Here is a 72,089-nt window from a genome sequence, read left to right on the forward strand (position 1 = left end):
AATATTTAGAAAAATAGAAAATTAAGTAGCAGTCCGGGATGGACACGAGGGCCCCACGAGGGTGGAGGGCGCGCCCCCCTACCTCGTGGGAACCTCGTGTGCTCTCCGGACTCCGTTTTCATGCACGGTACGTATTTTGGTCGGTAAAAATTCATTATATAATCTTCCGAAGGTTTTGACTCCCGTATCACGCAAAAATCCCTTGTCTTTGTTTTGAGCTGTCCTGCAGATAGAGCAACATGTCGTCCCATGATTCGGAAGGAGAAAGCTATGTGGCTGATTACCTTGTAGATCCTAAGGTCTATGGGGATGTGGAGCATTGTGGTTGGACTACAGAAGAAGAAGAAGAAGACTATGAACCCAAGGGAAAGGAGGAGACGAGCTCAGATGAAGATGAAGTCCCACTACCTCAATATGGGGACATGCATGTGGAGTTCAAAAAGTCAAGCCTCCCGGATAGGGTAAAGAAACATAAGATTGAGTTTATCCCTTTTCGCCTCTTGCAGAAGAACAAGCAGGAACTATGCAAAAAGATACTGAGCTTGGAGCAGGAGATCGAGGACCTAAGGGACCAAAATTCTGTCCTCAAGCACAAATTAAGGAAGAAGCCTACGCCATCAACAAAATCACCACCGTCTCCACCAACAAAGAAGAATTGAGTATCTGGTATGGGCACTCCACTTGGCAACTGCCAAGCTTGGGGGAGTGCCTCGGTATCGTATCACCATCACTTTTATCTTTACCGTTTTTCTTAGTTCGATCCTTTTGGTAATATTTTGATCTAGTAGAATAAAAGTTCTTAGTATTATCTAGTCATGAGTTTTGCTTTATGATCCTTCTATGTAATTGAGTCTGTGAGCTATATAATAAAGATTAGTGTTGAGTCAAGGGCTTGATTTTCCTGCTATGATCTTGGGTGAACAAAAGAAATGAGAAAAAGAATAAGAAGAAACAAAAGTTCATATTGATCTTATTGACAGTAATGACTTCACATAGAAAGAGTGCGATTATTAAAAGTTGTTGGGAGTTAGCAGACATAGCTTTGGTCATCGTTGCAATTAATAGGAACTAATAAGGAAAGAGAGGTTTCACATATAAATATACTATTATTGACATCTTTTATGATTGGGAGGACTCATCAAAATATGACATGCTAAAGAGTTGATGTTGGACAAGGAAGACAACATAATGGGTTATGTTTTCTTATATCTGAGATAAAGTGTGTTGTCATGGATCATCCAACATGTTGAGCTTGCCTTTCCCCCTCATGCTATCCAAATTCTTAGCACCAAGTAGAGATACTACTTGTGCTTCCAAATACCCTTAGACCAGTTTTGCCTTGAGGGCCCACCATATCTACCTATGGATTGAATAAGATCCTTTAAGTAAGTTGTCATCGGTGCAAAGCAATAAAAATTGCTCTCTATATATGTATGATTGATTGGTGTGGGAGAAATAAGCTTTATACAATCTTGTGATGTGGAAGTAATAAAAGTGACGGACTGCATAATAAAGGTTCATATCACAAGGGGCAATATAAAGTGACGTTCTTTCGCACTAAGATTTTGTACATCCAACCATAAAAGCGCATGTCAACCTCTGCTTCCCTCTGCGAAGGGCTTATCTTTTATTATTATCTTCTACCTTATGCTAGAGTCATGGTGATCTTCACCTCTCCCTTTTTCATTTTATCCTTTGGCAACCACAGTGTGTTGGAAAAGATCCTGATAGATGTATCTAATTGGATGTAGGGGAGCATGAGTTGTTATTGTTGACATTACCCTTGAGGTAAAAGGTTGTGGGGCGAAACTATAAGCCCCTATCTTTCTTTGTGTCCGATTAAAACTCTGTAACCACAAGTATTGCGCGAGTGTTACAATTATGAAGGACTAGATGATAGTTGAGTATGTGGACTTACTTTTTAGCTCTGACATATACTCTTTCTGATGTTATGATAAATTGCAATTGCTTCAATGACTGAGATTATAGTTTGTTCGTTCTCATTAAGGTTTTTGATTCATACTTTTGCATTGTGAATAGATCATCACTTGAACATAAGCAATCATATGACAATATCTATATTTGTTGCTGTTATGAGAATAATCATGATGCCGTCATGCCCGTCTTTATTTTTATCGACGCCTCTACCTCTAAACATGGGGACATATTTATTGTTATCGGCTTTCGCTTGAGGACAAGCGAGGTCTAAGCTTGGGGGAGTTGATACGTCAATTTTGCATCATGCTTTTATACCGATATTTATTGCATTATGGGCTGTTATTTCACATTATGTCACAATACTTATGGCTATTCTCTCTTATTTTACAAGGTTTACATAAGGAGGGAGAATGCCGGCAGCTGGAATTCTGGGCTAGAAAGGAGCAAATATTAGAGACCTATTCTGCACAAGTTCAAAAGTCCTGAAACTCCACGGAATACCTTATAATAAAAAATGAAAATCCTCGCTAAAGATGAAGACCAGGGGGCCCACACCCTTCTCACGAGGGTGGGAGCGCCCCCCTATGGCGCGCCCCCTACCTCGTGGGCCCCCTGGTGGCTCTCTGATGACCATCTTCTCCTATATGAAGTCTTTCGTCGAGAAAAAAAATAAGAAGCAACCTTTCGGGACGAAACTCCACCGCCACGAGGCGGAATCTTGGCGGATCCAATCTAGAGCTCCGGTAGAGCTGTTCTGCCGGGGAAACATCCCTCCCGGAGGGGGAAATCATCGCCATCGTCATCATCAACGCTCCTATCATCGGGAGAGGGCAATCTCCATCAACATCTTCATCAACACCATCTCATCTAAAAAGCCTAGTTCATCTCTTGTATCCAATTCTTGTCTCCAAGTCCGGGATTGGTGCTAGTAGGTTGCTAGTAGTGTTAATTACTCCTTGTAGTTGTTGCTACTTGGTTTAATTGGTGGAAGATCATATGTTCAGATCCTATATACATATTAATACCCCTCTGATTATGAACATGTTTATGCTTTGTGAGTAGTTACGTTTGTTCCTGGGGACAAGGGAGAAGTCTTGCTATTAGTAGTCATGTGAATTTGGTATTCGTTCGATAGTTTGATGAGATGTATGTTGTCTAGCCTCTAGTGGTGTTATGTGAACGTCGACTACATAACACTTCACCATTATTTAGGCCTAGAGGAAGGCATTGGGAAGTAATAAGTAGATGATGGGTTGCTAGAGTGACAGAAGCTTAAACCCTAGTTTATGCGTTGCTTCGTAAGGGGCCGTTTTGGATCCATATGTTTCATGTTATGGTTAGGTTTACCTTAATACTTTTGTTGTAGTTCCGGATGCTTGCAATAGAGGTTAATCATATGTGGGATGCTTGTTCAAGTAAGAACAGTACCCAAGCACCGGTCCACCCACATGTCAAATTATCAAAGTACCGAACGCGAATCATATGAACGTGATGAAAACTAGCTTGATGATATTCCCATGTGTCCTCGGGAGCGCTTTTCTTATATAAGAGTTTGTCGAGGCTTGTCCTTTGCTACAAAAAGGATTGGGCCACCTTGATGCACTTTATTTACTTTTGTTATTTGTTGCTCGTTACAAATTATCTTATCACAAAACTATCTGTTACCACTTATTTCAGTACTTGCAGAGAATACCTTGCTGAAAACTGTTTATCATTTCCTTCTGCTCCTCGTTGGGTTCGATACTCTTACTTATCGAAAGGACTATGATAGATCCCCTATACTTGTGGGTCATCAAGACTCTTTTCTGATGCCGTTGCCGGGGAGTGAAGCGCCTTTGGTAGGTGGAATTTGGTAAGGAAAAATTTATATAGTGTGCTGAAATTTACTGTCACTTGTTACTATGGAAAGTAATCCTGATGAAAACCTAATATATGTGGATGAAGTTTGTGGATTATTTAAGCTTGCAGGTATACCCGATGATGTTGCTAAGAAGAAAGTATTCCCTTTATATTTGAAGGGAGACGCATTGATATGGTATAGGCTATGTGATGATATGAGATCATGGAACTATAGAAGATTGAAATTGGAATTTCATCAAAAGTATTACCCTATGCATCTTGTTCATCGTGATCGCAATTATATATATAATTTTTGGCCTCGCGAAGGAGAAAGCATCGCTCAAGCTTGGAGGAGGCTTAAATTAATGTTATATTCATGCCCCAATCATGAGCTCTCAAGCGAAATGATTATTCAAAATTTTTATGCTCGGCTTTCTGATAAAAATCGCACCATGCTTGATACTTCTTGTGCTGGCTCTTTTATGATGAAGACTGTTGAATTCAAATGGGATTTATTGGATAGAATTAAATGCAACTCTGAAGATTTGGACCTCGACAATGGTAAGGAGTCAGGTATGACACCTAAGTTTGATTGTGTTAAATCTTTTATGGATACCGAAATTTTCCGTAAGTTTAGCACTAAATATGGACTAGATTTTGAGATAGTAGCTTCTTTCTGTGAATCTTTTGCTACTTATGTTGATCTCCCTAAGGAGAAGTGGTTTAAATATCATCCTCCCATAGAAGTAAAAGTAGCTGCACCTATTAAAGTTGAAGAAAATACTATCACTTATAATGATCCTATTGTTCCTACTTCTTATGTTGAGAAACCACCTTTCCCTCTTAGAATAAAGGATCATGCTAAAGCTTCAACTGTGGTTCTTAAAAGCAATATTAAAACATATACACCTCCTGAGCAAGTTAAAGTTGAACCTAATATTGCTATTGTTAAAGAGCTCTTGTCTGATAATATTGATGGGCATGTTATTCAGTTTTGCGGTGAAACTGCTAGAATTGCTAAACCTTGTGCTAAAGATAAACATAGACCTGTGGTAGGCATGCCTGTTATTTCTGTTAAAATAGGAGATCATTGTTATCATGGCTTATGTGATATGGGTGCTAGTGCTAGCGTTATACCTTATGACTTGTATAATGAAATCAAGCATGAAATTGCACCTGTTGAGTTAGAAGATATTGATGTCACAATTAAACTTGCTAATAGAGATACTATTTCAGTAATGGGAATTGTTACAGATGTTGAAGTCTTGTGCGGGAAAACTAAATATCCTGCTGATTTTCTTGTTCTTAGTTCCCCACAAGATAGATTTTGTCCCATTATATTTGGTAGACCCTTCTTGAATACAGTTAATGCTAGGATAGACTGCGAAAAGAATGTTGTTACTATTGGCTTGGATGATATGACTCATGAGTTTAATTTCTCTAAATTGAGTAAACAACACCGTGAAGAAGAATTGCCTAGTAAGGATGAAATTATTGGTCTTGCTTCTATTGCCGTACCACCTAGTGATCCTTTAGAACAATATTTGCTAGACCATGAGAATGATATGTTTATGAATGAAAGAAGGGAAATAGATGAAGTATTGTTTAAACAGGAACCTATGCTGAACCACAGTTTGCCTATTAAAATCCTAGGGGATCCTCCTCCACCTAAGGGTGATCCCGTGTTTGAGCTTAAACCGTTGCCTGATAATCTTAAATATGCTTATCTTGATGAAAGGAAGATATATCCTATTATTATTAGTGCTAACCTTTCAGAGCATGAAGAAGAAAGATTAATGAAAACTCTGAAGAAGCACTGTGCTGCTATTGGATATACTCTTGATGATCTTAAGGGCATTAGTCCCACTCTATGTCAACATAAAATAAATTTGGAAGCAGATGCCAAACCAGTTCGTGATCCTCAATGACGTCTGAATCCTAAAATGAAAGAAGTGGTAAGAAAAGAAATACTAAAGCTTCTAGAGGTAGGTATAATTTATCCTGTTGCTGATTGCCGGGGTTTCTGATCCACGGGCACCTATGGGACCGGCGGACCGGGTCCCTTTTGGTTCGGCGGGGGGCGGAGGTCGCGCAAAGAGCAGATCGAGGCGAAGCAAGCGGGCGGTTGGTCGTGCGAGGAGTAAATCGAGACGAAGCACGCGAGCGATTTACCCAGGTTCGGGCCGCACGGATGCGTAAAACCCTACTCCTGCTTTGTGGATTGGTATTGATTTCTAGCTCGGGAGCGAGCGTGAGTGTGTGGAATTGCTGAACCTCGCGAGAGCTCTCGAGATGGACGACCCCCCTCTACGTTGCCCCGGGCCTCCTTTTATATGCTCAAGGGGTTACCGACATAGGGCAACGGAGGGCAAAAGTGGAAAAGGTGTCGTGGATAGGCACAGCTAGGTGCTATAGTAGGCACAGCTAGCTGCTACAGTGCTATCATACCTAACCCTGACGGCAGGGGACAAGGGCATTAAATGCCCGTCTGTGTCGCCTAGACAGCACCGAGAGGGACCGCTAGGGACGCCACCGTCTTGCCACGATGGTTGTCTTGTCAGCGCCTGCGTGCAACCGCACGCCCCTAGCTGCACAGCCTCCTGCCACGTGCGCTCGGGAGGGGCCCCGGAGCGACACGTGGGTGGATGTGCTGGAGCGCGGGCGTGGAGTGGGGGCTTGCCGCGGCAAGCGCCTTGCCGCGGCCGTCGTCTTGTCGCTTCCGGGAGCTTGTCGCTCACCGGGCCTTGTCGGGGCGCGTAGCGCACCGCGGCAAGTTCCTTGGAATGCCTTGGACGGCCTTCCCGGCAAGCGCCTCTTGCCGGGGCCTCGGGATGCTTCTGATGGCCTTCCCGGCAAGCTCCTCTTGCCGGGGTCTCGCCTTCTTCCCGGCAAGCTCCTCTTGCCGGGGTCTTGTCTTGAGTACTTTGTTCTTGAATGGTCTTCAAAGGGACCACGGAGGATCTTGGCGGTGACCTGGCAGGCCTTGCCACGGGACGCTGCGACTGCCCGTTTACAAGTTCGGGGTACTAAGGGTACCCCTACTTTAGTACACCGACACTGAGAGTCAGTGGGTAAGTCCTGTTCATTGTGTCCCTAAGAAGGGAGGTATTACTGTTGTTCCTAATGATAAAGATGAATTGATTCCACAAAGAACTATTACAGGTTATAGGATGGTAATTGATTTCCACAAATTAAATAAGGCTACTAAGAAAGATCATTACCCCTTACCTTTTATTGATCAAATGCTAGAAAGATTATGCAATCATACACATTACTGCTTTCTAGATGGTTATTCTGGTTTCTCTCAAATACCTATGTCGGCTAAAGATCAATCAAAGACTACTTTTACATGCCCTTTTGGTACTTTTGCTTATAGACGTATGCCTTTTGGTTTATGTAATGCACCTGATACCTTTCAAAGATGCATGATGGCTATATTCTCTGACTTTTGTGAAAAGATTTGTGAGGTTTCATCGACGACTTTTCCGTCTATGGATCTTCTTTTGATGATTGCTTGAGCAATCTTGATCAAGTTTTGCAGAGATGTGAAGAAACTAATCTTGTCTTGAATTGGGAAAAGTGCCACTTTATGGTTAATGAGGGTATTGTCTTGGGGCATAAAGTTTCTGAAAGAGGTATTGAAGTAGATAAAGCCAAGGTTGATGCTATTGAAAGGATGCCATGTCCCAAGGACATCAAAGGTATAAGAAGTTTCCATGGTCATGCCAGATTTTATAGGAGGTTCATTAAGGACTTCTCAAAAATTTCTCGGCCTCTGACTAATTTATTACAAAAAGATATACCATTTGTCTTTGATGATGATTGTGTAGAGGCATTTGAAATACTTAAGAAAGCATTAGTCTCTGCACCTATTGTTCAGCCACCTGATTGGAATTTACCCTTTGAAATTATGTGTGATGCTAGCGATTATGTTGTAGGTGTTGTTCTAGGGCAAAGAGTTGATAAGAAATTAAATGTTATCCATTATGCTAGTAAGACTCTAGACAATGCTCAAAGAAATTATGCTACAACTGAAAAAGAACTTTTAGCAGTTGTATTTGCTTGTGATAAGTTCAGACCTTATATTTTTGATTCTAAAGTAACTATCCACACAGATCATGCTGCTATTAAATATCTTATGGAGAAGAAAGATGCTAAACCTAGACTTATTAGATGGGTTCTCTTGCTGCAAGAATTTGATTTGCATATTGTTGATAGAAAAGGTGCTGAGAACCCCGTTGCAGACAACTTATCTAGGTTACAGAATGTTCTTGATGACCCACTACCTATTGATGATACCTTTCCTGATGAACAATTAAATGTCATAAGTACTTCTCGTAATACCCCTTGGTATGCTGATTATCATAATTACATAGTTGCTAAATTTATACCACCTAGCTTCACATACCAACAAAAGAAAATGTTCTTCTATGATTTGAGACATTACTTTTGGGATGACCCACACCTTTATAAAGAAGGAGTAGATGGTGTTATTAGAAGTTGTGTACCTGAGCATGAACAGGAACAGTTCCTACGAAAGTGCCACTCCGAAACTTATGGAGGACATCACGCGGGAGATAGAACTGCACATAAGGTATTGCAATCCGATTTTTTATTAGCCTACTCTGTTCAAGGATGCCCGTAAGTTTGTCCTATCTTGTGATGAATGTCAAAGAATTGGTAATATTAGTAGACATCAAGAAATGCCTATGAATTATTCACTTGTTATTGAACCATTTGATGTTTGGTCCTTTGATTATATGGGACCTTTTCCTGCCTCTAATGGATACACACATATTTTAGTTGCTGTTGACTATGTTACTAAGTGGGTAGAAGCTATTCCAACTTGATGATGCATTATGGGCCTATAGAACTGCATATAAAAATCCTATGGGTATGTCTCCGTATAAAATGGTATATGGAAAAGCATGTCACATACCTCTCGAACTAGAACATAAGGCATATTGGGCTATTAAAGAGCTCAACTATGATTTTAAACTTGCCGGTGAAAAGAGGTTATTTGATATTAGCTCACTTGATGAATGGACAACCCAAGCTTATGAAAATGCCAAGTTGTTTAAAGAAAAGGTTAAAAGATGGCATGACAAAAGGATACAAAAGCGTGAGTTTAATGTAGGTGATTATGTATTGCCATAAAACTCTCGTTTAAGATTTTTTGCAGGAAAACTTCTCTCTAAATGGAAAGGCCCCTATGTTATCGAGGAGGTCTATCGTTCCGGTGCCATCAAAATCAACAACTTCGAAGGCACAAATCCGAAGGTGGTAAACATTCAGAGAATTAAACATTATATCTCAGGTAATCCCATAAATATTGAAACCAATATTATTGAAACCGTAACCCCGGAGGAATACATAAGGGACACTTTCTAGAACGTTTCAGACTCCGAAAAGGAATAGGTATGTGGTACGGTAAGTAAACCAACTCCAAAACAATTTTAAGGCAATATTTCTCCGTTTTGGAATATTTAGAAAAATAGAAAATTAAGTAGTAGTCCGGGAAGGACACGAGGGCCCCACGAGGGTGGAGGGTGTGCCCTACCCCCATGGGCGCGCTTCCCTACCTCGTGGGCACCTCGTGTGCTCTCCGGACTCCGTTTTCTTGCACGGTACGTATTTTGGTCGGTAAAAATTCATTATATAATCTCCCGAAGGTTTTGACTCCCGTATCATGCAAAAATCCCTTGTCTTTGTTTTGAGTTGTCCTGCTGCAGACAGAGCAACATGTCGTCCCATCATTCGGAAGGAGAAAGCTATGTGGCTGATTACCTTGCACATCCTAAGGTCTATGGGGATGTGGAGCATTGTGTTTGGTCTACGGAAGAAGAAGAAGACTATGAACCCAAGGGAAAGGAGGAGACGAGCTCAGATGAAGATGAAGTCCCACTACCTCAATATGGGGACATGCCTGTGGAGTTCAAAGGGTCAAGCCTCCCGGATAGGGTAAAGAAACCTAAGATCGAGTTTATCCCTTTTCACCTCTTGCGGGAGAACAAGCAGGAACTATGCAAAAAGATACTGAGCTTGGAGCAAGAGATCGAGGACCTAAGGGACCAAAATTTTGTCCTCAAGCGCAAATTAAGGAAGAAGCCTACGCCATCAACAAAATCACCACTGTCTCCACCAACAAAGAAGAACTGAGTAGCTGGTATGGGCACTCCACTTGGCAACTGCCAAACTTGGGGGAGTGCCCCGGTATCGTATCACCATCACTTCTATCTTTACCGTTTTTTCTTAGTTTGATCCTTTTGGTAATATTTTGATCTAGTAGAATAAAAGTTCTTAGTATGATCTAGTCACGAGTTTTGCCTTATGATCCTTATATGTAATTGAGTCTATGAGCTATATAATAAAGATTAGTGTTGAGTCAAGGGCTTGAGTTTCTTGCTATGATCTTGGGTGAATAAAAGAAAAGAGAAAAAGAATAAGAAGAAACAAAAGTTCATATTGATCTTATTGATAGTAATGACTTCACATGGAAAGAGTGTGATGATTAAAAGTTGTTGGGAGTTGGCACACATAGCTTTGGTCATTGTTGTAATTAATAGGAACTAATAAGGAAAGAGTGGTTTCACATGTAAATATAGTATTATTGACATCTTTTATGATTGGGAGCACTCATCAAAATATGACATGCTAAAGAGTTGATGTTGGACAAGGAAGACAACATAATGGGTTATGTTTTCTTATATCTGAGATAAAGTATGTTGTCATGGATCATCCAACATGTTGAGCTTGCCTTTCCCCCTATGCTAGCCAAATTCTCAGCACCAAGTAGAGATACTACTTGTGCTTCCAAATACCCTTAAACCAATTTTGCCATTAGAGTCCACCATATCTACCTATGGATTGAATAAGATCCTTCAAGTAAGTTTTCATCGGTGCAAAGAAATAAAAATTGATCTCTAAATATGTATGATTGATTGGTGTGGGAGAAATAAGCTTTATATGATCTTGTGATGTGGAAGTAATAAAAGGGACGGACTGCATAATAAAGGTTCATATCACAGGGGCAATATAAAGTGACATTCTTTCGCATTAAGATTTTGTACATCCAACCATAAAAGCGCATGGCAACCTCTGCTTCCCTCTGCGAAGGGCCTATCTTTTATTATTATCTTCTACCTTATGCTAGAGTCATGGTGATCATCACCTCTCCCTTTTTCATTTTATCCTTTGGCAAGCACAGTGTGTTGGAAAAGATCTTGATAGATATATCTAATTGGATGTAGGGGAGCATGAGTTATTATTGTTGACATTACCCTTGAGGTAACAGGTTGTGGGGCGAAACTATAAGCCCCTATCTTTCTCTGTGTCCGATTAAAACTCCGTAACCACAAGTATTACGCGAGTGTTAGCAATTATGAAGGACTAGATGATAGTTGAGTATGTGGACTTGCTTTTTAGCTCTGACATACACTCTTTCTGATATTATGATAAATTGCAATTGCTTCAATGACTGAGATTATAGTTTGTTGGTTCTCAATAAGGTTTTTGATTCATACTTTTGCATTGTGAATAGATCATCACTTGAACATAATTAATCATATGACAATATCTATATATGTTGTTGTTAGGAGAATAATCATGATGCCTTCATGCCCGTACTTTATTTTTATCGACGCCTCTACCTCTAAACATGGGAACATATTTATTGTTATCGGCTTTCGCTTGAGCACAAGCGAGGTCTAAGCATGGGAGAGTTGATACGTCCATTTTGCATCATGCTTTTATATCGATATTTATTGCATTATGGGCTGTTATTTCACATTATGTCACAATACTTATGGCTATTCTCTCTTATTTTTCAAGGTTTACATAAGGAGGGAGAATGCCGGCAGCTGGAATTCTGGGCTGGAAAAGGAGCAAATATTAGAGACCTATTCTGCACAACTCCAAAAGTCCTGAAACTCCACTGAATACCTTATAATAAAAAAATCCTCCCCAAAGATGAAGACCAGGGGGCACACACCCTTCTCACGAGGGTGGGGGGCGCCCCCCTAGGGTGCGCCCCCTTCCTCGTGGGCCCCCTGGTGGCTCTCCGATGACCATCTTCTCGTATATGAAGGCTTTCGTCGAGAAAAAAATAAGAAGCAACCTTTCGGGACGAAACTCCGCCGCCACGAGGCGGAACCTTGGCGGATCCAATCTAGATCTCCGGTAGAGCTGTTCTGCCGGGGAAACTTCCCTCCAGGAGGGGAAATCATCGCCATCGTCATCACCAACGCTCCTCTCATCAGGAGAGGTCAATCTCCACCAACATCTTCATCAGCACCATCTCATCTCAAAACCCTAGTTCATCTCTTGTATCCAATTCTTGTCTCCAAGTCCGGGATTGGTGCTAGTAGTGTTAATTACTCCTTGTAGTTGATGCTAGTTAGTTTAATTGGTGGAAGATCATATGTTCAGATCCTATATACATATTAATACCCCTCTGATTATGAACATGCTTATGCTTTGTGAGTAGTTACGTTTGTTCCTGAGGACAAGGGAGAAGTCTTGCTATTAGTAGTCATGTGAATTTGGTATTCGTTCGATAGTTTGATGAGATGTATGTTGTCTAGCCTCTAGTGGTGTTATGTGAACGTCGACTACATAACACTTCACCATTATTTGGGCCTAGAGGAAGGAATTGGGAAGTAATAAGTCGATGATGGGTTGCTAGAGTGACAGAAGCTTAAACCCTAGTTTATGCGTTGCTTCGTAAGGGGCTGTTTTGGATCCATATGTTTCATGTTATGGTTAGGTTTACCTTAATACTTTTGTTGTAGTTCCGGATGCTTGCAATAGAGGTTAATCATAAGTGGGATGCTTGTTCAAGTAAGAACAGTACCCAAGCACCGGTCCACCCACATGTCAAATTATCAAAGTACCGAACGCGAATCATATGAACGTGATGAAAACTAGCTTGACGATATTCCCATGTGTCCTCGGGAGCGCTTTTCCTTATATAAGAGTTTGTCGAGGCTTGTCCTTCGCTACAAAAAGGATTGGGCCACCTTGCTGCACTTTATTTACTGTTGTTACTTGTTGCTCGTTACAAATTATCTTATCACAAAACTATCTGTTACCACTTATGTAGCGACCCGACCCGAATGGGTCAAGTCTCTGTGCTTAAGTGTCATCCTTGGATCGGTATGCTGACACACACAGTACTCGAAGGATTTATAACAGAGGTAAATCACATGTATAAAGTAACGTAAATACTATTACCTCAATCCATATAGCGGAAGCAACAAGGTTGTGGATTCCCATCAACACCAACGGCAAAGTTGAGTGTAGAAATCGTAACCCTAACGTATCACTTACTAGTCGTAAGAAACCTGCAACATGAGACGTTGCAGCCCGAAACGGGTCAGAACTTTGAATGTACTGGCAAATTCACACCATAGAGAATGATGAATAAAGGCTATCACTACATGCATATTTGGCTAGTGGAAAAGCTCTATGGTTATAAGGTTTTTGCGTAAAGCCAATTTTTCCCTACTTCAAAGGAATAAATTTTATTTAACTATCATGGTGGTTGTTGAACATTGAGAATGGTTGACAGCATTCTCAATCCCAATTAAGTAACATCATTAAACCCAACAATATTCATTTAAAGTAACGTGATGAGATCAACAGGATAATCCAAGAACTAGATACTCAAGATGTCCATAACCGGGGACACGGCTAATCACGATTAGTTTATACACTCTGCAGAGGTTTGCGCACTTTTCCCCACAAGACTCGATCGCCTCCGATTGGTTTCTCGCACCGCAGGGTGTTTGAGAAACAGATGACCGAGACATAGTCTTTCAGAAGCGCTAGCACCTTACGATCGGGTAGACCGTACCACCTACAACCCCTACATCTGCTAGTCTACCACTGTAAGAGTTCGCACAACTTAGTCAACTATGCCAGAGCCCATAATGGCTTGTGGCTGCACACGGAAGTTTCTAGTATGAATAATCTCATGATCCCTTTGAGCCTGGGTGGCGGTCCAAGAAAACAGGCAAGTCCTGGTAACCCCAGGTGCCTCAATCCACCCAGATGTGTGTTAGGTTGCCACCTTAAATAAACCCTTAATTATCAATCTCACATCTGTAATGGATATCACTCACCCAATCCATGTCTACTAGCATAGCATGGCATAATAAGCAAACGTAGATGTAACTCCCAAAGGTTTGATAAGAAAACAGGTAATAGGTACTACCTCATCTACTTGCCATCCCACAATTTAATTAGATCCTAATCATGCAATGTGCGAGGGTTGATCTAATGCAATAAAACTGGGTTGTAGAAAAGGTATGATCAAAGTGTGAACTTGCCTGCAATGTTGATGAAGATGATTCGCACTCAAAACTCTTGATAGATCTACTCGTCACACTCCGGTCAATCTATCGTAAGCAAGCAATAGTAACCACACATAAGCAATCACTCAAAAGATCAGAAAGATCGAAGAAGACGATTCGGAAACATCAAAACCAAGCAAATAACTCTTGCAACATAAAAAAATTTCTAACAGCACCAATATTATGTGAATTTGGCCTTATTAGAATGTTTAGGTCAAGAGCGTCGATTTGCAAAAAGAATCAACTCAAACGGAGTTACGGATAAAAAGATATGATCAAAAGAAGTTTGAATTCAAATCTGATCTAATTCAAATTTTAAAATTTTAAAAAACATGTTGGGGTTGGATTACTGGATAGAGGAGATCATAACGAAGACGTGGGCGTTGGTTTCGTTGGATTTGGACTAACGAGTAAAAAGTTACGGTGTTTTGAAGATCAGGGGCTATTCTGCAAATAAAATCATCACAGATAGGTCCCTGGCCGAAAATAAAAAGAAAAACGAAAAATCTAAATAATGAACGTTCATTAACTAGTTCTAAACAGAGAACGTTCTCTAAATAATAAACTTAAAAAAACAAATCTAGTTTTTTTTCAGAAACCGGACTAACCGAATAAACCGGTTTTGAACCGGGGTAACGGTTTTTTTACCAGTCAGGGCGGTTTGACGGTTTTTGCAAGAAAACCGGCTGCGGCGAGACGAACTCCGGCGAGCGAGGCGAGGCGGCGGTTGCGGTGGATCTCCGGCGTGGCGCGGCAACGGCAGCGGTGGCACGGGGCTTCGGCGAGGTGCGGGCGTCGGCGGCGGCGCGAGGCGGCGGCGCTGGTGGAGTGCGGCGCGAGCAGCAGCAGCGGGCGGCGGCAAAGCGCGACTGCGGCGGCGGTGGTTGGCAGCGGCGGCGGCGCGATGCGGCTCGAGGCGGCGAGGGGAGAGAGAGAGGTGGGACCGGGCGGGGTATATAAGGAGGGGGGGCAGAGGCTTGCGTGGAGGAGGGGGAAGAGGAGGTCGGCGGCGACACGGAGGCGGCGGCGCGGCGTGGTGGCTCGGGACTCCGTCCCGAGCTGGGAGACGGGCGAGGCGCGGCGTCGGGCCAGCTGGGCCGTGGCCTGGCTGGCTAGCTGGGCCGGCCCAGTTGGTGAGGGGATTTTTTTTAAATAAACACAGACAAAGAAAGAGAGAAAAACAAAATAAAATAAAATATTATATAGGCATATAATATATCAAAATTTTCAGAAAATTATTTTCTACGACATGGACATTTTCATAAAGTCAAATAAAACCCAGAAATATTTAAATAATTCAAAGAGTGCTACTGGTCTAATAAAATCCAACTAAAATCATCTTAAAAATACCAAAATGATTTCAAATTAATTTTTCTCCAAGTTTCCATTGTAGGGAATCATGTTACCCTAATTTCCATATATTACATTTTTGGAGAAAAATAATTTGAATAAAACTCAAATAACTCCAAATTGAAAATAAATCCAAAAGAACTTTGAATTTAATTCTTTGAAACTCCCAACTCATATTTCATATAATTTGAAGAAGTCATTTTATCTTCTCTCGTGAAAATCATTGAGTTGCATGAAGTTTATGAATTGAAATATTTCCAAATGAAATTCAATTATTTTCAAATACCCTTTCATTTAATTTTTTTTAAATGGAAAAAGTCATATCATCTTCGCTCAAGGGTTTTGTATTTGAAAATAATTTGAATTCATGGAGATCAGAAAGCAAATATGAAAGTTTGGGAAAGTCCTTTTATTCCCTCTCATTTAACTTTCAAAAAGTTTCGAATTCACTCACTTTCAGACAATCAATCAAATCTATCTATTTATTATAACATTCCAAAATTTAGAATTTTGGGATGTTACAAACCTACCACCCTTAAAATGAATCTCGTCCTCGAGATTCGGAGAGGCTAGAAAGAAATAGGTTAGGGTTGGGATCTCCTAAAAAATCCATCAATCGTCTTCGGGGTCTGGGGTGCTACCACCCTTAGAAGCATGGTTACAGCTCCATCGAAACTCATATACTTCATCCATATTGTTAACAGTGTCGGTCTTCTCAAATCCTCGGAAAATTCCTTCTCTGGCTCTTCCGGTAGTGGCATAACCTTTTCCTCAATTCTTCTGTCCTTTCCTCTTGGTAAGGTTATTCCGAGATTGGGTCTTCTTAGCTGACGGGTCGGGCGCCAAAACTAAACAACTATCGATATCTCATGGTGGTCAGCAATTTATGGTTTCTCCTGCAGGAAATGGGTCTGGGTTGATCCTCACCGTATAACCTACGGTTGGCTAAAAGCTGCCGTGTACAAGGGAAAAATTCTTATACCATTCTAAGGTTTAACAAGGTTTAATATCATTGTCTCTCTACTATAGGCAAGTCACTCAGATTTACCATCCCATATAGCAAGGCGAATAATAAGAGTAAGTCGGTATGGTGATCAATCCATCCCGCACCCAAATCATTACCTTGTATACAGTTTAGCGAATCTCGCATTCTAACACTCGGTCATCCTCACAAGCATTGCAGAATTTCTCTTGTCGACGAACCAAGTTCGGATAACTCCATAGATTCTGCAAGCCAAACAAACATCTATAGTTCCTTCACAACTCTCAGGTTTTGCGTTACTCCTATAGGATCGTCTATCGATAAGGCATATCCTCTTCCAGGGTTTTTCCTTCAGCAAGAGTGTGCTTGCTTCTTGGCAGGTCCTGGGGCCTGTGGGTTATGGCACATCTCATCACTTGTAGTCCTTGAACTTATCATCGGGCAACTAATCATTGTTCCAACTTCCAACTTCCTAGTATTCTTAAATCCATCCAATTGTATTGTCGTCGTTCCTTATATTGGCACCAATCTAGGACATGATTACTCAGACTCATCATGGAGTTTCCATTGATCCATATTTCCGACATCATACCTCCTTTATATCCAATAGTAATTTATCTCCCCATCCTCGTGGGTTATCCCACATACCGAGATATAAACTTATACTTATGGAGTCCGTATTCCACTTCGTGGAACATCATTATCCTTTCCAGGGTCAAGCGTCCTTACAGGGGAATATTGGCCATCTCTGCATGGCACTTCTTCAACTGGGAAACGTGAAACACATCCTGAACTCCTGACAGTCCTTCGGATAACTCCAACTTGTAGGCCACTTCTCTCATACGCTCCAAAACTCGGTATGGTCCTACAAATCTCGGGGCTAACTTTACCTTAACTCCAATTCGTTTAACTCCTCGTAGAGGGAAACACATGAAGACATACTCTGTCTCCAATTTCATAGACTACCTCCTTGAGTTTTTGAGTCTACATAACTCTTCTGCCTGGACTAAGCTACCTTCAGTCTATCTCGAATCAACTTAACATTCTCTTCTGACTCCTTTGATCACCTTTGGTCCAAACAACTGACGGTCTCCAACTTCATCCCACATACTCTTGGGGTATCACACATATCGAGACAAAATTCATATTCATTTTGTCCGAAATCCACTCAATGGAGTAGCCTTATCTTTCCCAGGGGTCAAGGGTTCTTACAAGGTACTACCACCCTTAAAATGCACAAATCTTCCATAGACCATATTTCTCATATCCTCAAAAATGGTCAAAATTCTTCTCCATAGGGTAACAACTTATAAAATCCATATCAGTACCAACGATGCAACTTTATTCACTCTCAATTAATTACAATCTCTCGCTTTTCCATTACATGTCTCAACTCAACACCTCAAGAAAATGTTCTCACTTCTACTACTCCATTACTTTTGTTGCAAACTCAACTACCTAGCACAAGTTTCCTTCTCCTTGGGGCATTCTCTGGCAAAGTGCCCTGCTCCATTACCACTAAAACATATTACTTCTGACAAGTATCGAGGTTTCCTTTTTGGGCAATTGTTGAGGTAGTGCCCTGACTCCTTGCACCTATAACAGGTGATATGACTCAGGTCCTTCCTGGTATCCAATCTACATCTCTTCCTGGACTTTTCCATTCCAATCAGGGCTTCTATCTCCTGTGGGTCATATTCTACTTCCTCTATCGGGAATTCTACTAGATCCCCATTCATACAATTCTGGGAGATGTGTCCTTCTTCTCCACATGAATAGCAAGACTTGGTGCAGGGTTTAATTGGTTCTTCTTTGGGTGTGTCCTCCACCTCTTCTTTCATCACAGTTTCTTCTAAAATTCCCATAAGGGCTCCTTTCATTGCTTGTTTCTTCTGTTGGATGGTTCTTTGTACCAAGGGGTAAATGTGACACTGAGCAGGGTAGTGGGTAGTCCCTTCACACAAGAAACAAGTGATCTTCCTAGTTGGGCATTCTTCAGCTGGGTGAATTCCTTCACAATTAGGGCATTCATCCTTGTGTTCTTTATGGTTGTGTCCTATTTCTCCACAAAGCTTGCATGCACAAGTTTTTTTTCATATCCTTTCCATAAGGCTTCAATTTCTGGGACACAAACTGAGACTTTGGCAAAGTCAACTTAAATTCTTTCCAAGTGGTTACTCCTTGCCATCCATTCATGGTTTGGTACATCCTCCACCAAGTAGCAGCACCTCTTTCAAAGCACTGAAGAGCATGCTGGGTTATATTATTTCCAACTACAAGGTTATTCTCCAAGTGATCCTCCATGTTTTGAATCCATCGGTCTGCCTCCATCTGACTCATCGGTCCAGAAAATACAAGCTCATCTCCATTCATCCTCTATTGGGTCCATGGGTTTGGGGTGAGATAAGAGAGATGGAGAGGGATGCACACAATGCAAACAACAGTTTTGAAATATAGATTTTATTTGTGGCCGTCGGGAAAACATCAAACAAATGACAGCTCACAAACGTCGCATCTAACGTAGGTATAGAATAGGGGTTTGGTCTGCTAAGGTCAATAAATCTTCAACGTCTCCAAATTCTTCAAGCCTTGTTCATGCCTCCAATGGCTTCTTCCGATCATGCTTGTCTTTCTCAAGTTCTTTTGCCAGATCAACTCTGTTGATGCGAAGTCTCTCGTGACGTCCTTTAATATTCCGGAGTTGCATTTCAAACTTCTGGTTTCAACATCCTTCACATGAACCATGGTCATACTGTCCTTCAGTTCCAGACAATTCTCTGGTATCTCGAGGTTGTAGCTCCTCCAGCTTGGCTACTTTCAGCTTTTGGTTCCTGAGTTCTTCATGTAATACTTCCTCGTCTAATACGACTTCCTGGAGCTCCATTTTAAACTTCTTGATGTACTACTCCAGATCTTGGTGATGCACCAGCTAAGGTTAAAACTTCATCTTACTAATAGGTGCTCCATCAGCCTTCTTCCATCAAATCCATTCTGAAGAAATGCATCCTTAACTCAGCACGGTGACAATAGCATCAGCGGGCGATGACATCATGGATAACCATGTTTCTCCTCTTGTCATTCCCATGAGTTATCATTCCATAGTTGATATCTCCTGCCTTAGGGTTTTCTTTGACAAAACTTCGAGTTCTCACACTCCTTATTTCAGTCTTTCTCCGATACACCTTGATCTCGGGTATTGACAACTTCCATAATCTGTCAAGTTCCATAAGGGTAGCCTTCCTAGGTCATACAAATCTGGGAATTCTTCAGAGCCTCCAATTCTCCTAGTCTTCAGAGTCTTCAACAGCTGTAGTTTCCATTATCATAATGTATGGTAAAATCCTCTTCATTCCGAATGGTCTTACTTGTCTGATATCTTGTACTTCTTGGAGTGGTCTCATCAGTGGAATCTTCGTGGGGTCAAAAGGGGAAAGGGGTATGGTCTCACTAAAATGGAATATTTGAATAAGCTCAGAAGAGAAGAGAGGTAAAAGATCTTTTTGAAAAGGAAAGTTGTAGAGAAAAATCTTTACTATGGGCTTGCCAGTTTCTAGGGTCACGTCCTAAAGTCAACATGTGCTCTGATACCATCTTGTAGTGACCCGACCCGAATGGGTCAAGTCTTTGTGCTTAAGTGTCATCCCTGGATCGGTATGCTGACACACACAGTACTCAAAGGATTTATAACAGAGGTAAATCACATGTATAAAGTAACGTAAATACTATTACCTCAATCCATATAGCGGAAGCAACAAGGTTGCGGATTCCCATCAACACCAACGGCAAAGTTGAGTGTAGAAATCGTAACCCTAACGTATCACTTACTAGTCGTAAGAAACCTGCAACATGAGGCGTTGCAGCCCGAAATGGGTCAGTACTTTGAATGTACTGGTTCACACCATAGAGAATGATGAATAAAGGCTATCACTACATGCATATTTGGCTGGTGGAAAAGCTCTATGGTTATAAGGTTTTTGCGTAAAGCCAATTTTTCCCTACTTCAAAGGAATAAACTTTATTTAACTATCATGGTGGTTGTTGAACATTGAGAATGGTTGACAGCATTCTCAATCCCAATTAAGTAACATCATTAAACCCAACAATATTCATTTAAAGTAACGTGATGAGATCAACAGGATAATCCAAGAACTAGATACTCAAGATGTCCATAACCGGGGACACGGCTAATCATGATTAGTTTATACACTCTGCAGAGGTTTGCGCACTTTTCCCCACAAGACTCGATCGCCTCCGTTTGGTTTCTCGCACTGCAGGGTGTTTGAGAAACGGATGACCGAGACATAGTCTTTCAGAAGCGCTAGCACCTTACGATCGGGTAGACCGTACCACCTACAACCCCTACATCTGCTAGTCTACCACTGTAAGAGTTCGCACAACTTAGTCAACTATGCCAGAGCCCATAATGGCTTGTGGCTGCACACGAAAGTTTCTAGTATGAATAATCTCATGATCCCTTTGAGCCTGGGTGGCGGTCCAAGAAAACAGGCAAGTCCTGGTAACCCCAGGTGCCTCAATCCACCCAGATGTGTGTTAGGTTGCCACCTTAAATAAACCCTTAATTATCAATCTCACATCTGTCATGTATATCACTCACCCAATCCACGTCTACTAGCATAGCATGGCATAATAAGCAAACGTAGAAGTAACTCCCAAAGGTTAGATAAGAAAACAGGTAATAGGTACTACCTCATCTACTTGCCATCCCACAATTTAATTAGATCCTAATCATGCAATGTGTGAGGGTTGATCTAATGCAATAAAACTGGGTTGTAGAAAAGGTATGATCAAAGTGTGAACTTGCCTGCAATGTTGATGAAGATGATTCGCACTCAAAACTCTTGATAGATCTACTCGTCACACTCCGGTCAATCTATCGTAAGCAAGCAATAGTAACCACACATAAGCAATCACTCAAAAGATCAGAAAGATCGAAGAAGACGATTCGGAAACATCAAAACCAAGCAAATAACTCTTGCAACATAAAAAAATTTCTAACAGTACCAATATTATGTGAATTTGGCCTTATTAGAATGTTTAGGTCAAGAGCGTCGATTTGCAAAAAGAATCAACTCAAACGGAGTTACGGATAAAAAGATATGATCAAAAGAAGTTTGAATTCAAATCTGATCTAATTCAAATTTTAAAATTTTAAAAAACATGTTGGGGTTGGATTACTGGATACAGGAGATCATAACGAAGACGTGGGCGTTGGTTTCGTTGGATTTGGACTAACGAGTAAAAAGTTACGGTGTTTTGAAGATCAGGGGCTATTCTGCAAATAAAATCATCATAGATAGGTCCCTGGCGGAAAATAAAAAGAAAAAGGAAAAATCTAAATAATGAACGTTCATTAACTAGTTCTAAACAGAGAACGTTCTCTAAATAATAAACTTACAAAAAACAAATCTAGTTTTTTTTCAGAAACCGGACTAACCGAAAAATAAACCGGTTTTGAACCGGAGTAACGGTTTTTTTACCAGTCAGGGCGGTTTGACAGTTTTTGCAAGAAAACCGGCTGCGGCGAGACGAACTCCGGCGAGCAAGGCGAGGCGGCGGTTGTGGCAGATCTCCAGCATGGCGCGGCAACGGCAGCGGTGGCGCGGGGCTTCGGCGAGGTGCGGGCGTCGGCGGCGGCGCGAGGCGGCGGCGCTGGTGGAGTGCGGCGCGGGCAGCAGCAGCGGGCGGCGGCGAAGCGCGACTGCGGCGGCGGTGGTTGGCAGCGGCGGCGGCGCGATGCGGGTCGAGGCGGCGAGGGGAGAGAGAGAGGCGGGACCGGGCGGGGTATATAAGGAGGGGGGCAGAGGCTTGCATGGAGGAGGGGGAAGAGGAGGTCGGCGGCGACACGGAGGCGGCGGCGCAGCGTGGTGGCTCGTGACTCCGTCCCGAGCTGGGAGACAGGCGAGGCGCGGCGTCGGGCCAGCTGGGCCGTGGCCTGGCTGGCTAGCTGGGCCGGCCTAGTTGGTGAGGGGATTTTTTTAAATAAACACAGACAAAGAAAGAGAGAAAAACAAAATAAAATAAAATATTATATAGGCATATAATATATCAAAATTTTCAGAAAATTATTTTCTACGACATGGACATTTTTATAAAGTCAAATAAAATCCATAAAAATTCAAATAATTCAAAGAGTGCTACTGGTCTAATAAAATCCAACTAAAATCATTTTAAAAATACCAAAATGATTTCAAATTAATTTTTCTCCAAGTTTCCATTGTAGGGAATCATGTTACCCTAATTTCCATATATTTTATTTTTGGATAAAAATAATTTGAATAAAACTCAAATAACTCCAAATTGAAAATAAATCCAAAAGAACTTTGAATTTAATTCTTTGAAACTCCCAACTCATATTTCATATAATTTGAAGAAGTCATTTTATCTTCTCTCGTGAAAATCATTGAGTTGCATGAAGTTTATGAATTGAAATATTTCCAAATGAAATTCAATTATTTTCAAATACCCTTTCATTTAATTTTTTTTAAATGGAAGAAGTCATATCATCTTCGCTCAAGGGTTTTGTATTTGAAAATAATTTGAATTCATGGAGATCAGAAAGCAAATATGAAAGTTTGGGAAAGTCCTTTTATTCCCTCTCATTTAACTTTCAAAAAGTTTCGAATTCACTCACTTTCAGACAATCAATCAAACAATCAATCAAATCTATCTATTTATTATAACATTCCAAAATTTAGAATTTTGGGATGTTACAACTTATTTTAGTACTTGCAGAGAATACCTTGCTGAAAACCGTTTATCATTTCCTTCTGCTCCTCGTTGGGTTCGAGACACTTACTTATCGGAAGGACTACGATAGATCCCCTATACTTGTGGGTCATCAAGCGGCGCGCCGCCAAGGTCGTCACGGCCACGGCCTCCTCCGCTTCTACCTATACTCTAGCTCTACCTCCACCAATACCCTCTTCCATCTCCTTCACCGACACCATCTCCGATATTAGCACCTACATCCCCGTAACCCCAGACCTCGTTGCTCACTACTATTACCATTGGTGTCACCTCTTCGATGTCCACCTTGGGCAATGCAATCTCCACTCTCACGTTGCCGACGACTCTCTTCCTCCACTTCATGATCCGCAATGGGTCAAGGATGATCTCGCCATTATTCAATGGATCTACATGCAAGTCTCCATAGAGATCTTCAATCTTGTCCACTATGAGGGTGCCCCTGCTGCCGGTCTATGGGTGGCCCTTCGTCAGCTCTTCCAGGACAATGTGGACACTCGCGCCAACAATCACCACACTGAGCTTCAGAAGACGGTGCAAGGTGATTCACCAGTCGGCGTCTACTGCCAAAGCCTCTAGGCGATTGCGGATGAACTCCGCGAACTTGGTGATCCGATCAACGATCGCCAGCTCATCAACGCCCTCCTCGTCGGCCTCATCGGCCTCAGCGAGCAGTTCGAGAAGCATGCCTCCTTCATCCCAATGATGCGTCCACGTCCCTCCTTCGCCGAGGTTCACTTGATTCTCCAATGGGCCGATTGTGCCCTAACTACGAAGGACTCCCATCCTCAGGTCTTGACGGCTTCTCCTCCCCCGCCTGCATTGACACCTCCACCTCCACCTCCACCAACAACACCTCCTCAACCATCCGGGTGGCGTCCAAGTCCCATCTACCGGGGAAAAAACCCTAGGCCACTGCAGTTCCGCATGGCACCCGCTCCTGCTCTGCCCCTGGCTCCACCAACTACACCACGACCGTCCCCGCCTTCATCAACTGCTAATCATATTTCTGTTGAGTTTGACCGCTTTGGTTTGTCTGTGAAGGACTACCCGACCAAAGCCGAGATCGCTCGATTCAATAGCTCCGGTGATTTATATTCTCTCCATGGTGCTCCGGTCGCTGCTCCTCCAACCTCTATGGTGGCCTCCGTTGATATGTGGCACCAACGTCTCGGCCATCCCAATAAAAATGTGTTATCCACACTTATTAGTGAATTTTCAATACCTTGTAATAGAGACTCTCATAATTCTTCTATGTGTCAGTCATGTCAATTGGGCAAACATGTTCGCCTTCCCTTTAGTTCCTCTCAATCTTCTAGTACTTTTCCTTTTGAATTACTTCATTGTGATCTCTGGACATCGCCCATAGAAAGTGTATCTAGTTTTAAGTATTATCTCATGATTCTTGATAATTTTACTCATTATGTTTGGACTTTTCCTTTACGCAACAAATTCGACGTTCATGATATATTCCTTAACTTTCAGCACTATGTCTCGGTCCACTTTTTCCTCCCTATAAGATTCATCCAATGTGATAATGGTCATGAATTTGGCAACTTTAAAAATTGAAATTTCTTTTTTACAATATGGAATTCTCTTGTGCTTCTCCTGTCCTTATACCTCCCCTCAAAACGGCAAAGCCGAGCGTTCTCTTCGTACTCTTAATGACATCATTCGCACTCTGCTTGTTCAATCTTCTATGCCTCCGAAGTTCTTGGCTGAGGCCCTCCACACGGCCACATATTTACTCAATATTCGTCCATCCAAAGTTAACCCACAAACTGCTCCTTACTTCTCTTTATTTCTCTCTCATCCAAATTACTCCGACGTTCGCGTCTTCAGTTATCTTTGTTTCCCAAACTCCTACTCCACTTCTCCTAACAAAATTTCCCCGTGCTCTACCCCGTGTGTCCATCTAGGTTTTTCTGACGAGCACAAGGGTTATCGTTGTCTAGATCTTGTTAGTGGTCGTGTTCATGTGTCTCATCATGTAACATTCGCTGAAAACATTTTTCCTTTTTCCGAGCGTCAACAATTAGATCCCAACTCACCCACGCCGTCCACTAGTCCCTCTCGTCTCAATCATCTTCTCTTCTTTCACCCGCCAACCTATCCAGCGAAACCAGCCGAATCCTCTACCATGGTAGCGGATCCTGCCGCGACCACTTCTGTCATCACCTCTGTTCCGGCAGAGGAAAACCCATTACACTCTGTCGCAGCAGACCTCCTGCCGCCGCAATCTTCACCGCCATCTCCTGCGTCCGCTTGCTCCGCTGCGCCGGACGCATCCACCACCACATCTTCCCCCACTCCTCCTACTCATGCTATTCCCGTTCCAGCTCCGACTAACGATCATACCATGCGCACAAGTGCCAAGTCCGGGTTTCGTTTACCTGCAAAAGATCGTCTCAATCTTCATGCATCTCTATCTCCTTCCTCTCTACCCAAATCTTATAAATCAACTCTTCTAGATCCTAACTAGGCCGCAGCTATGAAATATGAATATGATGCCCTTCAGTAGAATAACACGTGGCAGTTAGTTCCTCGTTCTTCCAATACAAATATCATTTCGGGCAAATGGGGTTTTCACCATAAATTTAATTCTGATGGGAGTCTTGCACGTTATAAGGCTCGATGGGTATGTCGTGGTTACTTTCAGCAACACGACATCGATTATGATAAGACTTTCTCTCCAGTTGTCAAGCCCATCACTATTCGCACTGTCCTTAGTATCGCCATCTCTTCTTCCTGGCCAATTCATCAACTAGATGTCAAAAATGCTTTTCTTCATGGCTCTCTTCAAGAAACAGTCTATTGTCAACAACCTCTTGGCTTCGAACGTTCCTCCTATCCTAATCATGTTTGTCTTCTTCAAAAATCTCTTTATGGTCTTAAACAAGCACCATGTGCCTAGTTCCAACACTTTTCTACTTATGCTCAAACCATCGGTTTTACCCCTTCCCATTCTAACACTTCACTCTTGACCTTTCGTCACAACAGCAACACTGCTTACCTTCTTTTATATGTTGATGATATTACCCTCACAGCTTCCTCACAACAATTTTTAGATCATATTATCTCTCTTCTTCGCCACAAATTCTCTATGACAGATTTAGGTCTTCTTCACCACTTCTTAGGTATTGTTGTTATCTGTGACTCCTCTGGTCTTTTCTTGTCTTAGCGTCAGTACACTCTGGATCTTCTTTCTCGTGCTGGTATGCTCACTACTAGGAAAAGGCCTACTAATGGCGCACCTGGTTTGGCTACTAATGGCGCACTACAGGTGCGCCATTAGTACCACGCCACTAGAATATTTTAGTAATGGCGCACCACAGGTGCGCCATTAGTATCCCACAAGTGTGCCATTAGTATCTGGTATACTAATGGCGCACTTCATGGAAGTGCGCCATTAGTAACAATTTTTTTATTTATTTTTTTGTTTTTTCTTAATCTCAGGTCACTATTTCACATATGAGATATCCAACACACATATATACAACAAGCATCCATATAACAATCATATCCAACACACAAGTTTCATCATATATACATACATAGCCAACACATAGTTCCATCGTTACATATTACAAAAGTTTCACATTGTTCATCCAACACCGTTATCCATCAATTCACAAAAGTTTCACATTGATACAAAATAAAAACACAAATGGAAAAGAAGCACTCCATCCATGCAAGCTTTCATGAATTAAATCAAATCTGCAAAATGATAAACAAGAACTTAGAAGAAGAAGAAGAAGAAGACTAGAAGAATACTAGAAGAAGAAGAACACTCGAAGAATACTAGAAGAAGAATAATAAGAAGAATAAGAAGAAGACTATAAACTTATTATGTAAACTTGATCATTTTGTGCTAACATAAGTAATTTTGGAGCTAACCTATAGGACACTAAGCATATAAGCTCTCTAAGTTAGCATATTAGAGCCAACTTAGGTAAAATGAAGCTAACCTATGTCATTTTGGAAAAGAAGAAGAATAAGAAGAATAAGAAGAAGACTATAAGCTTATTATGTAAACTTGATCATTTTGTGCTAACATAAGTTATTTTGGAGCTAACCTATAGGAAACTAAGCATATAAGCTCTAAGTTAGCATATTAGAGCCAAATTAGGTAAAATGAAGCTAACATATGTCATTTTGGAAAAGAAGAAGAATAAGAAGAAGACTATAAGCTTATTATGTAAACTTGATCATTTTGTGCTAACATAAGTAATTTTGGAGCTAACCTATAGGAAACTAAGCATATTAAAGATAACATAGGTAACTAAGTATATATATATATATCATTTTGGAGATCTGACATACCTGACATAGTTCAGTTCTCATTGTTCTTCTCCTTCTCCTTCCTCAGCCTGATGCGCCAAGAGCGGCGAGGCGGTGGAGGCAGCTGTGGGATGTAGTCTTCTACCACAATTGGCGTGGTCATGTCGCCCAGCTGTGGGATCGCCGGCGCCACCACCGGTGCGTGGTCATTGTCAGGAACCACCACCATCGTGAGGCCACCTTCAGGCAGGACGGGCACGACCATCGCTAGGTCATCCTCAGCCACCACCATCTCTTGCCCATGGTCAGCCACCACCATCTCTTGCCCATGGTTAGCCACCACCATCTCTTGCCCATGGTCAGCCACCACCATCTTTTGCCATTGGTCAGCCACCACCAGCGCTAGGTCATCCTCAGCCTGATGCCCATCGTCATCCTGCAGCTCCTCATCCCAACTCTACTCCTCTTCTCCCGCACTCCAGTCCGAATCATCCTTCTTGTTGTCTTTGCTGCTGCCAGAATCGCTGCCGCTTTCTCGAAAGCCAGAATCGCTGTTGCTTTTGCTACAGCCATAATCATGTTGAAAATATGCCCTACAGGCAATAATAAATTGGTTATTATTATATTTCCTTGTTCATGATAATCGTTTATTATCCATGCTAGAATTGTATTGATAGGAAACTCAGATACATGTGTGGATACATAGACAACACCATGTCCCTAGTAAGCCTCTAGTTGACTAGCTCGTTGATCAATAGATGGTTACGGTTTCCTGACCATGGACATTGGATGTCATTGATAACGGGATCACATCATTAGAAGAATGATGTGATGGACAAGACCCAATCCTAAGCCTAGCACAAGATCATGTAGTTCGTATGCTAAAGCTTTTCTAATGTCAAGTATCATTTCCTTAGACCATGAGATTGTGCAACTCCCGGATACCGTAGGAATACTTTGGGTGTGCCAAACGTCACAACGTAACTGGGTGACTATAAAGGTGCACTACGGGTATCTACGAAAGTGTCTGTTGGGTTGGCACGAATCGAGACTGGGATTTGTCACTCCGTGTGACGGAGAGGTATCTCTGGGCCCACTCGGTAGGACATCATCATAATGTGCACAATGTGATCAAGGAGTTGGTCACGGGATGATGTGTTACGGAACGAGTAAAGAGACTTGCCGGTAACAAGATTGAACAAGGTATCGGGATACCGACGATCGAATCTCGGGCAAGTATTGTACCGATAGACAAAGGGAATTGTATACGGGATTGATTAAGTCCTTGACATCGTGGTTCATCCGATGAGATCATCGTGGAGCATGTGGGAGCCAACATGGGTATCCAGATCCCGCTGTTGGTTATTGACCGGAGAACGTCTCGGTCATGTCTGCATGGTTCCCGAACCCGTAGGGTCTACACACTTAAGGTTCGATGACGCTAGGGTTATAGGGAATAGATATACGTGGTTACCGAATGTTGTTCGGAGTCCCGGATGAGATCCCGGACGTCACGAGGAGTTCCGGAATGGTCCGGAGGTAAAGATTTATATATGGGAAGTCCTGTTTTGGTCACCATAAAAGTTTCGGGTTTTATCGGTAACGTACCGGGACCACCGGGAGGGTCCCGGGGGTCCACCAAGTGGGGCCACATGCCCCGGAGGGCCGCATGGGCCAAGTGTGGGAGGGGACCAGCCCCAGGTGGGCTGGTGTGCCCCCCACCAAGGCCCAAGGCGCAAGGAAGAGGGCAAGGGGGCAAACCCTAGGGAAGATGGGCCCTAAGGCCCACCCTGGTGCGCCTCCCCCTCTCCCCTCCCCTTGGCCGCCCCTAGATGGGATCTAGGGGGCTGCCGCCACCCCTAGGGAGGGAACCCTGGGTGGGGGCGCAGCTCCTCCCCTCCCCCTATATATAGTTGAGGTTTGGGCTGCCCAATACACATGAGTTCCTCTCCCTGTTGGTGCAGCCCTACCTCTCTTTCTCCTCATATCTTGCGGTGCTTGGCGAAGCCCTGCTGGAGTACCATGCTCCTCCACCATCACCACGCCGTTGTGCTGCTGCTGGATGGAGTCTTCCTCAACCTCTCCCTCTCTCCTTGCTGGATCAAGGCATGGGAGACGTCACCGGGCTGTACGTGTGTTGAACGCGGAGGTGCCGTCTGTTCGGCACTAGGATCTCCGGTGATTTGGATCACGACGAGTATGACTCCTTCAACCCCATTCTCTTGAACGCTTCCGCTTAGCGTACTACAAGGGTATGTAGATGCACTCTCCTTCCCCTCGTTGCTAGTTTCTCCATAGATAGATCTTGGTGACACGTAGGAAAATTTTGAATTTCTGCTACGTTCCCCAACAATGGCATCATGAGCTAGGTCTATTGCGTAGATTCTATGCACGAGTAGAACACAAAGTAGTTGTGGGCGTTGATTTTGTTCAATATGCTTACCGTTACTAGTCCAATCTTGATTCGGCGGCATTGTGGGATGAAGCGGCCCGGACCGACCTTACACGTACTCTTACGTGAGACTGGTTCCACCGACTGACATGCACTAGTTGCATAAGGTGGCTAGCGGGTGTCTATCTCTCCCACTTTAGTCGGATTGGATTCGATGAAAAGGGTCCTTATGAAGGGTAAATAGCAATTGTCATATCACGTTGTGGTCTTTGCGTAGGTAAGAAACGTTCTTGCTAGAAACCCATAGCAGCCACGTAAAACATGCAAACAACAATTAGAGGATGTCTAACTTGTTTTTGCAGGGTATGCTATGTGATGTGATATGGCCAAGAAGATTGTGATGAATGATATGTGATGCATGAGATTGATCATGTTCTTGTAATAGGAATCACGACTTGCATGTCGATGAGTATCACAACCGGCAGGAGCCATAGGAGTTGTCTTTATTTATTGTATGACCTGCGTGTCATTGAACAACGCCATGTAATTACTTTACTTTATTGCTAAACGTGTTAGCCATAGTAGTAGAAGTAATAGTTGGCGAGCAACTTCATGGAGACACGATGATGGAGATCATGATGATGGAGATCATGGTGTCATGCCGGTGACAAGATGATCATGGAGCCCCAAGATGGAGATCAAAGGAGCTATATGATATTGGCCATATCATGTCACTATTATTTGATTGCATGTGATGTTTATCATGTTTTTGCATCTTGTTTACTTAGAATGATGGTAGTAAATAAGATGATCCCTCATAATAATTTCAAGAAAGTGTTCCCCCTAACTGTGCACCGTTGCGACAGTTCGCTGTTTCGAAGCACCACGTGATGATAGGGTGTGATAGATTCTAACGTTCACATACAACGGGTGTAAGACAGATTTACACACGCGAAACACTTAGGTTGACTTGACGAGCCTAGCATGTACAGACATGGCCTCGGAACACAAGAGACCGAAAGGTCGAGCATGAGTCGTATGGTAGATACGATCAACATGAAGATGTTCACCGATGATGACTAGTCCGTCTCATGTGATGATCGGACACGTCCTAGTTGACTCGGATCATGTAATCACTTAGATGACTAGAGGGATGTCTATCTGAGTGGGAGTTCATAAGATGAACTTAATTATCCTGAACATAGTCAAAAGATCTTTGCAAATTATGTCGTAAGCTCGCGCTTCAGTTCTACTGTTTAGATATGTTCCTAGAGAAAATTTAGTTGAAAGTTGATAGTAGCAATTATGCGGACTAGGTCCGTAAACTGAGGATTGTCCTCATTGCTTCATAGAAGGCTTATGTCCTTAATGCACCGCTCAGTGTGCTGAACCTCGAACGTTGTCTGTGGATGTTGCGAACATCTGACATACACATTTTGATAACTACGTGATAGTTCAGTGAAACAGTTTAGAGTTGAGGCACCGAAGACGTTTTGAAACGTCGCGAAACATATGAGATGTTTCGAGGGCTGAAATTGGGATTTCAGGCTCGTGCCCACGTCAAGAGGTATAAGACCTCCGACGATTTTCTTAGCCTGCAAACTAAGGGAGAAAAGCTCAATTGTTGAGCTTGTGCTCAGATTGTCTGAGTACAACAATCATTTGAATCGAGTGGGAGTTGATCTTCCAGATGAGATATTGATGTTTCTCCGAAGTCATTACCACCAAGCTGCTAGAGCTTTGTGATGAACTATAATATATCGGGGACATATATGATGATCCTTGAGATATTCGCGATGTTTGACACCACAAAAGTAGAAATCAAGAAGGAGCATCAATTGTTGATGGTTGGTGAAACCACTAGTTTCAAGAAGGGCAAGGGCAAAAAGGGATGCTTCATGAAACGGCAAATCAGCTGCTGCTCTAGTGAAAAAACCAAAGGTTGAACCCAAACCCGAGACTAAGTGCTTCTGTAATAAGGGGAATAGCCACTGGAGCAGAATTACCCTAGATACTTGGTAGATGAGAAGGCTGGCAAAGTCGATAGAAGTATATTGGATATACATTGTGTTAATGTGTACTTTACTAGTACTCCTAGTAGCACCATGGTATTAGATACCGGTTCGGTTGCTAAATGTTAGTAAACTCGAAATAAAAAGTTGTGGAGTAAACGGAGACTAGCTAAAGGTGAGCTGGCAATATGTGTTGGAAGTTTTTCCAAGCTTGATGTGATCAAACATCGCACGCTCCCTCTACCATCGAGATTGGTGTTTGCGTTGAGCATAGACATGATTGGATTATGTCTATCGCAATACGGTTATTCATTTAAGGAGAATAATGGTTACTCTGTTCATTTGAATAATACCTTCAATGGTCTTGCACCTAAAATGAATGGTTTATTGAATCTCGATCGTAGTGATACACATTTTCATGCCAAAGGTATAAGATAGTAATGATAGTACCACACAAATATGGCACTGCAATTTGAGTCATATCGGTATAAAACGCATGAAGAAGCTCCATGTTGATGGATCTTTGGGCTCACTCGTTTTTTGAAAAGTTTGAGACATGCGAACCATGTCTATTGGTGTATATGCATGAAGAAACTCCATGCAAATGGACCGTTTGGACTCACTTGATTTTGAATCACTTGAGACATGCAAATCATACCACATGGGCAAGATGATTGAAAGCCTCGTTTTCAGTAAAATGGAACTAGAAAGCAACTTGTTGGAAGTAATACATTTTGATGTGTGCAGTCCAATGAGTGTTGAGGCATGTAGTGGATATCGTTATGTTCTACTTCACAGATGATTTGAGTAGATGTTGAGTATATTTACTTGATGAATCACGAGTCTGAATTATTGAAAGGTTCAAGTAATTTCAGGGTGAAGTTGAAAGATCGTCATGACAAGAGGATAAAAGATCTATGATATGATCATAGAGATGAATATCTGAATTACGAGTTTGGCACGGAATTAAGACATTGTGGAAATTGTTTCACAACTAATATAGCCTGGAACACCATAGTGTGATGGTGTGTCCGAACATCATAACTGCACCCTATTGGATATGATGCATACCATGATGTCTCTTATCGAATTACCACGATAGTTTATGGGTTAGGCATTAGAGACAACCACACTCACTTTAAATAGGGCACCACGTAATTCCGATGAGATGACACCGTATGAACTATGGTTTAGAGAAACCTAAGCTGTCATTTCTTAAAAGTTTGGGGCTGCGACGCTTATGTGAAAAAGTTTCAGGCTGATAAGCTTGAACCCAAAGCGGATAAATGCATCTTCATAGGACACCCAAAACAATTGGGTATACTTCCTGTCTCAGATTCGAAAGCAATAAGGGATTGTTTCTAGAATCAGGTCCTTTCTCGAGGAAAAGTTTCTCTCAAAAGAATTGAGTCGGAGGATGGTGGAGACTTGATGAGGTTATTGAACCGTCTCCTCAACTAGTGTGTGGTAGGGCATAGGGAGTTGTTCCTGTGCCACCTACACTTTTAACTTCAGATCAAGTCACTACCAAACCTCGCAGGACGACAAGGATGCGTACTACTTCAGAGTGGTACGTAATCCTGTCTTGGAAGTCATGTTGCTAGACAACAATGAACCTACGAGCTATGGAGATGCGATGGTGGGCCCGAATTCCGATAAATGGCTCGAGGCCATAAAATCTGAGAGAGGATCCATGTATGAAAACAAAGTGTAGACTTTGGCAGAATGGCTCGATGGTCGTAAGGCTGTTGAGTACAGATGGATTTTAAAAGGAAGACGGACAATGATGGTAAATGTCACCATTAAGGAAGCTCGACTTGTCGTTAAGATGTTTCCCAAAAAGTTCAAGGAGTTGACTACGATGAGACTTTCTCACTCGTGGTGATGCTAAGAGTCTGTTGGAATTATATTAGCGATTACTGCATTATTTATGAAATCTTGCAGATAGGATGTCAAAAACCATTGTTTCCTCGACGATTTTCTTGAGGAAAGGTTGTATGTGATACAACCGGAAGATTTTGTCAATCCTGAAAGATGCTAACAAGTATGCAAAGCTCCAGCAATCCTTCTAAGGACTGGAGTAAGCATCTCAGAGTTGGAATGTATGCTTTGATGAGATGATCAAAGTTTTGGGTGTATACAAAGTTTATGAGAAACTTGTATTTCCAAAGAAGTGAGTGGGAGCACTATAGAATTTCCGATGAGTATATGTTGTTAACATATTGTTGATCGGAAATGATGTAGAATTTCTGGAAAGCATATAGGCTTATTTGGAAAGTGTTTTTCAATGGAAAGCATGGATGAAGCTACTTGAACATTGAGCATCAAGATCTATAAGGATAGATCAAAACGCTTAATGGTACTTTCAAATGAGCACATACCTTGACATGATCTTAAAGGTGTTCAAGATGGATCAGTCAAAGAAGGAGTTTTTGCCTGAGTTGTAAGGTATGAAGTTAAGACTCAAAGCTCGACCACGGCAGAATAGAGAGAAAGGACGAAGGTCGTCCCCTATGCTTAAGACATAGGCTCTACAGTATGCTATGCTGTGTACCGCACCTGAAATGTGCCTTGCCATGAGTCAGTCAAGGGGTACAAGAGTGATCTAAGAATGGATCACAGGACAGCGGTCAAAGTTATCCTTAGTAACTAGTGGACTAAGGAATTTTCTCGATTATGGAGGTGGTAAAAGAGTTCGTCGTAAAGGGTTACGCCGATGCAAACTTTGACACTAATCCAGATTATTCTGAGTAGTAAACTGGATTCCTATAGTAGAACAGTTATTTGGAATAGCTCCAAATGTAGCATAGTAGTTGCATCTACAAGATGACATAAGAAATTTCCGAAGTACATACGGATCTGAAAGATTCAGACCCGTTGACTATAACATCTCTCACAAGCATAACATGATCAAACCCAGAACTCATCGAGTGTTAATCACATGGTAATGTGAACTAGATTATTGACTCTAGTAAACTCTTTGGGTGTTAGTCACATGGGGATGTGACCTTGAGTGTTAGTCACATAGCGATGTGAACTGGATTATTGACTCTAGTGCAAGTGGGAGACTGTTGAAAATATGCCCTAGAGGCAATAATAAATTGGTCATTATTATATTTCCTTGTTCATGATAATCGTTTATTATCCATGCTAGAATTGTATTGATAGGAAACTCAGATACATGTGTGGATACATAGACAACACCATGTCCCTAATAAGCCTCTAGTTGACTAGCTCGTTGATCAATAGATGGTTACGGTTTCCTGACCATGGACATTGGATGTCATTGATAACGGGATCACATCATTAGAAGAATGATGTGATGGACAAGACCCAATCCTAAGCCTAGCACAAGATCATGTAGTTCGTATGCTAAAGCTTTTCTAATGTCAAGTATCATTTCCTTAGACCATGAGATTGTGCAACTCCCGGATAGCGTAGGAATACTTTGGGTGTGCCAAACGTCACAACGTAACTGGGTGACTATAAAGGTGCACTACGGGTATCTCCGAAAGTGTATGTTGGGTTGGCACGAATCGAGACTGGGATTTGTCACTCCGTGTGACGGAGAGGTATCTCTGGGCCCACTCGGTAGGACATCATCATAATGTGCACAATGTGATCAAGGAGTTGATCACGGGATGATGTGTTACGGAACGAGTAAAGAGACTTGCCGGTAATGAGATTGAACAAGGTATCAGGATACCGACGATCAAATCTCGGGCAAGTATTGTACCGATAGACAAAGGGAATTGTATACGGGATTGATTAAGTCCTTGACATCGTGGTTCATCCGATGAGATCATCGTGGAGCATGTGGGAGCCAACATGGGTATCCAGATCCCGCTGTTGGTTATTGACCGGAGAACGTCTCGGTCATGTCTGCATGGTTCCCGAACCCGTAGGGTCTACACACTTAAGGTTCGATGACGCTAGGGTTATAGGGAATAGATATACGTGGTTACCGAATGTTGTTCGGAGTCCCGGATGAGATCCCGGACGTCACGAGGAGTTCCGGAATGGTCCGGAGGTAAAGATTTATATATGGGAAGTCCTCTTTTGGTCACCAGAAAAGTTTCGGGTTTTATCGGTAATGTACCGGGACCACCGGGAGGGTCCTGGGGGTCCACCAAGTGGGGCCACATGCCCCGGAGGGCTGCATGGACTAAGTGTGGGAGGGGACCAGCCCCAGGTGGGCTGGTGCGCCCCCCCACCAAGGCCCAAGGCGCAAGGAAGAGGGGAAGGGGGCAAACCCTAGGGAAGATGGGCCCTAAGGCCCACCCTGGTGCGCCTCCCCCTCTCCCCTCCCCTTGGCCGCCCCTAGATGGGATCTAGGGAGCTGCCGCCACCCCTAGGGAGGGAACCCTAGGTGGGGGCGCAGCCCCTCCCCCCCTATATATAGTTGAGGTTTGGGCTGCCCAATACACATGAGTTCCTCTCCCTGTTGGTGCAGCCCTACCTCTCTTTCTCCTCATATCTTGCGGTGCTTGGCGAAGCCCTGCTGGAGTACCACGCTCCTCCACCATCACCACGCCGTTGTGCTGCTGCTGGATGGAGTCTTCCTCAACCTCTCCCTCTCTCCTTGCTGGATCAAGGATGGGAGACGTCATCGGGCTGTACGTGTGTTGAACGCGGAGGTGCCGTCTGTTCGGCACTAGGATCTCCGGTGATTTGGATCACGACGAGTACGACTCCTTCAACCCCGTTCTCTTGAACGCTTCTGCTTAGCGATCTACAAGGGTATGTAGATGCACTCTCCTTCCCCTCGTTGCTGGTTTCTCCATAGATAGATCTTGGTGACACGCAGGAAAATTTTGAATTTCTGCTACGTTCCCCAACAAATCGCTGGTCCTTTGGCTGTAGCCAGTGTCGCTGCTGCTGCTCCCATTGCCTGTCCAAATGCAACAATGACCGTTAACAATCGATGTGAGACAAAGCCAAATGTAGAGGAATAAGAAGAGGCAGAACGCACTGGCATCTTCGTCGTCAGCGTAGCGCATGCGACACATAGTCGCGTTGAAAACCTTCACGGTGAGCATTGTGGCGTCATCGTCGTACCTGAAGAGAAGAAAGTATCCGGTCCGCAGGTCGTAGGCACTGTAGAACTTCTCCCAGCCACGGCACAGGTACATGTGGCCCTCCTCGATCACCAACTCCACGTCCCACAGCCTGCGAACCCCGCTGCCGGCCTGTCGGAGCTTCACATTATCTGGCGGATCTTCACCCAGCATGTTCATAAAAGTGTCAGGCAGCCTCTGCAATTTGGGACAAGGAGTGATGTAGCAAACAACTGAGTTATCATAATGAGATGGGTGAAGGGGAGATCTCTCGTTTTATATACCTGCCTCGTGGCTGATACTGAAGTCCCAAGTATGCTACTGAAGAACTCGAAAGCATCCAACTCGTACTCCGGTGAGGCAGAGCGGCGGTGGCTGCTTCCCCCCATCTCTGATAAGCAGCAGAAGAGACCAATTAGTACCCTTACAACATTATCATACAACATTATAGCAGCATAAATTTTGAGCAGAAGATAATCAACTACACCAATGCACTTCCGAAGTTCCCGCTTCCCACCCATGATGTAGTTAAGTGAGGACTAGTGCCAAATGCATTTTCGGTACGAAAATACATCACAGGCCACTATGTTATTTAATATCATTCTTCTCGAAGACTAATGATTGTTACATCCTACTAAAATGATGTTCTGTCCTCAGAGATGTCTCGTTGCTTATGAGGAAGCAGCAAATAAACACTTGAAAAAAGCTCTCGTCCTCGAAGATGCATTCTTGGTTATATTACCGTTCTGAATTATGTTGTTCTGTTATTTTATTTGAAGACATGAAGGGTTACTTATTTGAATATGCTACTCCTAAGAAAGGTCAACTTTTCGATCATCAGCCTCTACAACGGGGCGGGGCGCCGTTCGGGCGACGGGGCGCCGGGGCGGTGGCGGGTGGTGGGGGCGACGGGGCGAGGGGCGGTGGGGCCAGGGGGCGGTGGCAGGTGGCGGTGGCGGCGGGTGGTTAGGACGGTGGGGCGACGGGGCGAGGGGAGGTGGGGCTCAACATTACTAACAAATTTTTTTATTTGTTTTCAAAACTACTAATGGTGCACGGTGGGTGTGGTGCGCCATTACTATGTCAACTAGTAATGGCGCACTGTACCACGGTGCGCCATTAGTAACAATTTTTTTTTATTTTTTTTTTCAAAACTACTAATGGCGCACCACATACCAGGTGCGCCATTAGTAATATATTACTAATGGCGCACCAACACATGGTGCGCCATTAGTATCATGCGCCATTAGTGGCCATATCATCTATAGTCCTTTTCCTAGTAGTGGCTTGATTGTCAAACTTCCCGTACCCCTGTTGATACAGGTTCCAAATTCTTTGCCGACGGTGATCCTTTCTCTGATTCTTCTCTTTATCGTAGTCTTACCAACACCATACTCCGAGCCATCCAACCGGAGATTGATTCTTGGGCACTTGTATTTCATTGTTCTATCAATACCCTTTAGAACATGGTGGAAATTACACCTGATAACTGATTTAATTTTTAAAATATTCAAAAAAAGTCAAAACGTTCCAAAATGTTTTCACAACAAACTTGAGCTGCCGTTTATGTCGTACAAAAACATTCTGTAACAAAATATTCTCTGACAAAATTCTGGCAAAAAAGACAAATATTCTCAGAGATATAACATGAACAGTACCTTATATAGCGACAAATTTGTTTTTTTATGTCCACAACAACTTGAAAGTCACTTCTTCGCGAAAGATTTTATATGAGTACAACAATATATCTACTTTGTTCCCAAAAAGTTTGAGAATTTTTTGGACTTTTTACAAATTACTATTTAAAAAAAGCAAAATCGGGTGTAATTACACCCGAGAGCCACACCATGGTGCATCAAATAGTGAGACTGCTTACTTTTCTTAAAGAGTAAATAAATAAGATGCAGCACTTTTTGTTTCAAAGAAATTATACATACATCAATCGTGTTGAAGAAGGAAATGATTACAACAAGCTCACAGATCGTCAAAACCACTTCTCTCTCAGAAAAAGGAGAAAAAAAACACTACATACTTTCCATATTGATTAGTGCTTCAGTGCGTGAAGCATATACGTATATCTTAGAAGTTGGATCAGAAGTCAAACAATCTAATGCCAGTCTCACCCATCCTAGAAATACTCGAAATCGCCTTGAGCTTCGCCGGTGCTCGACTTGGCGGTTGCGCTCTCTGCTGCATTCTTCTCCTTGCCGGTGGCAGCTGCGTACTGCCGGTAGTCCACTGGCTCGGGCACCGACGGAGGCGCCATACTCCTCACCAGCGCCCAGTTGACGCCCTCGAAGAACGGGTGCTGCTTGATCTCCGTGGCGCCCCTCGTGAACGCAATTCGCTTCTGTGGCTCCTTGACGAGCAGCCCGCGGATGAGGTCCCGTGCGACGGCACTTGCGCCGCCGGCGGGGCCCCCGAAGTCGGAGGGGAACCGCAGCGGCTGCTCGATGACGTTGCAGAGCGTGGCGCGGTTGCCGGCGCCCTTGAAGGGCGTGGTGCCGTGCAGCAGCTCGTAGAGGAAGATTCCCAGCGTCCACCAGTCCACGGCGCTGCCGTGGCCCTCGCCGCGGATGATCTCCGGCGCAAGGTACTCGTGCGTGCCCACGAACGACATGGAGCGCGCGTCCGACGGCTCCGCGTTGAACTCCACCGCGGCCGCCGCGTTGAGGTTCACCTCGCTCTTGGACGCCTTCCGGCTGCGGCGCGGCAGGATGCGCGGGAAGAAGGACGACGGCTGGATGCAACCCTGGTTGGGACCCAATCCTTCGCCGCCCTCGCCGGCCGAGCCAATGCCGCCTGCGCCGGCGCCGACGTTCCCGCTGGTGTGGTGTACCGAAGACGACTTGACGAGCGTGGGGCTGACGGAGCACCGCAGCGACAAGTCGAAGTCCGACAGCATGATGTGGCCGTCCTCCCTGACCAGCACGTTTTCTGGCTTCAAGTCTCTGTAAACGACCCCCAGCATGTGCAAGTACTCCATGGCAAGCAGTATCTCGGCGGTGTAAAACCTGCCACGGAAATGCACCATTGATCGTCAGAGCAGGCCGTCGACACGTACGAAAATGAGACGCGTCGACGAAAGAGATAGGACCTGGCGGCCTGCTCGGTGAAATGCTTGGCCGGCTGCTTCTGGCGGAGGGAGTGGAGGTTGCCGCCGCTGCAGTACTCCATGACGAGACAGTGGAACTTGTCGGTCTCGAAGTGGGTGTAGAGCGTGGGGAGGAAGGGGTGGTCGAGGAGGACGAGGATCTCGCGCTCCGTCTGCGCGCGGGCCATCTTATTCCGGCTGATGAGCGACGCCTTGTCCATCACCTTCATCGCGAAGAAGGCCGACGTGCCGCGGAGCTCCACCAGGTACACGCTGCCGATGTCGCCGTAGCCCAGCCGCTTCAGCAGCCGGAAGTGGCCAAGGTTGAGAGCCGTCTCCTGGGCCATCGCCTGCTGGATCGCCTCCCACCGGCTGTCCCCGCCAGTGTGCCGCTTCACGTTCGCCGACGACGCCGACGCCGACGCCGAGCTGATGCTGCTCTCTAGGCTGTTGCTCCGGGTGCTACGGCTGCTCTCCAAGCTGCCATTGCCGACGACGGTTTCGGAATTGTTCGCGCTCGTTGCGATTGTTTCGGATGTTTGGGAGTGGGGCAGCCCCGGGCTCATTGTAGAGACGTGGTGCAGATTGGCCGGGCTAGGTTTCTCGATCTTAGCTGGCTTGTTCTTGGGCTTTGGTTTCCTATCAGGAGGGCCTTGCGAGTGAGCAGGTGCTTTCGAGGTTGCAGATTGAATTTCGATGAATTCATCGTCTTCGAAGCTGTCGCGGTCGAAATCATTACTGTTTTTCTGAGGGCTGAAATCCATGCCGTCGTCTTCCATCATGGGAGCCTTCTTCTTTGGAAAATTTCTCTGAAACATCACAAAACAGAATATCAACTGCTAACTGAAAGTCAAACTTCGAAAACGCAACAAAATTGGCCTCAGGGCTCGTATCCTATTCCTAATTCATATGCGGGCATTGTAGAACTTGATGAACAAGGAAGAAACACAAAACCTGGCGAGTTTGCCGAGTGCTTCAAGTGCCAAGCATTGGAATTGATGCTTCATATCATACGCCAAGAAAGATCATCAAAGAGGCCGATGGATGAAAATTACAAAAGGTCTCATTCGTGTTGCCATGATGACGAGGGGGGGATGCAATTTGCAGCAACCAGAAAGGATTGCTTTGTTGGGTGGAAAAACGGTTAGAATGCAAGCAAACTTGGAGCTGGATTCGTGGGGTTGTGAGAGGAAGCCGTGGGGTGGAGGGGTGGCTGAAGAAGGCATTGCCAAATTTAGGAAGAGGAGAGACTAGTTATTATTTTATCCGATCTCTCTCCTCGGTTTGGTTTGGTGGTGGTAATCTTGTCCTCCTCTTGTGACGCTAGAGCTGCATTTTGGGGCAAAAGTGTATCCATAGACTCCATTTTCTATGTTCGTAGAGCTATGCGTGAGCCAGTTGATAATTTCACCCAACCACAGATATCCGATCTAATAAAAAGTTGGATTTTTAAGCGTCTGGTCTTTGTAGCAAAACGCGTGCAATTTTTTTTGATACGTTTGTCACATCGTCGCAACATTTTATCATAGAGCGCGTAAAAAAGGAGGCAAAAACGCGTTGCAACATTTCATTACAACCATACAGTTCTTTATTTGTATACACCAAACATCCCTGAGGAGAATCATGCCAACATATTTCAAGACAAAATCCCTATATTCTCCACTCTCCACATATTGTGCAGTGGAATGATCTTTTGCTGAATAATGGGATTCAAGTTAACAAACTTAGCTTCTAGTCCTTGAACTATCATGATTATGACATCCTTATAGCTAGAGGTTAATTCAACTATTGATTTGTCTGAAAAATCTCTCAAACCACTAATATGACCAAAGTAATTTTCAAAATTATCTCTCCCTATAAGATCTCTACCTCCTACCCTGACAATTTTCAAGGCCATCTAAGGAAGGAACTAAGCGGAACCTTAAATATGTTTGTGTTTTTTAGGATTCTTGAAAAGAAAAAAAGCTAAATAACGAACAATAGAAAGCAACTAAGCCGGATAGAAAGCAAGTAAAGTAAAGATGTGTTGGACCTATGGCTGTGAACAAAGCTCCCTGCCAATAGCGCCAAAAAAATGGTTGCTTCCTCTAAACTAGAAAGGTGTTGGGCCACCAAGTGCAAGGGTTTGTAGCAAACAACAAGTTCCCTTATGTGAGCTCAATGTTTATCGAACCAACATGAGCTTAGTAGCGCAACCAATGATCAACACATGCACACCCAGATACAAACTGCCTTAGCCCCCAACAGTACTAGTGAGGTTGCTAGTCTCACCAGCATTCCCAGTTACAAGGACTAAAAGAAGAAACGACAACAAAAAAAGTTGGCTTTATGGCAAGTAAAGTAAAGACAAGAAATTAAAAATTGATTGAGATTGAAAATTAATAGAAAAAATACGGACCAGGATCTAGAGGTTCACTAGTGGTTTCTCTCCAAAAGAAAGCATGGCAAATAAGATGCAGTTGAGCATCGAGTAAATTGTAGCTTTTCTAACTATGTCTCTCCCTGGCATAATCAACATATGAGCATCATGTCTCAATATTTATAGACCGTTATCCAACTGCATCTATAGTTAGTACTCCACCCAAGACCTCTATCGAACATGCATCTTAAAGTATTAAGTAAAAAGAGAGTATTGCAATAAGCATGATGCCATGAAGTATATGGTATCTTGTCTTCACCCTGCGTCCAAAGGACAACTATGCATCCATCTTTTTATCCCTAGTGTCAACAACCCAATATAGCCCTTTTCCACTTTCTGTCACTATGGCAGATTACTTACAATGTTGAACCCAACTATCATACACAACTCGCTCTTGGAGATCAAACCTCAAACTTGGCTAGCGAAAGACAAATAGAGTGGAGAGCATATATGAATAAGAATTATGCAGCAAAGAGATCAAATAGATCTCAAATAGATTCATGGATAAATATGATCATAAAATGATAATTCATCATATCCTAACAAACACACCACAAGAATACACTAGAGGATCACAATCATGTGGGGGAGCTCATGTGATCTTTGTATTGAGAAACATGAGAGAGAAAACCAACTATCTACTGCTATGGACCCATAGTCCAAAGGAAACTACTCATAGGTCATCATAGTGGCCTTCAAGTTGCCAGAGATGGCCACTGTGAAGAATTCACCCTCCGGTAGAGCTCCGAAAAAGGCCTCCATATTGAATCATCACGGGACAGAGAGGTGATAAGTGATATTTTTACACTCATTCATCCTATTTTAAATTGAGATATTTCATTTAAAATGAGATATTCGCTTTGATATTGCTACCAGTGACTAATGAATGCAAAGAATTCCACAAATCCTATCTTTAATGTGTTTCCATAGGAAATGGGCTAAAAAGGGAAGAAATCATGTGTGAACATGGAAAGGAATGGAAAGGAAGAAAGAAGGAATCAACAGGAGGCATGCCAGAAGATACATCACAAAAGACAGTGTGCCATACGACCGCGCATACTTGTATGAGCAATCGTATGGTGTGGATTTCAAGGCAGATCACCCACCTAAACAACTTTCATAAAATGGACCCTACTGAAATGTCAATATGGGAGCATCAAACTAAGCCAGAACAGAGTCATCTTCATCTTCATCCACAAACCCTAGTCGCCGCCATTTCCATCTCCATAGCCACCACCACCACCATAGTGCTTCCTCATCTAGTTCATACTTGTAATAGTGCATCGCACAAGGCATCCATTGTAAGACATATTTGCAATCAATCAACCTTCAAGATGTGTTCTTCAATGTTTGTTTCTCGCTATCTGATATCCATGTGCGAGTAGTTCGGTAAAGTATGGATTGAGGCATAGGCCTTGCAACCCTCTGTATTTGTTGTGGGGACCAATGGAAGGGCTTTGAATTAACATCCCCTATGTGTGAAATAAAATTGTTCCGTAGATGTGTCATGTCTTGTCCACGATCTTTGTCCATGCAGGTACCCGGGATCATGGAGATCGAGCCATGGTAAGCCTAGGAGCAAGGAGAACGTGAAGTGTTATACAGAGCATCGGTGACAGTAAGATTCAGTAGGGTAACACGGATCCTATCATTCGGGATTCATGAGGTGTAGTCATTAAACACCCAAAGCTCTTGTTGGATTCATTATCATAACTATCGAGGCAACCGCACACAACATATAGGGCCTATGGTAGGACAACTGATTCTTGATGCAGGACTCATGCCGGTCAAGATGTTATTTGGACATATCCCCCACGTTGGTTCATAACAAGCACATCCGATGGGTGACTTCCAATGCACAAATTAAGACCATATCTGGTCCCAACATAGATGCATGGTTGTAAGCATTAAGACCTCAGACCCGTACCTCTTTTTATTATAAGTGTTTGAATCACTGTCTGCTTCATTGATTCAGTCAAAAGCTAGAATTGATCCTTTAACAATAACTTGCTAGAGACCATCGCTTCAAGAGAATCTTCCTCTCGTGGGTTCGATAACCCAGGGCCACCTCTCGGGAAATAGGTTCGGGATACACTTTTCTGTTCCATTACTGGATCTGTAAAAGGAGGTATCAATCCCTTTTTCTTGCGTCATTGTTGGGGAGGAGTTTAGTATTCCTAGTCTTTGTGTTTAGAGTTTTTTTAAAGTTAATTTTCAGTTTTTGTTTTTACTTTTTTAGTTTTAATTTTATTTTTGTTGCAAGTCTTGTCAGTTGAAAAAACCCAAAAAGATTACCATGGATCGCAATCTTGGAAGTTTTGCTACTCGCAGCAACAACTTCATGCGTGAACCAATAGCACAACCCGAGGTTGCAGCCATTGAGTACAAAATCAAACCGAACTTAGTTTCCATGGTTTAATAGGACCAATTTTTGGGGGGGTTCTACTTCTAAATATGCCGGTATGCACTTGCATAATTTTACTGAATTGTGCAACATGACACACATTAGAGATTATGACCCTAACGCTTGAACGTTGCGTTTATTTCCTTTCTCCTTGAGAGGCATGACACACATTAGAGATTATGACCCTAACGCTTTAACGTTGCATTTATTTCCTTTCTCCTTGAGAGGAAAAGCAAAATAATGGCTTCTACCTGTACCTAGAGGCATTATTACTTCTTGGGTTGATTGTTGTAGCAACTTTTTATCTAAGTTTTGTCCACCTGCAAAGATTATGCAATTACGTTCTTAGATTACATCGGTACCAAACAAGAGGGTGAACATGATAGAAGAAAGTAGCACAGAGTTGACAACCAGACTTGATGAACTTATCTCCGCGTTGAGAGGTAAACAAGAGGTAATTTGAATGCCATCACTAATGAAGAAACTAGTGATGTGAATTTTATTGCTCGTAATAGCTATAATCCCAACTGGAAAATAATGGTTATGCTCCTAGACTCCCCTATTGTAGCGACCCGACACAATACTTTCAAGTCTCTCTGCTTTCTATGCCATCCTTGGATCAGTATGCTTGCGCACACATTACTTCTCTGAAATACCATAACATTACATGTAAAATAAATAGCGTAGATCCAGAGTATACCTTATTATCACAGCAGCAGAAACATATCAATAGGAGTGTGGAGTCCAGTCAACGCCAACGGCAAGTTGAGTGTGGACCGTAACCCTATATCATAACTCTTTCTCATCGTAGAAATATCAACAAGATGTGACGTTGCAGCCGTATAGGTCAGTACATTGAATGTACCGGCAAGATCACAGACGAAGATAGATGAAAATAACTCTATCACTTTATGCAATATGGCTTGGTGGTGGCTCTAAGTTTATACTTTTTGCGTAAAGCTGATTTTCCCTACAACATAGGAGTCAAACGAAATATCACTACAACAGTTTGTTGTTTGTGAGATGGTTCCGCCAACCAATTCTCATATTCCAAAATTATTAATAATACCCACTCATTAATATTAATTGTGTTGAGATTGGCTGAGAGTATCATCTCCGGTGCTCACAACGTCCGTAACCGGGGACACTGCTAATTGATTAGTTTAACACTCTATAGAGGTTTGTACACTTTACCCACAAGATTCGATCCCTCCCTTTACGTCCTCACACTCTAGATTGTTTGAGAATAGGACGATCGAAACATGATCTTCCAAAGAGCTCCTCTGATCACTGTCCGGTACCCATCCAATCCTACTATTTGTCTACATCTGCTTAGCACCGTCCCAGCCAGAGTCACAACTAAGGTCAACCAAGCCAGAACCCATAATGACTTGCGGTTGCCCATGTAATCTCTCCGCCCTTGAAGTATCCATCCATCTCTTTGAGCCTGGGTTGCATTCCATTGGGATGATCATAGGTAGACACCAGGATACTCGGGCATAACCATGATAAATATCAGGCTGCCAGATGTAACCATTCCACCCAAAGGTATATTTAGTCCTTGAAAGTCTTAAAGTCTTGATCATCATGCAGGTCTTGAGTTACTTAACCTCACAACAATTTTGAATCTCACAACCAACCCCCGTCTACTAGAGCATAGCAACTGATGTCTACTACGCAACCTTCTTCTTGTAGACTCTTGTTGGGCCTCCAAGCGTAGACTTTTGTAGGACAGTAGCAATTTTCCCTCAAGTGGATGACCTAAGGTTTATCAATCTATGGGAGTCATAGGATGAAGATGGTCTCTCTCAAACAACCCTGCAACCAAATAACAAAGAGTCTCTTGTGTTCCCAACACACCCAATGCAATGGTAAATTGTATAGGTGCACTAGTTCGACGAAGAGATAGTGATACAAGTGTATATGGATAGTAGATATAGGTTTTTGTAATATCAAAATACAATAACAACAATGTAACTAGCAACAAAAGTGAGCAAAAATGGTATTGTAATGCTTGAAAACAAGGCCTAGGGTTCATACTTTCACTAGTGCAAATTCTCTCAACAATGCTAACATAATTAAATCATATGGCAATCCCTCAACGTGCGACAAAGAGTCACTCCAAACATCCTATCACGGAGAACATAGGATGAAATTGCTTGTAGGGTACAAAACAACCTCAAAGTTATTCTTTCTAATCAATCTTTTGAGCTATTCCTATAAGTGTCACAAATAGCCCTAGAGTTCGTACGAAAATAACACCGTATGATACACATCAATCAACCGTAATGTCACCTAGATACTCTGATGTCACCACAAGTATCTGTGGGTCAATTACACGATATGCATCAAACAACTTTAGATTCATAATATTCAATCCAACACAAAGAACCTCAAAGAGTGCCCCCAAGATTTCTACCGGAGAAACAAGGATGAAAATGTGCATCAACCCCTATGCGTAGATTACCCCAATGTCACCTCGGGAATCCGTGAGTTGAGTGCCAAAACGTACATCAAGTGAATCAATAGAACACCCCATTGTCACCACGGGTATCCCATGCAAGACATACATCAAGTGTTCTCAAATCATAAAAGTATTCAATCCGATAATACTGAAAACTCAAAGGTAAAACTCAATTCATCACAAGAAGATAGAGAGGGAGAAACACCATATGATCCAACTATAGTAACAAAGCTTGCGGTACATCAAGATCATGCCAAATCAATAACACGAGAGAGATAGATCAAACACATAGCTACTAGTACATACCCTCAGCCCCGAGGGTGAACTACTCCCTCCTCATCATGGTGGCTGTCGGGATGATGAAGATGGCCTCCGGTGATGGTTTCCCCCTCCGGCATGGTGCCGGAACGGGCTCCCGATTGGTTTTTCGTGGCTACAGAGGCTTACGGCAACGAGACTTTAGATCTAGGATTCTTTTCGGAGGTTTGGGTATTTATATGAATTTTGGCGTCGGTCTCACGTCAAGGGGGTGCCTGAGGGGCCCACAACCTGGAGCCAGCGCCCTTTGGGTAGGGCGTGGAGAGGGGGATTGTGGACTCCTCTTCCACTTCCTGTCCTAGCTCTGGCGCTTCAGGGGTCTCTTTTGGTCCATAAAAGATCATCGTAAATTTTCAGCCCATTCCGAGAACTTTTATTTCTGCACAAAAATGACGCCACGGTAGTTCTGTTGAAAACATCGCTAGTCCGGGTTAGTTCTAATAAAATCATACCAAAACCATATAAAATTGTTGCAAACATGGCTTGAATACTTCATAAATTATAGATACATTGGAGACGTATCAGCATCCCCAAGCTTAATTCCTGCTCGTCCTTGAGTAGGTAAATGATAAAAAGAAAGAATTTATGAAGTGTGAATGCTACCTAACATATTTATCAATGTAATCTTCTTTATTGTGGCATGAATGATCAGATCCATAAGATTCAAAACAAAAGTTTAATATTGACATAAAAATAATAATACTTCAAGCATACTAATAAAGCTATCATGTCCTCTCAAAATATCATGGCCAAAGAAAGTTATCCCTATAAAATCATATAGTTTGGCTATGCTCTATCTTCATCACACAAAATATTAGAATAAAAGGATAGTAACATTGTCCCTTCTCTCTTTCTCTCTCATTTTTTGGACTCTTTGGCCTCTTTTCTTTTATTTTGGGCTCTTTGGGCTCTTTTTTTAAGTCTGGAGTCTCATCCCAACTTGTGAGGGAATCATAGCTTCCATCATCCTTTCCTCACATGGGTCAATGCTCTAAAAATGATGACCATCACACTTTTATTTACTTACAAATCAAGAATTACAACTCGATACTAGAATAAAATATGACTCTATATGAATGCCTCCGACGGTGTACTGGGATGTGCAATGATTAAGAGTGACATGTATAAAAAATACGAACGGTGGCCAAGCCACAAATACTATGCCAACTACATGATAATGCAAAGCAATATGAAAATGATGGTATGTGTCATAATAAATGGAACGATGGAAGTTGCATGGCAATATATCTCGGAATGGCTATCTAAATGTCATAATAGGTAGGTATGGTGGCTGTTTTGAGGAAGGGTATATGGTGGGTTTAATGCACCGACGAAAGTTGCACGATACTAGAGAGGCTGGCAATGGTGGAAGGGTGAGAGTGTGTATAATCCATGGACTCTGTTTAATGCACCGGCGAAAGTTGTGAGGTACTAGAGAGGCTAGCAATGGTGGAAGGGTGAGAGTGCGTATAATCCATGGACTCAACATTAGTCATAAAGAAATCACATACTTATTGCAAAAAATTATTAGCCATCGAAGCAAAGTACTAATACGCATGCTCCGAGGGGGGTAGATTGGTAGGAAAAGACCATCGCTCATCCTCGACCACCACTCATAAGGAAGATAATCAAAAAATAAATCATGCTCCAACTTCATCACATAGTGGTTCACCATACGTGCATGTTACAGGAATCACAAACTTTAACACAAGTATTTCTACCAATCCACAATGACTCACTAACATGAATCTAATATCACCAGTTTTATATCTCAAAACAACTGCAAGGAATCAAACTTCTCATATTATTTAATGCTCTTATATGAAAGTTTTTATTATATCCCTCTTGAATACCCATCATATTCGGACTAAATTCATAACCTAAGCAAATTCCCATAATATTTATAAGACTCTCAAAATTATATAAGTGAAGCATGAGAGTTCAACAATTTCTATAAAATAATGCCACCGACGTGCTCTACAAAGATATAAGTGAAGCACTAGAGCAAACTGCCTAGCTCAAAAGATATAACTGAAGCACATAGAGTATTCTAATAAATTCACAATTCATACATGTCCCTCTCAAAAGGTGTGTACAACAAGGATGATTGTGGTAAACTAAAAAGCACAGACTCATATCATACAAAGCGCTCCAAGCAAAACACATAAAAATATAACCTCAAGTTAATTACCAATGGAAAGAAGACGAAAGGGGGGATGCCATCCGGGGCATCCCCAAGCTTAGATGATTGGTTGTCCTTGAATATCACCTTGAGGTGCCTTGGGCATCCCCAAGCTTGGGCACTTGACACACCTTATTCCATAGTCCATCAAATATTTCCCCAAAACTTGAAAACTTCACAACACAAAACTCAACAGAAAACTCATGAGATCCGTTAGTATAATAAAATAAATCACCACTTTAGGTACTGATACGTCCATATTGCATCATGTTTAGCTACTATTATTTACTATGTTTTTATGCATAATAATGCTTTTTGGATTAATTCTAATGCCTTTTCTCTCATAATATGCAAGGTTACACAAAGAGGGAGAATACCTGCAGCTGGAATTCTGGACCTGGAAAAGCTATGACAGAGTTACCTATTCTGCACATCTCCAAATGAGCTGAAACTTTATGGAGAATTTTTTTGGAATAAAAGAAAAATACTGTAACAAATAACTATCGGAGGAGGCCCACCAGGTGGGCACAACCCACCTGGGCGCGCCAGGTCCCCTAGGCGAGCCCTGGTGGGTTGTGCCCTCCTCAGCCAACCTCCGGTGCCCCACTTCTAGTATATATGTCATTTTGACCTAGAAAAAAAATAGGAGGACTTTCGGGATGAAGCGCCTCCGTCTCAAGGCGGAACTTGGGCAGGGGAACTTTTGCCCTCTGGCGGAGCGCGTCCGTCGGGGGAACTTCCCTCCCGGAGGGGGAAATCACCGTCATCATCATCACCAACAACTTTCCCATTTTGGGGAGGGCAATCTCCATCAACATCTTGAACAACACCATCTCCTCTCAAACCCTGGTTCATCTCTTGTGTTCAATCTTTGTACCGGAACCTCAGATTGGTACCCATGGGTGACTAGTAGTGTTCATTACATCTTGTAGTTGATTACTATATGGTTTATTTGCGAAGGAAATATGCCCTAGAGGCAATAATAAAATTCTTATTTATATTTCCTTATATGATGATAAATTTTTATTATTCATGCTAGAATTGTATTAACCGGAAACTTAGTACATGTGTGAATACATAGACAAACAGAGTGTCCCTAGTATACCTCTACTTGACTAGCTCGTTAATCAAAGATGGTTAAGTTTCCTGACCATAGACATGTGTTGTCATTTGATGAACGGAATCACATCATTAGAGAATGATGTGATGGACAAGACCCATCCATTAGCTTAGCATTATGATCGTTTAGTTTTATGGCTATTGCTTTCTTCATGACTTATACATATTGCTCTAACTCTATGCAACTCCCGAATACCGGAGGAACACCTTGTGTGCTATCAAACATCACAACATAACTGGGTGATTATAAAGATGCTCTGCAGGTGTCTCCGAAGGTGTTTGTTGAGTTGGCATGGATCAAGATTAGGATTTGTTACTCCGTGTATCAAAGAGGTATCTCTAGGCCCTCTCGGTAATACACATCACTATAAGCCTTGCAAGCAATGTGAATAATGAGTTAGTTGCAGGATGATGCATTACGGAACGAGTAAAGAGGCTTGCCGGTAATGAGATTGAACTAGGTATGATGATACTGACGATCGAATGTCGAGCAAGTAACATACCAATGATAAAGGGAATGACATATGTTGTTATGCGGTTTGACCAATAAAGATCTTCGTAGAATATGTAGGAGCCAATATGAGCATCCCGGTTCCGCTATTAGTTATTGACCAGAGATGTGTCTTGGTCATGTATACATAGTTCTCGAACCCATAGGGTCCGCACGCTTAACATTCGATGACGATTTGTATTATGAGTTATGTGTTTTGGTGACCGAAGTTTTTTCGGAGTCCCGGATGAGATCACAGACATGACGAGGAGTCTCGAGATGGTCGAGAGGTAAAGATTCATATATTGGAAAGTTATATTCGGACATCAGAATGGTTCCGAGTGATTCGGGTATTTTTCCGGAGTACCGAGGGGTTACCGGAACCCCCCGGGGAAGTGTTGTGCCAACATGGGTCTAAGGGATAGAGAGGGAAGCCCGCGGGGGGTGGCTGCTGAAAACCCACAAGTATAGGGGATCGCAATAGTTTTTGAGGGTAGAGTATTCAACCCAAATTTATAGATTCGACACAAGGGGAGACAAAGAATATTTGAATGTATTAGCAGCTGAGTTGTCAATTCAGCCACACCTGGAGATTAATTATCTGCAACAAAGTGATCAATAGCAAAGTAGTATGATTGTTTTGATAATAGTAGCAGCAGTGACGGTAACGGTAAAAGTGATAGCAGTAATTTTGTAGCAAGTATAACAGTTATGATAGCACTAGTAACTTAGCAAAAACAATATAGGATAAATTCGTAGGCATTGGATCGGTGACTTGTTGGATGATATTCATCATGAAACAGTAATAGCCTAGGGTGATACGACACTAGCTCTAGTTCGTCAATATAATGTAGGCTTGTATTCCGTAAATAGTCATACGTTCTTATGGGAAGAACTTGCATTAAACATCTTTTGTCCTACCCTCCCGTGGCAGTGGGGTCCATATTGGAAACTAAGGGATATTAAGGCCTCCTTTTCATAGAGAACTAGAACAAAGCATTAACACACGATGAATACATGAACTCCTCAAACTATGGTCATCACCGGGAGTGGTCCCGGCTATTGTCACTCCGGGGTTGCCGGATCATAACACATAGTAGGTGACTATAACTTGCAAGATCGGATCTAGAACATGTATATAATGGTGATAACATAAATGGTTCAGATCTGAAATCATGGCACCCGGGCCCAACATGACAAGCATGAAGCATGGAAAAGTCATAGCAACATCAATCTAAGAACATAGTGGATACTAGGGATCAAGCCCTAACAAAACTAACTCGGTTACATGATGAATCTCATCCAACTCCTCACCAACCAACGAGCCTATGAAGAAATTACTCACTCCCGGCGGGGAGCTTCATGGAATAGGTGATGGAGAAGGGTTGGTGATGACGAAGAACGAAGACCCCGCTCTCCGGAGCCCCAAACGAACTCCAGGTCTAGCCTTCTGATGAAGAACAGGAGGTGACGATGGCTCCGTCTCATGGATCGCGATAATTCTTTCTCCCTAATTTTTTTTCTGGAAAAATAGGTATTTATGGAGTTGGAATCAGGGTCTGCAGGGCCACGAGGTTGGGTGTAACACCCACAGTGCGGCTATATCTCCCACGTGTCGGGGCACGACTTAGAGGCATAGCCGCATGGTAGTTTTGTCGCAAGAGGGGTAATCTTCACACAATACCATGTACTGAATAAGAAAGGGATAAAGAGTTGGCTTACAACCGCCACTTCACACAATACATAAATAATTCATACATCATCCAAAAACACTCAAAGACCGACTACGGCCAAAACCGAATAAAAAGGAAGATAAACCCCTAATGCTAGATCCCCGATCGTCCCAACTGGGCTCCACTAATGATCATCAGGAAACGAAACATACTAACGACCCAGATCCTCGTCGAACTCCCACTTGAGTTCGGTAGCATCACTTGCACTGGTATCATCGGCGCCTGCAACTGTTTGGAAGTATCCGTGAGTCACGAGGACTCAGCAATCTCACACCCGCGAGATCAAGATTATTTAAGCTTATGGGTAGGAGAAGGTAGTGAGGTGGAGCTGCAGCAAGCACTAAGCACATATGGTGGCTAACATACGCAAATAAGAGCGAGAAGAGAAGAAACGCAACAGTCGAGAAGCTAAAAGTGATCAAGAAGTGATCCTGAAACTACTTACATTCAAGCATAACACAAGACCGTGTTCACTTCCCGGACTCCGCTGAAAAGAGACCATCACTGCTACACACGTGGTTGATTCATTTTAATTAAGTTAAGTGTCAAGTTTTCTACAACCGGATATTAACAAATTCCGATCTGCCACATAACCACGGGCACGGCTCTCGAAATTTTATACCATGCAGGGGTGTCCAAACTTAGCCCATCACAAGCTCTCACAGTCAACGAAGGATATTTCTTCTCTCGGGAAGACCCGATCAGTCTTGGAATCCCGGTTACAAGACATTTCGATAATGGTAAAACAAGACCATCAAAGCCACCCGACTGTGCCGACAAATCCCGATAGGAGCTGTACATATCTCTTTCTCAGGGCACACCGGATTGTCCAAACTTCTGGTAGGCCAGCCCAGAGTTGCCCCTGGTGGCCACCGGCGGTTGACAGGTTAGACCAACACTCAGAGGAGCACTGGCCTGGGGGTTAAAATAAAGATGACCCTTGAGTCCGCGGAACCCAAGGGAAAAGGCTTAGGTGGCAAAAGTTAAAACCAAGGTTGGGCCTTGCCGGAAGTGTTTTATTCAAAGCGAACTGTCAAGGGGTTCCCATAACACCCAACCCGACAAGGAATATAAAATCAAGGAACATAACACCGGTATGACGGAAACTAAGGCGCCAAGAGTGGAACAAAACACCAGGCAAAAGGCCGAGCCTTCCACCATTTACCAAGTATATAGATGCATTAATTAAAATAAGAGATATTGTGATATCCCAACATAACCATGTTCCAACATGGAAGAAACTTCAACTTCACCTGCAACTAGCAACACTATAAGAGGGGCTGAGCAAAAGCGGTAACATAGCCAAACAACGGTTTGCTAGGAAGGTGGGTTAGAGGCTTGACATGGCAATATGGGAGGCATGATATAACAAGTGGTAGGTAGCGCTACATAGCGAAAGAGCGAACAACGAGCAAGCAAAGATAGAAGTGATTTCGAGGGTAATGGTCATCTTGCCTGCAAAGTTCTCAGAGTTGTCGAAAGCTTGATCCTCGTTAGCATACTCAACAGGTTCCTCGGTCACATACTCATCTCCCGGATCTACCCAAGGCAAGAACACAAGCAATGGAACAACAATCAATCACGGTGCAATGCACAAGCAACATGATGCAATACATGGCATGATATGCAAGATATGATATGCAATGCATATGCGTGCTCCGGAAGGGAAAGAAAGATCAAGGAATCAACTTGGCAAACCAAGTATGCCTCTGGAAAGATGAGATGATTTCGGTTGAAATCGATATAAAGATCACTAGAAATGGATGCACGGTTTGCAAATGGCAAGCAAAACAAGAATGACGCAAATCTGCGATTAACAGCATGATAGCACTTAGGATGCAACAAGAAACTAAGGTACTGCACTCCAACATGGCAACAAAGAATATGTCAGTGATTTACAAGCGATGTTTGACAAAACATGAACATTGAGCTACGGCTAAATCACACTGGAACAGGTTCAAACAAGCATGGCAAAAGTGCAAAAGGTATCAGCTTCACAGACTTGGTGAAAGTACTAACATGTCAAAAACAACATCAGGAAGCATTGTTTAGAGCTAGCAAACAACATGCTACATGAAAATATAATGGAAAATAAAGGCATAGCATGATTGTACTAAAAGCATACAACAAAATTCCCTTAATGAACATGAGTCAAAAAGGCACAGAACATATAATGGCACCCATGTAAACATAGCAAGTTTTATTAACAGTTTCAGACTTGGAATGAAAACAGAGCATGGCATAAAAAGAATTATGGTAGCAACTTTGTGAGCTCATGCCACTCACCACAAAGCATTAAATGACAACATAAGCATACAAATAGCAAGATGACATGTTAGTGAAGCTAACCATGGCAAGAGCAAGTTAATAGGATGCATGGATTACTAGCAACGACAATGGTAATATTGATTAACATGTTACCAAACTGCCAGGAATATTTTATAGCAAAAGGAGAGCAATAAAAAGACATGCTATAACACTCCATAATTGCCAACAGGGGCATGAACAGATAGAGCATAACCACATGTTCAAAACATCCTTACTGAAGTATCCCAAAATAAGCATGGATCTCACGGTAGCATCAAGTTCACATGGCATCAAAATAACAGCAGGAAAGGGACTTAGCAAAATCCTAAGTCCCTGAAAAAAGCAACATTGTGGAGCCTAGTTTGCATTCTTGTGCTAGTTACCACATAGATCACAAAAATACAAGACTTGCACTCCTCTAAAGATGGCATATAGTAGTTCAAAACACATGTAGACCTCATGCTCATGTGATGCACACATCAAATGCAACAAAAATGACAAATCACCATGTACTGCTAAGCACCAGCAGTTAACATTTTATAGCACACTTGCATCAACGTAAATGTCATCATAATGGATAGTTACATGCATGCAGATGCTACTAACATGAAGAGCTCAACGAGACGAACATTTTGACATATCATATTCATGATTTGGAGCCACGTTCATGGAGATATGACATGTTGAAGGAAGCATGAAAATGTCAGGGAGTTTCAGGACTTGGTGAAATTTCACCTCCGCGAAATTCAATGCGGGACGAGGTGGTTCCGGGACGGAGAGATACGGGACGAGGCGGGGTGTTTGGATCGGGGACCCGATGGATCTCGTCTTGATCCGGACCAATCCGGCGACAAGGCGGCCGGCAATGACGACTCCGGCGAGCGGCGGTGAGCGGCGACGGCGAGGCGACGACGGGGCGAGGCGGTGAGGTGGCGCTCGGCGGCGGAGGCGTGCACCAGGCGGCGACGGTTGGCGATGGCAGCGGCGCGGGGAGGCGTGGGAGGTGCGGCGCGCACCGGGCGGGGGCGAGTGGAGGCGATCGCCGGGGAGGAAGACGGGCGGCGCGCGGTGGCGTTGGCGACGGCGGGCGCTCGCCGGAGCGGGTGGCGGGCGCGGTTCGGGCCGCGCGGGCCAGGTCTGGGCCCGGTGGGCCGCGGCGGAGGTGGTACGGCGGCGGGACACGTGGCGTGATCTGGGTGGCTGGACGCGGCGGCGCGGGCGTGTCCGGCGGGTGCGGACACGTCCGGCGGACGAGAGGAGCGATTTTTTAGGGTTTGGACCTGGGAATGGACAGGGAGACCCATTTATATAGGTAGGGGGAGTTAGGAATGTCCAAATGAGTTGCGGTTTTCTCCCACACGATCGTGATCCGACGACGGAGAACATGGAGATGGTTTAGATGGGTTATTGTGCTGTTTTGGAGGGATGTTGGGCTGGAACACACAAGGGGTTTTGAAGTTACCCGGTTAACCGTTGGGGCATCAAACGGACTCCAAATGGAACGAAATTTGACAGGCGATCTACCAGTGGTGTACCAAGATTAGTTGATAAATCTCGGCCCATTCCGAGAACGTTTAACTCCCGCTCACGAAAAGAGACAAGTGGGGTGCGCCGGTGCATGTGGGAGTGTCGGATGGTGAAACGGATAACGGGGAAAATGCTCAGATGGAGGAGACGAACATGAATGCAAATGCGATGCACATGATGACATGATATGAAATGCATGACAAGAACAAAATTCAAAACAAAAGACAAAACCCAACCATGAAGGGAATCTCATAACTTAAAGCCGAAAATGGCAAGAGTCAGAGTTACAAATATGGCAAGTTACATCCGGGGTGTTACAACACTCCACCACTACAAGAGGATCTCGTACCAAGATCTAGGACTGAAAGAACTCCAGATATTCGGAACAGAGGTGATCCTCGCGCTCCCAGGTGACTTCTCGGTTGGAATGATGTGAAAACTTCACTTTCAAGAATTTGATTGACTTCTTGCAAGTCTTGCGCTCGGTTTCTTCAAGAATAGCAACGGGACGCTCATGATAAGACAGATCTTCTTGGAGATCAATCTCTTCGAAGTTGATAGTGCGCTCAGGAGTCTTGACGCACTTGCGAAGCTGTGACACGTGAAACACATCATGCACATTTGCGAAGTTGGAAGGAAGCTCAAGTTGATAGGCGAGGTCGCCTCTTTTGCCAATGATCTGGAAAGGACCCATGTATCTAGGGGCAAGCTTCCCTTTGATATCGAAGCGACGAGTACCTTTCATTGGAGAGACGCGGAGGTAGACATGGTCTCCGATATCGAAAGCCAAGTCACGGTGCTTTCTATCATAGTAACTCTTCTGACGCAATTGCGCGGCTTTGAGATTTTCACGGATGACTTTATACATTTCTCCCGCTTCTGTGATCAACTCGTTGCCAAGAAGTTGGCGTTCACCAGTCTCTGACCAATTGAGAGGAGTACGCCAGTTTCTGCCATAGAGAAATTTGAATGGGGCCTTGCCCGAACTCGCTTGGAAGCCGTTGTTATAGGAGAACTCGGCATATGGAAGACAATCTTCCCACTTCATACCGAAAGAGATTAAACAAGCCCTGAGCATATCTTCGAGAATTTGATTTACTTGCTCGACTTGGCCACTTGTTTGAGGATGTTAAGCTATGCTGAAGCGAATGTTGGTGCCCATGGCCTTCTGGAAGGAGTCCCAGAACTTGGAGGTGAAAATGCTTCCACAATTTGAAGATATCGATTGCGGAATGTCATGGAAAGAGACAATCCTGGAGGTGTATAGCTCTGCCAACTGAGTTGCTGTGATAGATTCTTTGATTGGAAGGAAATGAGCCACTTTAGTAAGCTTGTCGATGACAACGAAGATAGCATCATTCCCACGCTTGGACTTGGGAAATCCAGTTTCAATATGGTCAAACTTCCATTCTAGAATAGCAAGAGGTTGGAGGAGACTAGTTGGTCATTGGTGTTCTGCTTTCACCCTTCGGCAGACATCACATTCATTCACGAATTGAGCAATTTATCGCTTCATTCGAGTCCACCAATATGACTGCTTGAGGTCATGGTACATCTTCGTACTTCTAGGATGAATGGATAGAAGGGAATTGTGCGCCTCGTTCCCAATGACTTTCCTTAGATCACCTTTAGTAACCACAATCCGGTCCTCGAAGAATAGAGTGTCTTTGTCATCAATGCAATAGCACTTGTATTTGGGTTGGCTCTTGGCAATCCCATGTTTCACCTTATTCACCATGGAATCGAGGAGTTGTGCCTCACGAATTTGATCTTCCAAAGTAGGAGATACTAGGAGGTTTGCAAGAAAGCCTTGAGGAACAACTTGGAGGTTCAGTTTGCGGAAAGATTCACAAAGGTCCAGTTGGGAGGGCTTGAGAATTAAGATGTTGCAGTAAGCCTTCCTGCTCAAAGCATCTGCAATGACATTGGCCTTGCGTGGAGTATCTTCAATACTTGGATTGTATTAATCATTTCGAGCCGTCGAGCCTGCCTGAGGTTGAGGTTGGGTTGAGTGAAGATGTACTTGAGGCTCTTATGATCTGTGAAAATGTCCATTTTCCTTCCCAACAAGAGGTGTCTCCATGTTAATAGTGCATGAACAACTGCCGCCAACTCAAGATCGTGAGTGGGGTAGTTCGTTTCGTTGGGCTTCAACTGACGAGAGGTATAAGCCACAACTTTCTTCTCTTGCATTAACACAGCGCCGAGACCTTGCAAGGAAGCATCACAGAAAACTTCGAATGGATTGGATTCATCAGGAGGAGTCAAAACAGGAGCTATGACCAGCTTCTCTTTCAGGGTATTGAAAGCAACATCACATTCAGGTGTCTAGACATACTTGACATGCTTCTGGAGGAGGTTGGAATGAGGCTTTGCAATCTTAGGGAAATTCTCAATGAATCTTCGACAATAGCTTGCAAGCCCAAGAAAACTGCAGTGCTGTTTGACATTCTGAGGAGGTTCCCAATTCACAATTGTAGACACCTTCTCGGGATAAATAGTGATGCCTTTGGCGGAGATGATATGAACAAGGTAAAGAACCTCATCAAGCCAAAACTCACACTTGGAAAACTTCGCATAGAATTGATGCTCTCTGAGTTTGCCGAGCACCAATCTCAAATGGTTGGCATGATCCTCCTTATTCTTGGAGAAGACCAATATATCATCGAGATACACCAGGACAAAATCATTTGCGTAAGGGTTGAAAATGAAGTTCATCATGCGAGAGAACGTTGGAGGAGCATTGACAAGGCTGAAAGACATGACAGTATATTCATAAGAACCATAGCTTATTCTGAATGCTGTCTTGGGGATATATTGTTCATGAATGCGAATCTGATGATAACCCATACGGAGGTCAAGCTTGGAGAATACTTTGGCACCTTTAAGTTGCTCGAATATCTCATTGATGTTGGGAAGTGGATACTTGTTCTTAATTGTCTTCTTGTTCAATGGACGATAGTCGACGCAGAGTTGGTATGTTCCATCATTCTTCCGGACAAAAAGAACACCACAACCCCATGGAGATGAACTCGGTCTGATCAGACCCATACGCTCTTATTCATCGAGCTGTTTCTTCAATTCCTTCAACTCCTCTGGTCCAAGCTTGTAAGGACGCTTACAAACTGGTTCCGTGCCAGGCTCAAGATCGATAATGAATTCAACTAGCCGGTGAGGAGGCATTCCCGGAAGCTCTTCTCGAAAGATGTCTTGGTATTCACAAACGACTAGAATATGAGAGATGGCATTCATCTCGCCCTTCTCATTGAGAGAAAACAGTCGAATGGTTTCATCACGAGCGGCATAGATGATCACATCCTTAGAAGAGTGTGTCAATTGAATCTGCCTAGCAGCACAATCAAGATGAGCCTTGTGCTTAGAAATCCAGTCCATGTCGAGAATTAGATCAATATCCGAGTCACCAAGACCAATTGGAGAAGACAGAAATTTATAGTTTCCCATCTTGATAGAAACATCCCAAACCATGGAGCTTGCGTTCATGCATTTCCCCGGAGAGACAACTGATAATGGCCTAGGCAAAACTTGGAAAGCTAACTCATGCTTAGATGCATATGGTCATGAGATGAAAATAAGCAATGCACCACTATCAAATAAAACTTTTGTAGGAAAGTCATTAACAGGAAGATTACCCATGATCACTTCTGAAGAATCCTCTGCTTGAGCTGCGTTCATCATGTTCACCTTTGCAAACTTGGAATTATGCTTGACCACTACATTGCTTGAAGATCTCACAGGGGGAGGAGGCGGAAGGCGCCTTTGGTTGAAGTAGTTGTTTGCATAGTGCCCTTTCTGCTCACACTTGTTGCAAGTAACCTCTGAGAGCGGACGATGATAAGGAGCACTTGACCTTGGAGTTTGAGACTGAGCTTTGTTCTGATAGCCTAGGTTGGGTGGGTGGGAAGTTCCATTGCCACCTTTGCTCTTCTGCTGGTAGGGCTGACGAAACGGAGGAGGATGTGGAAGCCAGAACTTTTGTTGCTTAGCTGCCACTTGTGAGGAAGAAGACTGAACTGCGTCCTTGACTCTCTTCTTAGAAGCCTCACACTTGAGCTGAGCAGCTTCTTGCTTTAGTGCCATCTTATAGAATTGATCGAACTTAGTCGGCTCAAGAAGCATGAGAGCTAACTGCAGATCTTCTCTGAGGCCACCTCTGAATTGATAGATCATACTCTTTTCGTCAGGAACGTATTGTTTAGCGAAGTGAGAAAGTTTCTGAAACTGGATATTGTATGATACACGGACATGCTGCCTTGCTTGAGATTGCAGAACTCCTCACGCTTGCACTCAGCAAAACTTGGTGGGATTTGATGAGCATTAAAGTCTCGGCGGAAATCATCCCATGTAATCACACGATCTCCTCCGGAATCTCTGTATTGTTGAAACCACTCAGCAGCTTGGTCCTTGAGAGGAAACAAAGCAAACTTGACAAAATCCTCAGGCCTGACATTGCTACATTCAAAATGCTTGCAGATGTCCACGAGCCAATCGTCGGCGTTTGTGGCCTCGACAGAGTTGCTGAAGGACTTCGACTGGTTTGCGAGGAACTGGTTGAGGGTAGCAAACTGAGGCTGATTGTTGCCTTGGCCTTGATTTCTTTGGTTGCCTTGACCTTGGTTGCGCTCTTACAAGAGTTGCAAAAGCATCTGAGTGTTGGCGTTGGTGGCTGCCATGACAGCTTGCCATGCCTCCGGAGGTGGAGGTGGTGGCGGAGGGTTCGACTGTTCCCCATCATCGCGGTCCGGATTCTGACGCGTTGGAGGAGCCATCCTGAAGAGGGTGACATCCGTTAGAATCTTGATAGACAGATATACAAGCTAAATCAATGGATAGAAATTGCAACATGTAGTCTCCACAAAAAGCATTCGAACAAGGATGAATGAATGAATTCCAAAGTAAATCATCACACATACATTAAGTTGAGAAGCCACTTAGATAAAGGTAGATGAATAAAGCAACAAGGTACGAATATGAACAAATAAGTGGTAAGGATTACCCAATCACAAACCAAATATCTGCGGGAAGAAATACTAGAGCTACTTGAATTCCCACCTATAAAACTCCCGAAACTTTCTGGTTATGCAATCAGGTGTTGGGGATACAGGGGAAGCATAATATCTCACCCGAACTAACAATTCCTACATCTAGTTGTATCCATCCTTCAGCACATAACCAAGAAACCTTCGGAAATCATGTACCTCAACCTTTAAAAAGCATTCGTTATACGAGTTATGGCAATACTCCCGAACTCCCGCCCTAGTACTGGGTGGCGTCGAGGTTATCTCATCAACAACTGCATAAAAGAGATTTTTGATGTCGGCGAACTCAGGTATTCCAGAACTGCAACGATAAAATTGTGACGACAACACCTCAGAGCTCAACTCCCCGGGACACTGCCACAACCCCTAAATGCCAGGAGGCACGAAGAACAATGTTCTCGTCACAAGACTATCGGAATGATTCCAAGATACCCGCATGATCCTTAAAAAAATCGTGAAATTTGAGGAGAGAAAAGTCAAAACTTCTACGTCGGGAGGCCTCACCAGAGCGACGAAGGGACAGAGGAGTAAAAAGAATCCTACTCTCCAATATATATAATCCTAAGACTCAAAACATTTTGTTCCAGACTCAACAACGTGAGCAATTCGATCAAGTAGGGGGCTCCTAAGTCGGGGACGGCTCTGATTACCAACTTGTAACACCCACAATGCGGCTATATCTCCCACGTGTCGGGGCACAACTTAGATGCATATCCGCATGGTAGTTTTGTCGCAAGAGGGGTAATCTTCACACAATCCCATGTACTAAATAAGAAAGGGATAAAGAGTTGGCTTACAATCGCCACTTCACACAATACATATATAATTCGTACATCATCCAAAAACACCCAAAGACCGACTACGGCCAAAACCGAATAAAAAGGAAGATAAACCCCAAATGCTAGATCCCCGATCGTCCCAACTAGGCTCCACTACTGATCATGAGGAAACAAAATGTAGTAACGACCCAGATCCTCGTCGAACTCTGTCACATCCCTAGTTATGGTATGACCTAGGCTAGCCTTCATGTGTGCATCATGTTTAAATTCCATTTAAATTTGAAATGGGGATTGGTGAAACCCTCAGAATCATCTCTGGAAATAATCCAGATAAAAATTTCTCCAAAAAGGTCCAAGAAAATGTTCATGTTACTCTCTGAAAATATTGGTCAGAGGTAAAAATCAAACCAATATTTTAAGGAACTCATAAATACTTATTTTGGACACTTGGAGTTAATCCAGTAATTATTTGTGTTGGATAAATATTTTTATATGTATGAAATATTGTCCAATATTTTGGTGAGGGGTTTTGGATTAATTCCTTAGGCCCCTGCAAAAATTGATAGAATTAAATAAATTAGTTTAGTATTATAAAAAACAGAAACAAATGTCAGAAATAGAAAAGAGAAATAAGAGAGAAGGAGAGAAGTACATGGGCCTTACCTGGCAGCCCATCTGGCCGGCCCAGCCCACCAGGGGCAGGGAGGTCTTCTTCCTCCCGCCAGTCGGATGCACAGCGCGTGCCCGACGCGCGCACGGCCACCGCCGCCACCTCCTGCTTCCCCGCTCGCTGCTGGAGGCCCCCGACGACGCCACGCACTCCCCTCGGCCTCTCTCACTCCCTCTCCCTCTCTCCAGTGGCCTCCCCTCCACTCTCCCGCCCTTCCCCGCGAACGCCCGAGCACTGTCGTCGCCGCCGCTCGCCATAGCCGTGCCCACTGTGCTCCCCTCGCCTCATCGATGCTTCCAGAAGAACCGCCACGCCTTCCTCTTCGTCTCCACCAACCCACGTGACGCCGGAAGCCCCATAGCACCGTCCCTGCCGTCATCTTCTTCCTCCGGACGCCGGAGATCGGCTTTGCCGTTCCGCCTGCACCGGACCTCCCCCGAGCCGCTGACCTCTTCAATGTGATCGTTCTGAGCTTCCGTGCCAAACCCATATCTTCTCCCTCGCGTTCGCGAGCTCCAGGACGCATCTCCGCCATGGCCGAGAGCTCGGCTCCGCCGTGCATGTCACCGCTGTCGTTCTAGCCACCGCCGCTCGCGTCCGAACCTATAAACGCACTCAGCGCGTTCCCAGGAACCCGTAGCACTCGCGGGTTCGCCCTACCGTGCCCCGCAGCCGGTTTTCGCCCGGAGCCGAACTCCGGCCGCCGCCTCGAGCCCCGCTCTGGCGAGCTCTAGTGCCCCCGCAGCCTCCCACTAGCTCCCCTGGATGCAGACGACGATGGGCTACGCCCCGGTGGTCTTCGAGCGTCCAGACGCCGCTCGTAGAGCAATTCCGGCGAGTAGCCGCCGCGCTATTGGTCGCCGCCGGCCAGGACTCCGGCGGGCTGACGTGGCATCGTAGTTAGGCACTAACTACCCTCCCTAGAGACACTAACAGTGGGCCCCAAAGCCACTAATCTAAATTAGATTAGGAATAACTCCTCTGTTAACTAACTGAGTCATTGACGTGTGGACCCCACACGTTAGGTTTGACCCGGTCAGCCACGTTGACTCGCTGACGTAGTGATGACGTCATGCTGACGCAGTTATTCTTTTTCTGGAATTATTTTTAAACAGGAAATTCCAGAAAATGTTCAAAACTTCAAAACTTCATAGAAATTCAACTGTAGCTTAGATTGAAATAATTTATATACGAAAAATGATCAGAAAAATTCAATCTATCCATCTGTACCATTTTCATGCATGAAAAACCAACCTATACATGCTATATATATGAAAACACACTTATGGCATATTTAAGAGCTTATTTTGGAGTTGCATTTGAACCCTTGGTTCAAATGGACCTCAACTAAATAAATGCTAGATGCATTAACTCAAACAACATCACATACTCATGCCATGTTCATGCATCATATTGTTGCATATGCTTGTGTTTGATTTCCGTCACCGTTCCTTCTCGATAGGTCCTGCTCCGGAGAGTGTTCGAGAGTATCTGTCGGAGGAGCAGTGCCCCCCTGTTGATCTACCAGGCAAGCTACCCCCCTTGTTCATTCCGATAAAATCCTACTCTCTCGCTCCTGCTCTCATTTATTGCATTAGGACAACAACGATTCAACTGCTACTTTATGCTGCGGTAGTTGAACCCATTCCTCTACATGACCTATCATTGCCACAGTAAATAGTTAAAACCCACTAGCATGTGTAGGAGTTGTTTGAGCCTTGTTGTGTTCCTACCATGCCATGCCTGCTATTGCTTAGAGTTGTGTCAGGTCTGATTCATCGGGAATGGATCGAAATGTTATGATATGTTCTGGTAATGAGAGTTAAGCGTGTGAACACGATTTGGTAAAGGTAGCGGTGAGAGGCCATGTAGGAGTACATGGTGGGTTGTCTCATTGGGACCGTCCTTAAGAACTGAGTTCTGTGTAAGTTGTCCAATGACTAGCTACTACCACACATTGGGCTCCGAGTGCTCCAAGCTCTCTCGACTTATTAACCGCCTTGAACTCTGTCCAGGGTTGCAAATAGTTTCTGGTGTTTGTAGGTAGTGCTATTTTTCTACCGAGTGGCACCCGGCAGGGTGGACTTGGGACAGACTGGGCACACATGGCCCGGTGTACCGAGTGGCACCCGGATGGTGGGCTCGGGAACCCTATACACATCGTTTGGGGCCGTGAGCGAAACCCCGGCCGGATCTCCTTGTGGATGGAACCCGAATAGGCGATAAACCTGGACTAGAGTCTTGTGTGGTTAGTTAGGTCGTGGCCGACACCCTCGCCAGGCTTCCGCTTGAAGGTTGCCGAGATACATGACGGGTATATGGTGATAAGTGGTGAGAGCGTTTGCGATGAAGTACACCCCTGCAGGGTTATCATGATCTATTCGAATAGCCGTGTCCTCGGTTATGGACTTCTTGGATGCTTACGTGGTACATAGACAACCTGGAATGGATACTCTAAAATGCTCAAGATAAGTGTGTGTGCTATGGATGGCCTTCTTGTAGGAGAGACGGGGATGAATCCATAGTAGGGTATTGATGTGGTGATTAGTGGACTCGTGTGCGCTGCCTCACCTCAAAGAAGTTTCTCACTATCGTTGAACAGGATAGCCACTGAGTCAAAGCTGGCTTGCTGCAACTAAACCCCGCATTACCCTCTTGATACAAATGCATGTATTATAGGATCTGATGTAAGTCTTGCTGAGTACCTTTGTACTCATGTTTGCTTTATTTATGTTTTGCAGGTGAGACATCTGTCTCACTTGTAGTACCGCTTGGACTTCGACGAGTAGCTTGTTACCTCAGCTACGATCTTGTACCTTGGAGGGACTTGTAGATAGTCAGGCTTCTCGGCCTTTTTCTTTTGTAGTTGTCTGTACTCAGACATGTAATGCTTCCGTTGCTTGTATGCTCTAAATGATGGGTCATGTGACCCCTGTCTATATTTATGCTATGTGGCTCTTCTGAGCCTTTATCTATATGAGTTGTGTTATGTTGTGATGCCATGTTGTACATCACATACTTGCATGTTATGCATACATGTGACGTGTATTGCTATGTGTGGGATCCGACAATCTAGTTGTTTGTCCTTGGCAGCCTCTCTTATGGGGAAATGTAGTCTAGTGCTTCCTTGAGCCATAGTAGTCCGCTACAGCCCGGTTCGCCGGAGTCCTGCTAGCCCAGCACTACTGCTCAGAACACTTGACTGGCCGGCATGTGTTCCACTTTGTTCCTATGTATGTCCCTTCGGGGAAATGTCACGCGGTGACTTCCAGAGTCCTGTTAGCCCAGTGCTATAGCCCGGATTCATACGCTGTTGACCGACATGCTCGATGTGGTTCATGTATGCCTGTCTCCATAGGTCTATGCCGCTTTGGGTTCACGACTAGCCATGTCGGCCTGGGTTCTCTGTCATATGGATGCTAGTGACACTATCATATACGTGAGCCAAAAGGCGCAAACGGTTCCGGGCCATGGTAAGGCGACACCCGTGGGGATACCGTGCGTGAGGCCGCAAAGTGATATGAGGTGTTACATGCTAGACCGGTGTGACTTAGAATCGGGGTCCCGACAAACTCCCACTTGTGTTCGGTAGCATCACCTGCATTGGTATCATTGGCATATGCAACTGTTTGGAAGTATCCATGAGTCACAAGGACTCAGCAATCTCACACCCGCGAGATCAAGACTATTTAAGCTTATGGGTAGGAGAAGGTAGTGAGGTGGAGCTGCAGCAAGCACTAAGCACATATGGTGGCTAACATACGCAAATAAGAGCGAGAAGAGAAGCAACACAATGGTCGAGAAGCTAGAAGTGATCAAGAAGTGATCTTGAAACTACTTATGTTCAAGCATAACACAAGACCGTGTTCACTTCCCGGACTCTGCCGAAAAGAGACCATCACGGCTACACACGCGGTTGGTTCAATTTAATTAAGTTAAGTGTCAAGTTCTCTACAACCGGATATTAACAAATTCCCATCTGCTACATAACCGTGGGCACAGCTTTCGAAAGTTTATACCCTGCAGGGATGTCCCAGCTTAGCCCATCACAAGCTCTCACGGTCAACGAAGGATATTCCTTCTCCCGGGTAGACCCGATCAGTCTCGGAATCCCGGTTACAAGACATTTCGACAATGGTAAAACAAGACCAGCAAAGCCGCCAGACTGTGCCGACAAATCCCGATAGGAGCTGCACATATTTCATTCTTAGGGCACACCAGATTGTCTAAACTTCCGGTGGGCCAGCCCAGAGTTGCCCCTGGTGGCTACCAGCGGTTGACAGGTTGGACCAACACTCAGAGGAGCACTGGCCCGGGGGTTAAAATAAAGGTGACCCTTGAGTCCGCGGAACCCAAGGGAAAAAGTCTTAGGTGGAAAAAGTTAAAACGAAGGTTGGGCCTTGCCGGAGTAGTTTTATTCAAAGCGAACCGTCAAGGGGTTCCCATAACACCCAACCGCGTAAGGAACGCAAAATCAAGGAACATAACACCGGTATGACGGAAACTAAGGCGGCAAGAGTGGAACAAAACACCAGGCAAAAGGACGAGCCTTCCGACCTTTACCAAGTATATAGATGCATTAATTGAAATAAGAGATATTGTGATATCCCAACATAACCATGTTCCAACATGGAACAAACTTCAACTTCACCTGCAACTAGCAACAGTATAAGAGGAGCTGAGCAAAAGCGGTAACATAGCTAAACAACGGTTTGCTAAGAAGGTGGGCTAGAGGCTTGAAATCACAATATGGGAGGCATGATATAACAAGTGGTAGGTAGCGCGTCATAGAGAAAGAGCGAACAACTAGCAAGAAAAGATAGAAGTGATTTCGAGGGTATGGTCATCTTGTCTTCAAAGTTCTCAGAGTTGTCGAAAGCTTGATCCTTGTTAGCGTACTCAACAGGTTCCGCGGTCATGTACTCGTCTCCCGGCTCTACCCAAGGCAAGAACACAAGCAATGGAACAACAATCAATCACGGTGCAATGCACACGCAACATGATGCAATACATGGCATGATATGCAAGATATGATATGCAATGCATATGTGTGCTCCGGAAGGGAAAGAAAGATCAAGGCATCAACTTGGAAAACCAAGCATGCCTATGGAAAGATGAGATGATTTCGGTTGAAATCGATATAAAGATCACCAGAAACGGATGCACGGTTTACAAATGGCAAGCAAAACAAGGATGACGCAAATCTGCGATTAACAGCATGATAGCATTTAGGATGCAACAATAAACTAAGCTACTGCACTCCAACATGGCAACAAAGCATACGTGAGTGATGTACAAGAGATGCTTGACAAAACATGAACACTGAGCTACGGCTAAATCACAACAGAACAGGTTGGAACAAGCATGGCAAAAGTGCAAAAGATGGTTGGAACAGGTTGGAAGCACTGTTTAGAGCTAGCAAACACCATGCTACAGGAAATATAATGGCAAACAAAAGGCATGTCATGGTTCTAATAAAATCATAGAACAAAAGTCCCTTACTAAACATGAGTCAAAAAGGCACAGAAGATATGATGGCACCCATGTAAACATAGCAAGTTTTATTAACAGTTTCAGACTTGGAAGAAAAACAGAGCATGGCATAAACCGAATTATGATAGCAACTTTGCGAGCTCATGCCACTCACCAAAAAGCATTAACTGACAACATAAGCATACCAATAGCAACATGACATGCTAATGAATCTAATCATTGCAAGAGCAAGTTAATAGGATGCATGGATCACTAGAAACAACCATGGCAATATTGATTAACATGTTAACAAACTGCCAGGAACATTTTATGGCAAAAGTAGAGCAAGACAAAGACATGCTAGAGCACTCCATAATTTCCAACAGTGGCATTAATGGATAGATCTTAACCACATGTTCAAAACATCCTTATGAAGTATCCCAAAATAAGCATGGATCTCACGGTAGTATCAAGTTCAGATGGCATCAAAATAACAGCAGGAAAAGGACTTAGCAAAATCCTAAGTCCCTGAAAACAACAACATTGTGGAGCCTAGTTTGCATTCTTGGGCTAGTCACCACATAGATCAAAAAAATACAAGACTTGCACCCCTGTCAATATGACATGTTGTAGTTCAAAACACATGTAGACCTCATGCTCATGTCATGCACACATCAAATGCAACAAAAATGAGAAATCACCACGTACTGCTAAGCACCAGCAGTTAACATTTTATAGCACACTTGCATCAATGAAAATGGCATCATAATATACAGTAACATGAATGAAGATGCTACTAACATGAAGAGCTCAACGAGAAGAACATTTTGACATATCATATGCATGATTTGGAGCCACGGTCATGGAGACATGACATGTTGAAGGAAGCATGAAAATGTCAGGGAGCTTTGGGACTGGGTGAAATTTCACCTCCACGAAAGTCAACGCAGGACGAGGTGGTTCCGGGACGGAGAGATACGGGACGAGGCGGGGCATTTGGATCGGGGACCCGATGGATCTCGTCCCAATCTGGACCGGATTCGGCGACGAGGCGGCCGGCGACGACGACTCCGGAGAGCGGCGGTGACCGGCGACGGCGAGGCGACGATGGGGCAAGGCGGCAAGGTGGCGCTTGGCGGCGGAGGCGCGCATCGGGCGGCGGCGGTTGGCGATGGCAGCGGCGCGGGGAGGCGCGGGAGGTGCGGCGCGCACCGGGCGACGGCTAGTGGCGGCGACCACCGGCGTGGAAGACGGGCGGCGCGCGGTGGCGCTGGCGGCGGCGGGCGCTCGCGGGAGCGGGCGGCGGGCGTGGTTCGGGCCGCGCGGGCTAGGTCTGGGCCCAGCAGGCTGCGGCGGAGGTGAGACGGCGGCGGGACATGTGGCATGATCTGGGTGGCTGGGCGCGGCGGCGCGGGCGTGTTCGGCGGGTGCGAACACATCTGACGGATGAGAGAAGCGATTTTCTTGGGTTTGGACCCGGGAATGGACGAGGAGACCCATTTATATAGGTAGGGGGAGTTAGGAATGTCTAAATGAGCTGCGGTTTTCGCCCACACGATCGTGATTCGACGGCGGAGAACATTGAGATGATTTAGATGGGTTATTGGGCTGTTTTGGAGGGATGTTGGGTTGCAACAAACAAGGGGATTTTGCGGTTACCCGGTTAACCGTTGGGGCATCAAACAACCCCCAAATGGAACAAAATTTGACAGGCGGTCTACCAATGGTGTACCAAGGCCACTTGACAAATCTCGGCCCATTCCGAGAACGTTTAACTCCCTCTCACGAAAAGAGACAAGAGGGGTGCGCCGGTGCATGTGGGAGTGTCGGATTGCGAAACGGACAACGGGGAAAATGCTCGGATGCATGAGACGAACATGGATGCAAATGTGATGCACATGATTACATGATATGAAATGCATGACAAGAACAAAATGCAAAACGAAAGACAAAACCCAACCATGAAGGGAATCTCATAACTTAATGCCGAAAATGGCAAGAGTCGGAGTTACAATTATGGCAAGTTACCGGGGTGTTACAACAATCCACCACTACAAGAGGATCTCGTCCTGAGATATAGGACTGAAAGAACTCCAGATATTCGAAACGAAGGTGATCCTCGCGCTCCCAAGTGGCTTCTCGGTCGGAATGATGTTACCACTTCACTTTCAGGAATTTGATTGACTTGTTGCGAGTCTTGTGCTCGGTTTCGTCAAGAATAGCAACAGGATGCTCATGATACGACAGATCTTATTGGAGATCAATCTCTTTGAAGTTGATAGTGCTCTTAGGAGTCTTGAAGCACTTGCGAAGTTGTGACACGTGAACCACATCGTGCACATTAGCGAAGTTGGACGAAAGCTCAAGTTGATAGGCGAGGTCGCCTCTTTTGCCAATGATCTGGAAAGGACCCACGTATCTAGGGGCAAGCTTCCCTTTGATACCGAAGCGATGAGTACCTTTCATTGGAGAGACGCAGAGGTAGAAATGGTCTCCGATCTTGAAAGCCAAGTCATGGTGCTTGCTATCATAGTAACTCTTCTGACGCGATTGTGCGGCTTTGAGATTTTCACGGATGACTTTACACATTTCTTCCGCTTCTGTGATCAAGTCGTTGCCAAGAAGTTGGCGTTCACCAGTCTGTGACCAATTGATAGGAGTACGACACTTTCTGCCATAGAGAACTTCGAATGGGGCCTTGCCCGAACTCGCTTGGAAGTTGTTGTTGTATGAGAACTCGGCATATGGAAGACAATCTTCCCACTTCATACCGAAAGAGATTACACAAGCCCTGAGTATATCTTCGAGAATTTGATTTACTCGCTCGACTTGGCCACTTGTTTGAGGATGGAAAGCTGTGCTGAAGCGAATGTTGGTGCCCATGGCCATCTGGAAGGAGTCCCAGAACTTGGAGGTGAAAATGCTTCCACGATCTGAAGATATCAATTGTGGAATGCCATGCAAAGAGACAATCCTGGAGGTGTATAGCTCTGCCAACTGAGCTATTGTGATAGATTCTTTGATTGGAAGGAAATGAGCCACTTTAGTAAGCTTGTCAATGACAACGAAGATGGCATCATTCCCAC

The 72,089-nt window shown here is 43.9% G+C and overlaps 1 protein-coding gene across 2 annotated transcripts; it reads right to left on the reverse strand.

Moving 5' to 3' along the window:
* Window positions 1-38,819: 38,819 nt before the first annotated feature.
* LOC125526618 (serine/threonine-protein kinase RHS3-like) lies at window positions 38,820-41,237 on the reverse strand. 2 transcript variants are annotated; one of them, XM_048691352.2, is made up of 3 exons: window positions 41,017-41,237; window positions 40,066-40,871; window positions 38,820-39,982 (listed from the first exon to the last, which is right to left on the reverse strand). In XM_048691352.2, the coding sequence occupies exons 2-3, from the start codon at window positions 40,842-40,844 to the stop codon at window positions 39,097-39,099; spliced, it is 1,665 nt and encodes a 554-aa protein (XP_048547309.1). In that variant the 5' UTR covers window positions 40,845-40,871; window positions 41,017-41,237; the 3' UTR covers window positions 38,820-39,096. The 2 variants fall into 2 exon arrangements, with proteins under 2 accessions (XP_048547309.1, XP_048547258.1); XM_048691301.2 differs by lacking the exon at window positions 41,017-41,237 and having other exon boundaries at window positions 40,066-40,880.
* Between the last annotated feature and the right edge of the window lie 30,852 nt (window positions 41,238-72,089).

Source organism: Triticum urartu, chromosome 1A, assembly GCF_056163025.1.
Source record: "Triticum urartu cultivar PI428250 chromosome 1A, HENAU_Tu73, whole genome shotgun sequence".
NCBI classification, from domain to species: Eukaryota; Viridiplantae; Streptophyta; class Magnoliopsida; order Poales; family Poaceae; genus Triticum; species Triticum urartu.

Coding starts and splice junctions, on each gene's coding strand:
- LOC125526618 (XM_048691301.2), bottom strand. CDS start 40,880: ATGTTTCAGAGAAATTTTCCAAAGAAGAAGGCTCCCATGATGGAAGAC. Junction 39,983..40,065: donor TTCACCGAGCAGGCCGCCAG/GTCCTATCTCTT, acceptor TTTCCGTGGCAG/GTTTTACACCGCCGAGATAC.